The 60,948-nt window shown below is 50.1% G+C and overlaps 4 protein-coding genes across 10 annotated transcripts in view; all 4 read right to left on the reverse strand.

Annotated features, from left to right (window-relative positions):
• Positions 1–6,189, reverse strand: part of SLC43A2 (solute carrier family 43 member 2) — a 41,957-nt gene extending 35,768 nt beyond the window's left edge. The window contains exons 1-3 of one of the 6 annotated variants that reach the window (XM_032428645.1): positions 5,625–6,189; positions 5,279–5,397; positions 4,229–4,427 (exon numbers count right to left, since the gene is read on the reverse strand). In XM_032428645.1, coding sequence (XP_032284536.1) covers positions 4,229–4,388 — 160 coding nt within the window. In that variant the 5' untranslated portion in view covers positions 4,389–4,427; positions 5,279–5,397; positions 5,625–6,189. Of the gene's footprint in view, positions 1–4,228; positions 4,428–4,733; positions 4,947–5,278; positions 5,472–5,624 lie in introns of those variants that run through there. The other 5 variants (XM_032428647.1, XM_032428641.1, XM_032428643.1 and 2 more) reach the window with 5 other exon arrangements.
• A 4,276-nt stretch (positions 6,190–10,465) lies between these two features.
• On the reverse strand, positions 10,466–20,748 carry SCARF1 (scavenger receptor class F member 1). The gene is made up of 11 exons (XM_032428852.1): positions 20,625–20,748; positions 20,276–20,337; positions 19,925–20,026; positions 18,558–19,083; positions 16,189–16,407; positions 15,633–15,761; positions 14,777–14,880; positions 13,927–14,047; positions 12,663–12,784; positions 12,435–12,578; positions 10,466–11,773 (listed from the first exon to the last, which is right to left on the reverse strand). The coding sequence occupies exons 1-11, from the start codon at positions 20,720–20,722 to the stop codon at positions 10,914–10,916; spliced, it is 2,487 nt and encodes an 828-aa protein (XP_032284743.1). The 5' UTR covers positions 20,723–20,748; the 3' UTR covers positions 10,466–10,913.
• Positions 20,749–21,536: 788 nt separating this feature from the next.
• Positions 21,537–24,482, reverse strand: RILP (Rab interacting lysosomal protein). The gene is made up of 9 exons (XM_032428965.1): positions 24,255–24,482; positions 24,087–24,180; positions 23,893–23,999; positions 23,567–23,800; positions 23,139–23,284; positions 22,636–22,758; positions 21,958–22,041; positions 21,599–21,685; positions 21,537–21,567 (listed from the first exon to the last, which is right to left on the reverse strand). The coding sequence occupies exons 1-9, from the start codon at positions 24,480–24,482 to the stop codon at positions 21,537–21,539; spliced, it is 1,134 nt and encodes a 377-aa protein (XP_032284856.1).
• Positions 24,483–25,287: 805 nt separating this feature from the next.
• PRPF8 (pre-mRNA processing factor 8) lies at positions 25,288–60,226 on the reverse strand. Of its 2 annotated transcripts, none has more exons than XM_032428681.1 (43): positions 60,144–60,226; positions 59,845–59,955; positions 58,987–59,155; positions 57,867–58,031; positions 57,571–57,789; positions 57,247–57,459; positions 56,995–57,120; positions 56,807–56,912; positions 55,310–55,500; positions 55,063–55,182; positions 54,782–54,971; positions 54,528–54,647; positions 54,283–54,417; positions 53,494–53,623; positions 52,903–53,099; positions 52,568–52,774; positions 52,278–52,441; positions 51,998–52,124; positions 51,687–51,879; positions 51,216–51,403; positions 50,816–51,054; positions 50,443–50,589; positions 50,037–50,247; positions 49,714–49,830; positions 35,116–35,363; positions 34,695–34,874; positions 34,352–34,487; positions 34,068–34,237; positions 33,790–33,919; positions 33,527–33,673; positions 33,170–33,330; positions 32,668–32,859; positions 32,038–32,275; positions 31,773–31,901; positions 30,134–30,247; positions 29,879–30,052; positions 29,387–29,580; positions 28,412–28,651; positions 28,171–28,312; positions 26,345–26,485; positions 26,062–26,201; positions 25,755–25,957; positions 25,288–25,622 (listed from the first exon to the last, which is right to left on the reverse strand). In XM_032428681.1, the coding sequence occupies exons 2-43, from the start codon at positions 59,942–59,944 to the stop codon at positions 25,468–25,470; spliced, it is 7,008 nt and encodes a 2,335-aa protein (XP_032284572.1). In that variant the 5' UTR covers positions 59,945–59,955; positions 60,144–60,226; the 3' UTR covers positions 25,288–25,467. The 2 variants fall into 2 exon arrangements, with proteins under 2 accessions (XP_032284572.1, XP_032284574.1); XM_032428683.1 differs by having other exon boundaries at positions 60,154–60,215.
• Positions 60,227–60,948: the final 722 nt, after the last annotated feature.

Raw genomic sequence — 60,948 nt, forward strand, 5'->3', positions numbered from 1 at the left:
CCGATGTCTCATAGATAGCACAGCATGGAGAAGCCGGACTTGAATCCAGGCTGCTGGGCTTCAAAGTTCCTGCTTTTGACCGTTAGGCTGTGCTGACGCTGGACTACCTGGGTTAGAGGCTTTCAGAGGGAATATGCGGGAGGAACGGAGACACACAAGGCTGTCACCGTGTCAGGGACAGCACCAGGTGGCCCTTAATGACCCCCAGTGTGAATGGGACTGCCCCCAAGATCGTCCCTGAAAGTCAACCCAAGCTGGACAGAACCTTAATGCAACACCACGAAGGCAGGTGGGGCCAGCGGATGTGGGAGAGGGAAAGTGGGTCATGAAATGGGAAGAAGAAAGGCAGGGTTGGTAGGAAAGGCTGAGGGCGCCAGCTCTTTTCTCTGACATGTTGCGAGGCCGTGGGCACCAGCCTTCAGACCTTCTTACCCCGTTGCTACAGAATGTTGTTTTTTTTTTTTAAATCCAAAATAAACCCGGGGTGGGGGGGAGTAGGCCTAGTGGAAACAGTCACATTCACAGCAATACAAGTAAAAGGGTGGGTTTTCAAAAGCTCTCAAAAGCCAGCAGCCTTTGCGTGAGGAGGAGACCATTAAAGGAGGGCCTCCAGGGCGCCTGGGTGGCTCAGTCGGTTAAGCGACTGCCTTCAGCTCAGGTCATGATCCCAGGGTCCTGGGATCGAGCCCCACATCGGGCTCGCTGCTCCGCAGGAAGTCTGCTTCTCCCTCTCCCACTCCCCCTGCTTGTGTTCCCTCTCTCACTGTGTCTCTCTGTCGAATAAATAAACAAAATCTTAAAAAAAAAAAAAAAAAAAAAAGAGGGCCTCCAAGCAGCAGGGAATGTCTCCTGTCCACATCTGCAGCCTCGGCCCACGTGCGGGGGACCAGGCCTGGCTCTGCTTCCCTGCCTGACCGCAGCCCTCTGCCCCCTCGGGGCCCAGGGGCCCAGCTTCCTGCAGTGTTTCGTGAGGGGTAAGGCTCGCCTGCCAGCACACGCAGAGAGACTGCAGTGGTCAAGAGCAGAGCACTCAGGTCAGCCTTGGTGTCCACGGATGAGCCGGATTGTGACTTCCTCAGGCAGAGGCCACGACTCACACCCGCACCCCATGCCCAGTATGTGGCAAGACCTCAACAATTCCTAAGAGTCTAATAGGTGAATCTGATCGTCACCCTCCTCTGCCTCTGTCACTTCTTCCTGCCTTGAGAATAAAATCCAACTTCCCCAAGTGGCCTCCTAGGCCCTGTGGGCCCTGGCCCCGTCCCACCTCTCCTTGCCCCCTCCTCTCCCGACTCACCTCTCTTGCCCTCCACACTTCTGCCTAAACATCAGAGAGGCCCTCCCACCCAAGTTGAACCAGATCCCCACTGCCCTCGCTGGAGTCCGGACCACCACTTGGGAAGTCTATGGTCTGTGTGTCTGATGCTGGTGGACTACAGACTCCCTGAGGGCCGGGACTGCACCCCCAGCACAATACCTCAATAAATGCTTACTGGACATGGAGGTTAGATGAAGAGGAGATTAACAGCCCCCTGACCTGACCCTGTCCAAGCAGGCCATCAGATGACAGAGAAGATGAAGAAAGAGGTCAAGAGTGGGTAGGTATGGCGGTCATCCGGAGGCCAAAAGGACACAGTCCTGGGAAAGCCCCGTACTTCCTAGGCTGGGAAGCCAGTCAGCCTCCTATCCACACCAGGGGGGACTGGGGAGGCAGAGCCCAAATGCGGGGCACGGGTCCTTATCAATCTCGTGTGGTGGGCCAGGCAGAAAGAGCTGAGAGGCAGCAGAGAAACAGGTTCTTTCCTTCTCCCACCTCACCACGCTGGAACCCAACACCATGTCCAGGGCCAGATTCTGGCTGGAGTCCCAAGAATGAGTTCTGAGAACCTTTCAACAGGCTTAGGCAAATTTTCTTGAGAGAACAACTCAAAGCAAAGGTCCTACAAGCAACAAAAAGCTGATGAATTTGCATCTCAAGCAGCTGCAAACCAGTCAGCTTTTCACAAGTCTAATACGATAAATTCCATAAATGGCCCAACTGCTTCTCTGCCAGTCAGCCATCCACCAAGCTTGAAAATATTAGACCTGAGCAGAAACCTTGACCCTAAATCCTCCAAGCACTCCCAGTGAGGCAAGGCATGGAGGAGACTCCTGGCTCCAAAAGGCAACAGGCTACTTGGACTCCAAGAAGCAAGGAGCAGGGAGGCCAGAGAGATAAGCTATGTGGAATCGGCAGGGCTGTCCATCCAGGATGCTGGGTCAGCAGGTTTGCCAGGTAGTCAGAAAAAACAAAATCAAAGGCAGGGGCAAAGGCACGGGATAAGAAGTTGATGTTCAACCTCCACCCTGACCCTTCACCTTCACTTTGGTTTATAGGAGGGACGGGTCAAGCTTCTCACGGGCTTCAGCACCAGCTCAGCACTGTGTCGCCACAATCTCAGCAACTCCTCCCCCTTTAGACGGCGGAAGAAGCCAAGGCTGAGGCAGGAATGAAGTGACCAGCCCCAGGGCTGCCAAGACCATAAAATAAATTAAATCAGTGGACAATCTCAGGAAAAAAACCTAGAATCTGACCTTGTACAGTAGGTCCCTCCCCACCCCCCAAATCAACCGCAACAGTCCCTCAGTCTGGACGAGACGCTGAAAGTTTCATCTGGGGATGATGCTGTTTCTCTCTGTTTTTAAAACCCTTGGTGCAGCCTGAATGAATCCATCAAAGAGGGAGGCAGGAAGGGTCATGATCTAAAACGGAGGAGAGAGGGAGGGAGAGGAGGAGCCAAACACTCCGGACTGCTCCTTCCAGAGAGTCATTAATCTGCTAACATCTCCTGGGCAAAGCAGAAAGCTTGTTCAAGGAACAAGGTCTGAGTGACTCTCCCATCTCCCAAGATTTCTTGCTGATGTGCGGAAAGGTCTGCCAAGAACCCTTAGGCTATTAGGAAATATTTCTGAGTAGCTAAAGGCTAAAGGTTATAAATGATATACTCTCTGCCCTCTCCAGGTGACCTCTGCATCCCCTCCGTTTCTCCTGCCCTTAACCTGTCCAGCAAAGCTTCCCTAGAGACTGAAACACTCAGAAATCTCCTGGGACTATCAGGAACGGGAAACAAGGACTCTACATGGGGTTACAGGCAGCATGAGCTGGTCCAATGCTTTCTCTTCCCCCCAGTTTAGAATGCTAAGAGGAAAAGGCATGCCAGTGGTGTGATTCAGAGGGTCAAACTTGGGCTATCTCCCTCTAAGGGGACTCACGCAGGGGCTGGCTGACAAAGGCACTGGGAAGAGACATTACAGAGTTCAACTATTAGGGAGCCACTGCTGGGGACAGCGGAGGGCAGAAGGAAACATTTCTTATCAAGGTTACCCAGGAAGGGGGTAGGAGGGTAGAGGTGGGGAGCCACTTGGGTCCCACTGTTTGGCTGAATCTACTGATCTACAGCAATTAGGATCCTCGGACGGGGTCAGGGGGATGTGAAGGTAGGAGTGGGGATTAGATTCCTTATAAACAAGCATCCTCAGCCTGTATTCAGCAACACCAATGGTGTGGCAAAGACAGAGGACAGAACCAGTGTTATTTCCCTAAATACCCGCCTTGCCTCCCTCCACGATGGCGTGCAGATAGAAGGCCACTGGGATGTTCTCACAGCCTGTGGGAGGAAATGTCCTTTGGAAAATCATAAAGCAGCAAAAATAGACAAGAAATTGTAGCTGACATGCCCTTAAGAGACTCCATAATGGCCTGACTAAAACACATCTAGATTCCAGATGAACCTTCAGTGGGGTGGAGGCCAAGCCACTTCCTCTCTCTTTCTGCACCCCAGCCACTGAGTCAGGAGTTCCTCTTTCTCACAGTCAGGGAGCCACATATTTAGTGTAAGGCAAGTGATGTGCTACGCACTGGCAGGAGAGGAGTCCTGCAATGTTCCTTAGGCGGCGGGAAGAACACCCTGGACTTGGGGGATTCTGGCTCTACCGCAGTCAGCTGTGTGGCCTTGGGCAAGCCAGAAGATCGGTCTGCGCCTCAGTTTCTTCATCCACAAAACAGGGGCAATGACACGTACCCGGCAGAGCTGGCTGAGGATCAAATGGGGCTTCTGCTCAAGGGGAGGTGCTGCGCAGCGAGGGGGGGATCGCTGGCCGGGTTTTCAGGGCTGTCTCGCCCTCTCCCAAAGCTCCCACTCCGGGAACCACCCCGAGCCCGAGCCCGAGCCCGAGCCGCCCGTCTCACCTGGCTCAGTACACAGGTACGAGTAAAAGCCCTCCGACTTGAGCATGATGAGCAGCGAGCCCCAGCCCAGGAGGACTGCCGAGAAGAGGAGGTTTTCCAACACGGCTGTACAGGCCATCCACCAGCGGCGCCGATGGGCAGTGGCCAGGGTGGGCGCCATGGCGCGGCGCGGAGGCCCGGCTCCGGCTTCGGCAGCCACCTGCACACAGACCTCGGCGTCAGCGCCCGGCCCTGCCCAGCCCGAGCGGCCAACGCGGGCCGCTGCCGCAGCGCGCGGCGCTTGTCACCCCTTCGCGGCCCAGGCGGTAGGTGCGCGCGGCGAAGGAAGCCCCAGCCCGGCCCGGGTCCTGGGCCCGCCTGTCCGCGGCGGGCTCGCGCGTCTGCCCTCAGCTACGGGACAGCGGCCCCGGCCCGGCAGGGAGACCTCTCCCTCGGCTGGTTCCGAGGTAACCCGAGGCATGGAGACAGGAGGGACTAAGGCATGCTCAGGGACGTGGAATTAAACCTGGCTCTCCGCAGCTTTGACATAGCTTGGAGACTGGCAGGAGAGGCACCTTAGGTCCGGATACCTGGGCAGGGCCATACCTGGGGGCTGCCACTCCCTGGGACCCTGACAGGCGCCCTCCCGCCCGCACTCCAGACCCTTCCTCAGAGCTGGTTCCTTCAACCACAAGATCAGCGCACGGCGTCCGGAACGGCCCGCCCCCGGCCCGCTCATTGGCCTGACGGCTAGAAACTGCGGCGCCATTGGCCGCCGTCTAGGTCGCTAGGCGCTGCGGCCACGCGAACCCCGCATGGGAGAGGCGAAGCCGGTTCAAACCGGCGGCGCGAGCCACCTGCGCGACCCCCCTCCCGGGCTGTTTCCTCGGCATTTAGTCTGTTCCCATGGAAGCGGACCCCCGTCCCTCCGTCTCCTAGCAGTCTCCTCTATTCGTCATCTCTTTCCTGGCGGCTCATCGGTCACACGTCTTCTCCCTATGCCTCTATTCGTGCGCCTTCTGTCCCCCTAGCACCTTTGCCCAGGACCCAGGTCCCCAAGATCCAGCTCACCCGGCTCCTACCAGCGTGTATCGGGCCCGGCCGGCGCCTTTTCTGTCTCCTTTTATTCCAGCGCTTTTATTCCAACCCGAGATGAAAACACTGACGCACGCTGATTGGCTGAGTGAGGGCTGGAAACAGGCATTGACCAATCAGCAGCCGCCCGCCCGCCCGGCGGCGAGCAGAAGCCGGTTCCGGCCGGACTTGGAGACAAACAAGAGAGCTGGGGCGGGGGGGGGCAGGGGCAGCGGCGGGTCGTGCCTCTCCTCTGCCGCCTTCAGCTGGAGTCACAGCCGGGCTGGGAATCCCCGGGGGCATTGCCCCAACGTCTCTCCAGAGCCTTACTCCGAAGCCCTACCTGGGTCAAGTTCCTCCGGTCGAAGTCCCGGTACCCTCCGGACTGCGTGCCTGTCTCCTTCTGACACCCAGCTGGGCTCTTGCGCTCCGTTCTCCTCCGGGCCGCTTAAGTAGTCCCCAGCTTCCCCTCTGATCTGGGCACCACGTCCCGATGCTCTGGCTGCGTGTGGGTCGTTCCGCTCCCGCCGCCTCGGTTGCTTCTCCCACGGAACGCTGCCATCCCCGGCTGCCTCGAGCTTTGTGTTCTGATTCCTCGCTCACCTGCCCCCAGTGTCCTCCATCCAGGCGCTGTCTGCACATCCCGGATCCCCGGACCCCTGTCCAGGCGTGGTGTGCCTCTTCCCTGCTCTCCTGATTCACGGACCCCTCTCCTGGGTGCCATTTGCCCGGTCCCTGGAAGATGGCCTTTGGGGATCCCTAGGTGGAGGTTTCGGACTTGTCTGTACCCTAGGACGGTCTGCTCCCATCCAGACTGCCTCCCCTTCCTGCTGTCCTTGGTCCCCTTGGGGATCTCTACGCGAAGTTGACCATTCCATCTCCACTGACTTGCACCACCTCCACCCCCTTACGTCCCATTCCTGGACGTCAACTTCAAGGGCCCTCTCTACTTGGTAACGCGGCGGGCAGCGCCTCTGGAAGAGCGCGTGGAGTCGGGAGGGCTCGGGACTTCCAGCCTGATCAAAGAGATGGTCCTGCCCCCAGAGAGCTAGGGCAGGGGGATGGAGCCCGGGCACTGGGGAGGTTCGGCAGCCCAGGTGCGTGTCCCGGATCAGAGTCGCTAGCCGGATCTCAGAAGACCCTCGGTCTACCCCAGATTCAGCTAGGTCTCCCTGGCACGCTCTGGGAGCTAACTTACTCCAGGACCCTGGGAGCCTCAGCAGCCTCCTCTTTCACGTCCCCGCATCCAAGTGCGCCCCCTGCCGCCGTGAACCCACCGCGGGCGACCTTGCTTACACCACGCCAGGCTCTGTGGGCTTGGGGGGTCCTGGCTGGTTACCTGTCCGGTTACCCACCCCGCAGAATCTCACGCACTCACTGGGACTGCCACTTGATAAACTTCAGTCCTTCCCTCCCTCCTTACGGCCACCTGCCTGAGGAACGTTTCCAGGCAGCTGTTCCATACACATCTCTGAACTGTTTCAAACACACCTCTAAAATAACTCACTTTCGGAGAACCTGGGTGGCTCAGTTGGTTAAGCCTCCAACTCTTGGTTTCGGCTCTGGTTGTGATCTCATCGGTCATACGGTTTCGGCTCTGGTTGTGATCTCATGGGTCATAGGATCGAGCCCCACCTCTGGCTCCCTGCTCAGTGGGGAGTCAACTTGAGATTTTCTCTCTCTACCCCTCCTCCCACATGCTCTCGTGCTCTCTCTCTCTCTCAAATAAATAAATAATCTTTTAAAAAAATAACATAATTCACTTTCTACCCCCAAAACTGTCCCTCTCATTCTTTCTCAGATAATAGCACCACTACCTACCGAAGTTAGATACCGTGAACCATCTTTTCAACAAATATTTGAAATTTGTTTTAAATTCTCCCTTTATCATTCTCCCTCTATCATTCTCCCTCTCCTTCACCCCACCCCCATCCCACCAATACAGCCATATCTCCTAAAATATTTATCTAATTTGCCCATCTGTGTCCCTAGGACTGCAACTGCTGTTCATCCAGCCTCCAATCTCAGCCCTTCAGATACATTTCTTCACCCAACCCCATCCCAGTGAGCTGTGGGAAAGGTAAATCTGACCTTAGTAAAGCTGACCTCCGCTCAATTCTTCTCTACCATTTGTCCTGTAGGATAAAGTTCAAGTTCTCCTGCCTAACCCACACAGTCCCTACCAGTCTTTTCCTCCACCTAGAGGCTGGTTGACTGGCCAGAAGTTAGATGCTCCAATCACATGGAATTGCTTGTAGTGCCTACAGGTGCCTTACTCTCACCTCTGGCCTTCAAACATAGACCCTTCTTGGACAGCACCTCCTTCAGGAAGCCTTCCCTAACCACTCCCCAAAATATTCTTTACTATCTTAGTCCACTGACTGCACTGTTTTATAATTATCTGTTCCTCTATTTGTCCCTCCCTTTTCCCACTAACTATGAACAAATATTTGGGGGCAAGAACTATGTCTTACTCAACTTTGTCTACCAGCCCTTAACACAGAAGCACAAAACAGATGCACAATATTGGGCTTGTTGAGTGAAAACATGAACAAATGAAAAGGGGTGGAAGTATCAGCTTCTTGGGACAAAGGATTCAAAGCTGGGAGAACGATGGTGATGAGAATAGTAATTACCCTTTATTGAGAACTAAAAATTTCCTAGGTGCTTTATGTAGTTTGTGTCATTGAATCCCTACAATAACTCTGGGAGATGGCCAGGATCCCCATTCCAAAGTCCCCAGATGAAAAAACGGAGGTTTTAAATACCATTTCAAAGTCACAAGTATTATCAGAACTGAGATTTGAATCCATGGCTATTTGAATGATATTCTGGGTTTCTTTTTTCAGTCTTTTTGTCAAGGGTGTTAAAGCCCCAACACCAGCACTGCTGGCAAATCATAAAGAAATAAAACCACTAAAGTACCAGAAGAAAATGCAGATGATTATTTCACTAATTTTAGGGTAGAGAAGGCCTTTCCACTAAGCATGACGTGAAACTCAGAAGTCAAGGGGTCGCTGGGTGGCTCAATCGGTTAAGCATCTGCCTTTGGCTCAAGTCATGTTGCCAGGGTCCTGGGATGGAGCCCTGCTTCGGGCTCCCTGCTCAGCTCAGTGGGGAGTCCAGGGTTCCCTCGCCTTCTGCTGCGCCCCCTGCTGGTGCTCTCTCATTCTCTCTCTCTCTCTCTCTTTCTCTCAAATAAATAATCTTAAAAAAAAAAAAGAAAGAAACTCAGAAGTCAAACAGAAAAAGACTGTCTAAAGAGGCCCCACCCTAAGGGGAAACCATCCTTAAAAGGATTTTACACCACTCTGGAAGGAGCCCTCCACCCTTTCCCTTGTGACAAAAACCTGATTGGATGACAGGCACCGGGAGGGTCAATCAGATCAAAACAGCCCGCCAACAAGCCCAAAAAAACCCCTAGACTTAAAAACTCGGGTGGCAACCCTCTCCGGTCCCCTCCCTCCTCAGGAGCTTTGTCCTATCACTTTGCTCAATAAACCTTGCCTTGCTGCCCACAAAAAAAAAAAAAAAAGACTGTCTAAATTAAAAAATTTTAATTTCTATACAGAAAGAAGAAAGAAACTACAAACAGCATTAAATGATCAATCACAAATGGGGCAAAGAATTAATATCCTTGATATACATAGGCACTTATAAATCAATGATGAAAAGATGAACACCTCAGTTGAAAATTGGGGAAAGAATATAATCAGATAACTCATAGGAAAAAAACACAAATAATTATTAAAGATACAAAAAGAAGCTCAAACTTAGAATAATCATAGAAATTCACATTTTAATGATATAATTTTTGATGGTTAAAAAACAAAAGCAAAAAAAAAAAACCCTTTTATCTGTACAAAGATTTTAACTTTTTAAGAAGCTTTAGCATGTTATCACTTTATTATTTTTATTGTGCTAAAATAATGAGATACCATTTCAACCTATCAGACTAGGTGTGGGGAAATAGATCTCGCCATCATTTGTAAGAATACAAAACCATGTAACTTTTTTGGAGGGTGATCTGAAGTAAATATCCAAATATTTAATGTCTTATCCTATTACCCAGCAATTCCACTTCTAGGAATCTTTTCTACAGAAAAACTTGCACAGTGCAAAAAGAAATATGGACAAAGTAGTACACTGCATCATTTATTGTATCAAAATGATTAGAAACGACCCAAATCTCCACAGGTAGGGGATGATTTAAATAACCTGTGCTATACCACATGATGGAATTCCATGCAGCCATTTTTTATAAAAAGAGGTAGCTTTATGTATACTGACATCAAAATATAACCAGGATATATTGTTAAGTAAAAAAGCAAATTGGACAACGACATGATCTTCTGTTTTCATGTACCCAGAAAAACCTCTGAAAGGAAGGATCTAAACTGCGAGATTCTCTGAGCACTGGGATAGAAGGAGAAGCCACTGTTTCTGTCCTGACTAGGTAATTCAAATATGTGAGAAAAGAACTCAAACAAGACCAAAAGACATTCAGTGACAAGTAAGTCAGGTCCCTACCCTGTCCCTCAGGCTCCTCGGAGGAAAAGGGAAATCTCTTTTTTACTTTATACATGTCTGTAATGTTAGTACTTTTTTATTTTAAACAAAGAACATTGTTTTTTATAATTTTTTTAAAAAATTCAATCTAGTGAGAAAAGTAAAAAGAATGTTTACTAAAGAAAATTTACAAATAATACAAAAGTTTACGAAGAAAATAAATATCAGCCACAGTCTCATCTCCCAGGGCAGGAAAAATGCCATTTGATGCCTTTCCCTCAAATCTTTTTTATGCACATACATCCTTTACAAAAAAAAAAAAAAAAGTTTGTAGAACAATCACAGAATACACACAAAGTGGAAGGATTCTAAACATGTAGCCTGAAGCAGAAAGAAATGAAATTTATAAAAAGAAACCTTACTTTTTACACTTAACAGTATAGCATAAACAGTCTCCCATATTTCCCATATTAAATATTCTTAAACAACATGATTTTTAGTGGTTGTTTAGGAACCTATCATAAGCAATCTTTCTTTTTTTTTTTTTAAGATTTTATTTATTTATTTGCCAGAGAGAGACACAGCAAGAGAGGGAACACAAACAGGGGGAGTGGGAGAGGGAGAAGCAGGCTTCCCGCTGAGCAGGGAGCCCGATGCAGGGCTCGATCCCAGGACCCTGGGACATGACCTGAGCCGAAGGCAGACGCTTAACGACTGAGCCACCCAGGCGCCCCAGCAATCTTTCTTTAACCAATCTTTTATCATCAAACATTTAGGTTGTTTCCCATTTCAGAAAAATGTTTTGCAAATGTAGAAAAGAATAGCCTTTGGGGGCAAACAGAGTGCAGGACAACAGAGAAAAAGTCCCTGCAGTCATCTCTTTCCCCTTCCTGACCCCACCCTATGGGGTCTCTGCCCAGGCCTTCCAGACCACTCCCAGAGCACTGCCAGGGCCCAGAGCCAACTGGCCTCCAACTCTGACGTTTCCCCATGAAAGGGTAGAGGCTCTGGTCTGTCTTTCCTGGCCCTGAGATCTTTTTCCAGCAAAACACAATCTGATCCAGGGGCAGTTCAGATGCCTACCCCCCATCCATAGTCTTCCAACTCTCCAAATTCAAGGTTCTCAGGGTGCTGGTGGCCCAGAGATGGGTGCAACATTCTCATACTGGGGCTCCTCTTGCCCTTCCCCATCAGCCAGCTTCTGGGAATCCTGTTCTTGGGGGCCACCCTCAGGGGCCAGCTCCTGGGCCCTCCCTGAGCTCTTGGTGCCATCCCCTGGCCCCCTGGCCACTTCCTCTGGCCCAGTTCCTGCAGACTCCAAGGGCCTAGTGAGCTCATCATTCGGGGCTAAGCTGGGGCTCTGACTGGCAGAGCCAGAGGCCAGCCCAGGGCTGCCCTTATTTCGACTAAGGGCCCTGCGTGGAGGCTTAGGGATGGCACTCTTGACCTTGGGCTCTGCCTGGCCTTTCTGGAAGCTACCAAAACGGCGGAGAACAGACCGGACAGGGCCCTCAGATAACTGGGGTGTCCCTGCCAGCATGTAGATCGTGGTCACAGAGCCTGAGCCCTCCAGGACACTGCCCTCAATGGCTTCCACACGCTCAGCCACTGTCCGGCCACCAAGGGGGAGCCGGCGGCGGCCAGTGGCTGAATCCCTGGGGCTGGCAGCACCAGGAAGGGTCTCATCCATTTCTGCTTTCTCTGAGCCCATGGACTCCTCAGCCTCCTGGCTTTCAGGACCCAGCTGGGCCCCCCGGGAGAGCCTCTTGGGCTTTCGGAGAGGACTGGAGATCTCCCCTGAGCTTCGGCGACTCTGTGGCGCAAACTTGGTGCCTTCGGCAAAGGAGACTGATGGCCGCTTGGCCCGTGCGAGACTGGAAGTGCGCGGGATGGGGAATGGTGTGGAGGCGTCCTCAGGAGGAGGGATGGGACCTCCAGCCAGGCTGGCCTCTGGAAACTCTCCGTGGGCCACAGTGACCATCCCTGGCAGAGGAGACAGAAGAGCTTGGCCAAAGCTGGGCTGGCCACCCCAATCCGTCCTTGTTTACTCAGTTTAGCTCTGCTGGGAAGCCTCATCAATGGGGCGAAGAGGGTGAGGGTACAGAGGCAGGGGAAGGGCCTATTCAGGGAGACATGCCTCCTTCTACACACTTTTCTCACCACCTTTCCCCCTTGAACTAATGCCACACCCTAAGCAAGCTAAAACTGTCAGTGCCACACGGTTGTGTCCCTCTCACCTGCGGGCTTTTGTGTGTGTTGTTCCTTCTTCCCCAAACACCTTTCCCACCCCTCCTTAGCGGTCACTTGGTTAACTCCTCCTGGTTCTCCTAGACTCAACTCCAATATCACCAACACTGAGACATCTTCCCTGACCCTAATCACCCCTGACACGGCCGGATTGTGAGCCCCTACTTGTATGTCCCCCATCAAAGCACGTATCACTCTGTCCCACACGTGCCTGATTACCGCCCGCCAGACGACGAGCTTGGTGAGGACAGGAATGTTCTGTCTTGTTCTTTACTATGTCCCACAGCCAGGAAATTGACCTGCACTCGAATGGGCACTTGATACATGTTTGCTGCAGGAATAAAGAAGTGGTAGTGGGCAGGGCTGCTCGGAGCCGAGCGGGCTGTTGGGGGGCTACCTTCTTGGGGTGGCACGCAGTAGGCCGGGCTCTCGTCCTCTCCAGACTCGGGATCAGAAGAGAAGGAGTCGTCTGAGGCCCAGCCCGCAGAGGGCGGCTCGATGAAGCTGTGGTTGAAGGGGATCTCCGGGTCGTGGTGTGAGACTGCAGAGGGCTCCGGGTCAGGCGTGGAGCTCCGCGGAAGACCTTGTCCCATCCCAGCCCCTGACCTTCAGCACCCACACTGACCTGTCACCCAGGGAAGCTTGTGGCTGCTGAAGGAACCACAGGGTAGCACCGAGCCCAGGCTGCTCAGTGCCCCCCAGACCTGCAGCTTCATCCTGGACACAGCAGCTCCATCACTTGCTGGCCTGGGGGTACAGGAGGGAGGTCAGTACATGCGACCTCTCTGGGCCTCAGTTTCCTCATCTGTCAAGTGGGGACAACGCCTATCTATCAGACCATTTTCCAGGACCCAGCCTAGTGCCGGGCACCTGGTGGGGTTTCCCCAAAATGCAGCTTTGTGTTATTATCACCCTGGCTGAGTCCCAGCTCAGCTACATTTCTGGAAGCGCCACCCCTCCAGGAAGCCTGTCCTTGACCCCACCCCCAAGCTGGAAGCCACGGCTTCACTGTTACCATTCCTGTGACAGCCTTTGTCCATTTCTGTCCTCGTGTGAAGGTCTTCTTCCCCACCCCCAGGCTCTGTGCCCCAGCAGGGGGCTACTGGGTCATCTGTGAATACCCCACAGCACAGAGGGGGATGCTCAGGGATTAGCGCATGAACCAGTAAAAGAGCACCAGACAGAGAATCCAGAAAAACAGAGCATGGGCTTTGTGCATGCCACTGATAGGCTGGGTCACCTTAGGCCTCCGTGTCCTCCCCTGAGAATTGAGAATGCTAATCCTCCTGCCCCCAGATTCCCTGCTCCAAACCTCCTTGCTGCTGTGAGTCTCCAAGGAACCAAGAATTGTGAAGAGATTTTGTAAAGGAACAAAGCTCTGTGCAAACAACATTCCCCTCCAGTGGGCACCCCCCACCCCCGCAAACCACCCTAATCCTTTCTATTATCTCTTTCTCTCAGAAAGCCACCATCTCTGATAAAGCACCGCTCACTCTCCTTTCAGGAAATGGGGAGGTGTTGAGGCCTAGTCTCTTCCCCTCCCGGCCCAGCACTGTGCTGCTGCTTCTGCCTTCCCTGCCTTCCTGCTCTGGTCCCTGTTAATAAACCCTCGGCCACACGCCACGGGTTTGAGTTTCGCCAGCCTGGGGCCCAGTGCTCACTGCTCCCAGTCCTGCAACTTGGAAACTCGCCTATGGAAGGCTTCCAAGGAAGGCAGGCAGCTGACCTGGTGTGTCCAGGCTGTGGCCACTGCCAACTACCTCATTACCTCTGACTTAAGTGTGTGACAAGGCCAGCCCTTCCCCACCCCTGAAAGGAAACCAGATGCCAGCCTGCTCCCAACCCCCTGGCCTGAGCTGGGGGTGGGGAAGGGACAGGCCAGAGCTCACCTGTCCTTGGGGTCCAACCGGGCGGCCCGGCAGCAGCAGACACAGAAGATGATGCCCAGGAGGAGGAGCAGCAGAGGTACAAGGATGCCTGCAATGAGGGCCGCATCCTGACTGCGAGGCCCTAGGGAGAGCGGGGGGGGGGGGGGGGGGGAGAGCAGGGGATGGCCAAATATTCAGGGCCATTCTGTCTCATCTCCAGCTCTGAGCTGCCTCTTCCCCAGAATCTTCTACCTATGGTCCCTCCCCTTTTTCTGAGAGATACAGGCTCTACTTAGCCTTGAGGCCCTCTCCCCAAGGCAGCCTCCCTGCTAGCCTGTCCCCTCCTGATGGTCCCTGGCCTGTTCCACAAGCCCTTGCTCCCAACTGTCACGCCTGGTACACATCCCCTGTGCATTACATCCCTGTGTATCAGGTGTGACAGGTGCCTGCTCATTTCCCGGATGCTAGCCTGGTTTCCCAGGAGGCAGGGGCTGTCATATCTTCAGGGACCCCAAAGTAACCATACAGATTTCAGGCCTAGGGAATGCCTCCTAAGTGAGCCCAGTCTGCCTGGCAAGTGGTAGGTCCCTGGAGCCATATAAAGGGCCAGTCTTTCCCTGGTTACTGCCCCCGCACCCTCCTTTTTTTTTTTCTTTCTTTCTTTCTTTTTTTTTTAAAGATTTTATTTATTTATTTGACAGAGAGACAGCGAGAGAGGGAACACAAGCGGGGGGAAGTGGGAGAGGGAGAAGCAGACTCCCCAGCCCGACGTGGGGCTCGATCCCAGGACCCTGGGACCACGAACTGAGCGAAGGCAGCTGCTTCACTGACCGAGCCCCCCAGGCGCCCTGCCCCCTCCCTTCCACCTTACCCAGCTGGCAGGCCCCAGAGATAGGGGTGCAGGGTCCCTCTGGGCATTCACAGGGATCCGAGCAGTTGCTACCATGGAAGCCAGGTGGGCATGACGTGTTGCAGCTATGGGGTGACAAGAGAAGGGCACAAGGGAAGGCAGATCTCTGGGCACTGCTCCCCCACCCCCGCCATACAGACTTCCCCGGATGATGCCCAAGCAGACTCCTCTGACCTCTGAGCCACATTCTAAGTACCCCTGGCAGTGTTTGGGAGAATGCCCTAGCCCCTAAGCCCATCTTCCAGAGTGGCCACCCAGAAGCTGCCCCTTGGTGCCCAGCCCCCCAGGGTATAATCTTCAGACAAGAGCCACCTCTCATGATCCTCATCCCTAGCCCATCTGGCACTAAGTGCAATAAGCAAGATGCCAACGGCATCCAGAGAAAAGTCCTCTGGGTCTGGAGGTCTAAGCCCGCTTTCTGCCCCATTCTCTGGGCCTTGGTCCTCTGCTCTATAAAACGAGGTCTCTTCCATTTGATACCACATTCTGTCCTAGAGGTGGAAAACCTGATGTTGGAGACATTGACCTTGATTATGTTCTACCACCTAAAGACGTCAGGGAAACAACAACGGAGTTGGAGTCCTACCCCTAAATAACCTCCACCTAGTTAGGGAGCCAGGCCTTTTAGATGAAGCATCACTCTGACCCTCATCTGGAAGATGCAGGCCTCACAAGAGGAGGAATAACTTCGCAGTTACGAACACACGGGGTGGGTGTGTGGGAGGCAGAGAAGCCCCGGAAGGGAAGTTCAGGAAACAGATTGCACAGAGGCCTGACCTAGGCGCCTGCCTCCGTGCCAGGGCCCCAGTTCTCTCACCTGGGTCCCCAGTAGCCAGCGTGGCAGACACATTCCCCAGTCACAGCATCACAGGTCCCCTGAACACAGGTGGGGCAGGTGAAGCTGCAGCCGTCCCCAAAGGTCCCGGTCGGGCAGGGCTCTTCACACCTGAGGTGAGGGGAGACCTGGGATGGGCGGGCAGGGCAGGCCTGGCAGGGCAGAGCCCCCCACAAGGGGTCCTACCCATCTTCCCCCATGCTTCTGGACTCAGGGCCCCAACTGTCTACTCCTCAGCAGTGAAGCTTAGGTGTAAACAGGGCCTTGAACCTGGGGCCAAACCCAAGAGGTGACAGACTACAGATCCCTAGAGGAAGAAGAAGAGAGCAGGATACCTGAGTGGCGAAGGAGCCGGAAGAGAACCCTGCCCAGGGCCTCATCAGCACCCATCTCTCTTGCCTCAGTCTTCACCAGGAGGCAGGCCCCCAAGACTGTGTGAATGAGGGTGTTGGGGGGGGGCAGCCATCCCAGAGGGAGCAGCTGGAATGAGGATCCTGAAGGAAGGCGCACCCCACCCGGAATAGGCCGGCCCCCTCACCTGGGCCCCAGCCGCCCAGGGTCACAGCGCTGACAGTGCCCGGTGTCTGGCTGACAGGCCTCCCCAAGCCGGCAGTGGGGGCACAGCTGCCTGCAGCTCTCGCCAAAGGTGCCAGGTGGGCAGGGCTGGTGGCACTGGGTTCCGTTCCAGCCTGGCTCGCAGGACGCACAGCTGCCTGTGTCTGCAGAGCAGGGCTCCTTCTGCTTGCAGTGGCCACAGCTGGGAAGAGGAGGAGTCATGGGAGCACTGCGGAGCGGACAGAAGGAGTCCCCACCCAGGCTTCCAGGGACACTGGAGAGCATCCAGGGCACTCACAGGCAGGTTTGAGCCTCAGTTTCCCCATGTTGTACAACAAAAAGGCTGGACAGAGGATCTCTGGATTCCAGCCCTCTCCTTCTAACTTCCCATTCCAGAACCCAGCCTTCCTAGGGTCCCACGGTCACCAAGAGCTCCCAGCCGAGCCAGAACAGCCAAGTTACTCTGGCCAACCTTCTCCCCAGTGTTCCTTCCTATCCCTTTTCTCCTCTCAACCCTCCTATCCACGCCATCTCTGAGGTCTGGCGTGATTGGGACTCCGTGTATCTCCTATCCCATAACATGAAAATGCAGAAAAATTAAAACATGTCTGCTCTCATCACTATAATTTCAAGTTTATCTTATGTTTAAAAAAAAAGTTTTCGGGCTGCCTGGGTGGCTCAGTGCGTTAAGCGTCTGCCTTCAGCTCAGGTTATGATCTCGGGATCCTGGGATCAAGCCCCGCATTGGGCCCCCTGCTCAGTGGGGAGTCTGCTTCTCCCTCTCCCTCTGCCCCCCCCAATTGGGCTCTCTCTCACTCACTCTCTCAAATAAATAAATAAAATCTTAAAAAGTTTTGGGGCGCCTGGGTGGCTCAGTCGTTAAGTGTCTGCCTTCGGCTCAGGTCATGGTCCCAGGGTGCTGGGATCGAGCCCCGCATCGCTCTCCCTGCTCCACGGGAGGCCTGCTTCTCCCTCTCCCACTCTCCCTGCTTGTGTTCCCTCTCTCGCTGTGTCTCTCTCTGTCAAATAAATAAATAAAATCTTTAAAAAAAAAAAAAATAAGGGCGCCTGGGTGGCTCAGTTGGTTAAGCAACTGCCTTCGGCTCAGGTCATGATCCCGGAGTTCTGGGATCGAGCCCCACATCGGGCTCCTGGCTCAGTGGGGAGCCTGCTTCTCCCTCTGACCGTCTCCCCTCTCATGCTGTTTCTCTCTCGCTCGCTCTCTAATAAATAAATAAATAAAATCTTTAAAAAATTAAAAATTAAAAAAAGTTTTCCCCAGTTGTTGTTTTTTGGGGTTTTTTTGAGTTGTGACTGTCATACTGCCCTGTGTAACTTTAAGGTGAACAGCATAATGACTTGACTTACATACATTGTGAAATGCTGACCACAGTAAGTTTAGTTAACATTCCTTATCTCAGAGAGGTACAAAAAAGGGAAAAAATGGTTTTTTCTTTGTGACAAGAACTCTTGGGATCTACGTTCCGCTAAGGTTTTCCTTATCTTAATTTGTCATTGATTCTTTAACAGTTTCTTGAAAAAAGTTTCTCTCCAGGTAATTATCTGGAATCATACGCTTGGATCAGACTCATTTGTTCATAAAATCAATTTAGCAGACCAGCATCAAAAAAAAAAAAAAAAAAAGAAAGAAAGAAAGCAGAAAAGCAAAAGAAATAAAACATTACAGTGTGTGTGTGCATCTCACATATGTAATATATGCAGATATGTACATATATATCACATATAATACATGAAGCAAAGATAAGCACACTTTTACCTCATTGCTGTGTGTATTGAGAGGGAGAGAGGTGGGATGTCAAACGCACTTCTTTTTGTTGTTTGGTTTGTTTTTATTTGTTGTTAAGTAAGCGCCATGCCCAACCCCCAACGCGGGGCTGCAACTCCACAGCCCCGGGATCAAGAGTCGCATGCTCTACCTACTAAGCCAGCCAGGCGCCCCAAAGCTCATTTCTTATTGTGGGTGGGGCGGCCAAAGTTTGAAAGCCACTAAGTTTTAAAGGCACCCTGCAATCGTTTCGTCACGCGATTCATCTTTTATCTGCTTCTAAGTATAGCTTGCTGGTACTACTATTGTTTGAGAGTAACCGGACGAAGGCCTGGGCGAGGCTGGACCTAGGCCATCGAGGGTCTTTCTCCCCCTCGCGTCCCGTCCCCGTCTGTCTTTGCGGGGAGCACCGCGCCCGGTTCTGCCCGCGCCCCGCCTCTGCCCGGCTCGTCCCTCGGGTCCGGTTCCGCTCAGCTCCTCGGCACGCCCTCCCCGCGCCCGCGGCCCCTCCCCCCTCGCTCCCCCCCCGCCCGCCCCCGGCCGCAGCCCCGCAGCCGCGCGCTCACCTGTCGCGGCAGTGAGGCCCGTAGCTGCCGGCGCGGCAGGGCAGCTCGCAGCGGGCGCCGCGGAAGCCGGGAGGGCAGGCGCACTGGCCGGAGGCGGCGCTGCAGCGGCCGCGCACGCACTCGCACGGCTGCCGGCAGTCGGGGCCCCACCAGCCCGGCCGGCAGGCGCAGCGGCCCGTCTCCTGCGCGCACGGCGAGCCGTGGCAGGCGCAGCGGAAGCTGCAGCGGCGGCCCCACCAGCCCGGCTCGCAGCGGCAGGAGCCGTCGGTTGGATCGCAGCGCGCCGCCGCCGGGTTGCACTGGCACGGACGGCGGCAAGTGGACGACCACCAGCCGGGTTCGCAGCGGCACGCGCCCGTCGCGGGGTCGCAACGCCCGTGGGGGCCGCAGGCGCACGCGAACTCGCATCGGCCGCCCCAGCGGTCCGCTAGGCAGTGGCACACGCCCGTGGCCGGCTCGCACTGGCCGTGTGGGTGGCACGCACAGATCTCACGGCAATCGGGGCCCCAGTACTGGCCCGGGCAGCCTGCAAAGGGAGGGGGGGGCGCGGGGAACGGAAGGGGGTCAGCGGGCTCAGGGCCAGGCGCCGATCTCCACCTCGCGCCCCCGTCCACAAGGAAGAGGGGGCGCCAGGCCCACCCCCAAGAGCCAGAGACAGACCCTTGGACGTCTGGCAGCCTAACCTCCTGGGGCACAGCTCACTTCCTGCCTCTGACTGGGAACTACAAAAACCCTTTGCAGTGGCCCAGCTTTCTACTTCCAGAGCACACTGAAAGCTCCCGAGTGGGAGAAGCTTTGCCCAGAGTCACACAGAAGTAGGATTTCCTCCCTCTCATGCCCATCCCCGCATCCCCCCCCCCCCCCCCCCCGGAGGTAAACTGAGTGTCCACCCTGGCCCAGATGCTGACCGTGAGGGTCACAAGGGAAGCCACATTTGCCCCTAGTGTCTCCTCTCAGCCCTGATTCCTGCTCTCTGGCCATCCTGCCCACCAGACCCCTTCCCATGCCCCTCTTTCTACCAGAGAGGGCAGAGAGCCCAGCCATGGGTGTCCTTCCACCCTCCAGAAAGGGCATGGGAGGGAGACTGAGAATGTGCCCATTTTGCAATTAACGGATAACCCACGTCTTTTCTGAGAAGTTGAACATGCTGGTGAAGGGCAGACAACTGAAACTCTGCGTAGTGCTTTGTGGATATGGGTAAAAACCAGATGACTCAGGGCATCTTCCAGGAATGCGTCACTTCCTGACTCTGGGCCTCAATTTCCTCAGTGGCCCTGCTGTTCTAAGATCACATTTCTACCTGCTTTGCCTCCCGGCTCCCCAGTTCTGCCTAGCAACTTCAACCTCCAGCTGAAACTAGGACTCACGGGAGTTGCACTGGGCCCCGAAGAATCCAGGTTTGCATCGACAGAGGCCTGGTTTCACACATACTTCATCTTCCTGGCAGGCATCTACCCCCTCACAGATGGCTGAAAAACATCCCACCCAGGTGGAAAGGACAGTGGCATGGCCCAACCAGGGGACACTCGGCCCCTCTCACTGCCCCCCAGCACCCTGCCCCCTCAAGAGCCATTCCCTCAGGGCGGGGGTATGTGTGTCAGGGTGGACTCTAGCTCTAGGGTTCAGGAGGGGAAATAGGCCTAGGAGGAGAGAAAGGAAGGGTCACTTGGGCTACGTCCTCATTTCTTCTCGGGTGGGGATCCATTCTGGCTACTCACGGACGGTGCATTCTTGATCTTTCTGCCTCCAGCCTGGGCAGCACTGGAGCTCAGCAGAGGGGCTGTGGGGCAGAGAGGGGTCAGCCGGGGGACACACTGGCTCCGCACGTGGATCACTGTCTCTGGCTGAGATGTGGGAGGCTGCCTCAGCCCCATCAGGCAGGTCTAGCCAAGAGTCACAGGCCCAGTGTCCCTAATCCCATCCCTGGCCCTCCCACCTTGGCCTTGACTATCCACCTCCCTCCAGGCTGTCCCCAGGCCCCCTTCCCTTCACGTCCTCCTTCCCGGCAATGCCTCAACACCAGTTCGACCAGCCCCGCCCCCACATCAGGTTCCCACAAAGACCCACCTGCTGGCCATGCAGACATGCCGCCCATTGGGGTCCAGCTTGGACCCCTGGGTCCCCTGTGTCCAGAGCAGCAACAGTGGGAGCAGCCTCAGCCCCATGGCGGCCAGTCCAGCGGGAGGGCTTGGGTTAGTCTGGCCCCCACGGCTCCCAACCCCCTCCCTGCTTCCTTCCAAGGCCTTTCCTGAGGAAACCAGTGTGAAGGGGCGGGCTGCCATGAGGCACCTCCCTGAGAGGGCGGGTGGGTGGGTGCTGGGAAGACCAGACACCAGAGAAATGAAAAGGAAAGGAAGGCCTTGGTGAAGGCTGAGTGGGGGCAGTCTGGAGGGGGCAGGAAGATGGAGCTGCAAGTCCCAGGATACTGGGGGATAGGTGAGGGTGTGCGGTGAGAGGGGGAGCCACGTCTTTCCATTAGGTCATACTACGCAAGTGAGGCCCTAGCCGGGAGAAGCTCCCCACCCACTAACAACCAACAAGACCCTGTGAGGAAACCACAGCCTGTCCTGGCGGGCCAGGCAGGGGCCGACGACTAACACACAGACATGGAGCCATTTCTGGGTATCGTGGGCAGCTGCTTTATTACATTAGCTTAGGCCATTCTCACAAAGCCTTGGGAGGTAGGTAGTTAGCTCTCTATTTTATGGATGAGAAAACTGAGACTCCGGAAGGAAGCACTTTTATCTGGCCCCTGAGGCTTGGCACAGAGAGACAGGGAAGGAAGGTAGGCTGAGCTCTTCATCATGCCCTGGCTCAGGCCAGGACTGGGAAAGAGCCTGGGGAGGGCCGAGAAGGAGGGAGCCCTGTCTTCATTTGAGGCCACACATCCACCCATAGCCCAATTCCAAAGTCAGGTCTCTGGGGGCAGCTGAGACCCCCCCCCCCCAGACAAAGATGTTCGTCGAGTGCTGAGCAGAGCTAGTCAGGAGTTGAGGACTGTGGGGCTGCCCCCAGGCTCCAAGTGGGATTGCTGTGGGGCCTCCTCTTCTCCCCCTAGCTCACTGGGAGCCATGCTGCTGGTCTGGGCTTCAGGGACTTCTGTTTCACCCTGATAGGACAGGCCAAAGCTGGGGGGAGAACCAAGAGGTATTTTGAGCTTGCATGCCAGAGAGGTCAAGGCTATGGGCTCAGGGAGTGGTAAGGAAAGGGGATACAATAGGAAGGGAGGACAGCATGAGGTATTGAGGAGGCGAAGGGGCCAGGGCCAACGGAGGGAGGGGCATGCTTAGAGCTCAGGACAGCAGGATGAATGTCAGTGGAGCAGGAAAGGGGAGAAGAACAAAAGTGGGGCCCTTCCTTCACCCCCACAACCTTTGCCCTTCCTCTTCCCCCAACATACAAACTCTGTATTCTGGACTCAGTGGGTGGAGGGTGGGCTCCCTTATCACTGGAGAGCAGGAGCCATGAGCTGTCTTCATCATCACTGAGGCAGAGAGGGGGAGAGAGGAGATGTGGGGGTCATTTATCAAGGCCCTGGGGGACAAGGGGAGTCCAGCTATGTCCAGCCTTCTGCACAGTACCCAGGAACAGCCAAGGGAGGATAGAGTGACTACAGGACCCTCAAGGCTGGAGAGGAGGAGGTGCTAGGGAGATGAAGGAAGGACATCTTGAGGCTTTTATTTTATAGCCTCACAGCAGGCCCTGACGTGGCTGTAATTACATTCTTAACCCTCTGAGAACAAACAGATCCAGCTAAGACAGGAAACTGAAAAACTCATGTGGAGAAGCATCATTACCAGATTTCTTCAGCAGGAGGTATAGTGAGCATGGCAAGTCAGAGCAGTGCGATCCAGAGAGAAGCGTGGCAGGCTGGACAGCAGGCTCAGGGGGTGACCAGGCCAGGTTAGCAGGTTGAAGAAGTGACTAGGCTAGGTGACAGACTCAGGCAGTGCTGAGGCTAAGGCGGTAGGCTCCAGGGGTGATTAGGCTGGGTTAGAGCATGACCGGGCTGGGTCATCAGGCTCGGCAGAATTAGCAAGGGAGGACCGGCTCAGTGGGAATGGAGGCAGGGACTTACCCGCTTTCTGCTTCCTCTGGGATCCCTAGCATCTTGGCCTTGATCTTCTTCCGCTGCTTCTTGACAGCCACCTTCATGGCCTCAACCAAAAGCCCAGGGACCCGGTGGTCTGTGAGCAGCTCCCTACAGAGGAGGGAAAAGGGCAGAGTAAGCAGTGGGAAAGCCAACAGTCGGTCTCATCCCAAGTACCTGTGCATGTTGTTCCCTTTGTTTGAAATACTCTGCCTTGCTCACACCCCTCAGACTTCGCTTAGGTGTTGCTCCCTCCTAGGAATCTGTCTGACCGCTGCTGTGACTTTTTGTACTACCTCCTCCCCCATTTGGAAGAAGTTCTAGGAAGGCAGGGGCTGTGTGATTCATGTCCTCCCGGTGTCCAGCACAGTGCCTGGCACATGTCACTGTGGATAGATCAGTGAACCACAGAATGAAGCAGGTGACGTGAGGCCCCCGGACAGGTGTGAGAGGAGCCCCTGAGCTTCCCAGCCCCTGCCCACCGCCCTCACCGCTGGAAGTAGGCCAACTCCTCCTTCAGCAGGAACACGGTGGCTTTGAGCTCATTCCGCTCCTGAAGGATCTGCTCCAGCTCCTCTCGACTGAAGCTGCACTGTCCTGCCTTGGAGGGGCGCCCGGGCTGCTGCACGGCACCCGCCTGCGGGAGGACAGGCTCGGTCAGAGGGCTGCCTCCACCGGCGCTCCCCTGCCCCGGGGGCCACCTCAGGACTCCTAGAGCCAGCGGCGGGCAGGGAGACTTGGGAGGCGAGGGCGCTGCGACAGAGAACAGCCCAGTGCTCTGGCTGGGCGTGGGAGCAGGGGCCGGCCGGCGCCGCGCCCCTGTGTGCCGCCTCCCACCTTCCCGGTGGACCTGCTACGCAGCACCCTTCCCGAGTGCCCACCAAGTACCAGACCTGTGAGTACCGTGCTGGGCACTCACCGGGTCCTCAGGGGTCCCCGGGGCTCCTGCGTCGGCGGTGGCCCGCTCGGGCTCCTGCCTCTGCTCGTACCCGGCCGCCCCGGCCTGGTCCCGCGCCAGCTCCACGGCCCCCCGGCGCTGTAGTTGCAGCTCGCTCTCGCGGTCCCTCGCGGCGCGCAGCTGGGTTTGTACCGCGGCCAGCTTGTGCCGCAGCTCTGCATTCACCAGTAGGAGGCGCTGCAGCTGCTCCTGCAGCTGGGGGCGGAGCAAAAGAGGAGGTAGGCGGGGCGTCGCTGGGTGGAGCGGGGGAGCCCCGCCTCACGCCCATCGCCCGGCCCCGCCCTTACCGCCTCGGTCTCCTGGCTGCGCTGCAGCAGGTCTCGGTTGTGCGCGCGGAGCTCGTCCCGCTGGCGGTCGGTCACCTCCTTGAGCTGCCTCAGGAGAGCGCGCTCCTCTGAGGAAGGGGCGTTCTTAGCAGCGGCCTGGGGAGGAGGCCCCGAGCCGGCCCGCCCCGCCGCCCCTTGGCGGTGCCCGCACTCACCCTGTGGCCCAGAGCGCAGCTCTCTGCGGAGGCGCTCGTTCTCCTCCCGCAGCCGCCGCAGCTCCACTTCGGCCTGCTGCGCTGACACCTGCAGCTGGGGAGGCCAGGCTGTGAGGGCGAGGCTCCCACCAGCCCTGCGGGTGGCCAGGGGGAAGCGCGGTGACTCACTGAATCTGGGTCCGGCCCCACGGCAGCCTTTTCCAGGAGCTCCAGCGTCCGCCCCACGAGTGGCACTAGCCTGGCCGCCGCCTCCGGCCCGAAGCGGCGCGCCAGCTCCTTCAGCTCCGCGCCCAGGGCCCCCGCTAGATGGTACACGAGCTCCGCGGCCGTCCCTGACCCCGCGGCCACCCGAGGCCCGCTGCTATGCGTCCCAGGCACCGCCTTCCCGGGCTCCATGTTTCCAGAAAGTTAAGGGTTGCGACAACGCCCGCCCCATCCAACCCTAACCGGGGCAAGAAAAAGCCACACAGTTCCGACCCAGGAAGCAGTAGAGAGCGGGGAAGAAGCGACAGAGGAGCGATTAAGAGAAAAAGGCTTGGGGAAGGAGGTAGTGCACTGGGCCCCCGGGGCCCTGTCCTGTTCAAGCCCCCAAGGTCACAGGAAGCAGGACTGCCTACTTGCAGCCAGGCGTCGGAGAGCTGAGGCTCAGGGCTCTAAGTGGTCACTTTTGTCAATCCCTCCCCACAGTGCCCAATCCAGGCTCCACCCCTGTGTCGGGAGTCATGAGGCCCAACTTGGCTGCCAAGTACTACAGGCGAGAGGTGAGGTAGGAGGGCTGTCATTGGCCTCAGCCAGAGACAGCCATCTGTCCAGCCATGTGCCTGTTTTCCCAACCACCAGTGACACACAGATTAAGGGGATACGCTGGGCACCATAGTTTCGGAGGAAAAAAATCCAAACTTCCAGACTCAGAAAATGGCAGCAGCCGCTCCAAAGGATGTTGAAAGGAGTGATGGTTTGCAAATATTTTGAAGGGCAGTTGGTAAATGTGGTCAAGGCAGTAAGGGTATGAAAGCCCAACCCCACCTCAGTTCCTTGAATCTAGAGGATGTTTGGTCCACAGCCCAATTAGGGGCCTCATGCCCCTTTAAGGCTGAGGCCAGCACTTTGCTGTGATCAAGTCCAGTCTCCTGCCATCCCTACACCCAGAATTTGAGCCCCGGGGCGGGGGGGAGGGAGAAGCAAACAAAACACAAAAACCCCTATTTATACAAAATTTATTATTATATTTTGCTCAGGACTACAAGCCACCAGATATCATAACACAAGAAGCACAAATAGGGGGAAAAGGGACCAAGCTGCTGAATGTCACCAGCTTTTCCTTGGGGGTAAAAGGTTCCAGTCTTTGGGACGTCTGAAGCAGGGGGAGGTGAGGAAACAATTAGGCATAGAGGTCTTCTCGGTCCGCAGAGTAGACCTCACCCTCTTGCAGGAGGGCGAAGTTGAGGAAGTGGGAAGGTCTGTGCACCTCGTGGTAGAACTCTTTAGGATTTGCCAGCTGCAGCTCATACTTCATGTTGGGATCGTGCCGGACACCTTGGGGAAGAAGGAAAGGGCCACTGCTAACCAGGTGCACCTGCCTCACCCAGCCTGGGCCCAGAGTCAAGCCCCAAGTGCCAAGGGTGATGGCCTAACCCCAGTCCCACTTCCCTGTGCTCCCCAACTCACCCATAAAGTTGTAGTTCCAGGAGGACTGGGCAGGAACCATAAAAAAGCCAAGGAAGCGGTCTGACAACAGCATCTGGACCCTTTCATAATGTGAGGGTAGATAGCCCTTGGGATTGTTGCCCTTGTCTGTGTTCTGGCGACCCCACTCATAGCCACTGGGGGTCAGCTTATAGGCTGTCAGTGTGCAGGAGCCTGGCGTGAAGCTGAAAGAGGGATGAGGACAGAGTCAGAGCTCAGGCCACCATTCTAGGCCCTGTGCTGCAATGCCTGCCCCACATACTTCCTCCCAAGGGGGCCCAAAGCCTACCTGCAGGTGATGATAATGGTCTTCTCACCATCCCAAGATGGGTTGTCAGCCATGATCTTTGCATGGGTGGTGACATCTTGGGGTGACAGCTGGGGTGATTCATTGGGCTGAGTGTGGATCCATCCTAAGGGTTCCATCTCCTATACGCAAAGAGAGGTGAAAAGCTATTTGAAGCCCTATCCCCATCTGCAGATAGGAATCACCTCCATGAGAGTTAATACGGCTGCCTTCCCTCCACCACTCCGACAGAAGAAAGCCCCCATCCTCCCACACCTCCACTGACCTTGAGGTACTCATGCTGGGGCAGCTGGCCAGGCAGGTGCACGGTTTGGTGAGTGCCCCACTGTGGTACCATCACAATGCAGCGGATCTCCTTCACCTGGGGGTTATCTGGTGGGCTCACCCCATACAGGTATCCTGCAATCTGGAAACAAGGGAGTCAAGAACCAAAATGATTCTTAGTACCACTCTAGACTCTGGGCTGTTAGCCCAGTGTTTTGTTCCCTTCCCCAAGAATAAAGAATAGGTCAGAATGTGGTCAGAATCTCTTGCATCAGAATCACCTGGGGTGCCTGTTAAAAATGCAAACATGGACCTCATCTCAGACTTACCACATCAGAATCTCAGTTGGGGTCCAGGAATCTGCATAGTATGATCTGTATAGTATCCATAAATAAATGAGCACACCAATACACGGCTCATGAATTTTCGCAGCTGAACACATCTTGAAATCCACCACTAGGTGGTATTTTAAATTTTACACTGCCATCAACAAAGTAAGAGAACCTGTGTTCCTGTAAGATCACGACACAGGATATCAACAATCTTTTCAAATTCACCAACGTGAGGCCACAAATTGGGTGTTTTATACAATATGAATTCCCTGATTACCTGTAAAGTTGAGCATCTTTTCATTTGCCATCTGTAGTTCCTTTTCTGAACTACCTTCAGATTTTTTTTTTTTTTTTTTAAGATTGATTTATTTGACAGAGAGAGACACAGTGAGAGAGGGAACACAAGCAGGGGGAGTGGGAGAGAGAGAAGCAGGCTTCCCGCTGAGCAGGGAGCCCGATGCGGGGCTCGATCCCAGGACCCTGGGATCATGACCTGAGCCGAAGGCAGACGCTTAACGACTGAGCCACCCAGGCGCCCCCAGATTTTTTTTTTTTAAAGATTTTATTTGTCAGAGAGCGAGAGCACAAGCAGGGGGAGCTGCAGGCAGAGGGAGAAGCAGGCTCCCCGCTGAGCAAGGAGCCCAATGTGGGACTTGATCCTAGGACCCTGGGATCATGACCTGAGCCCAAGGCAGATGCTTAACCGACTGAGCCACGCAGGCGCCCCAGTTATCTGTTTTTAAATCAACTTCTGATAATTCCCCATTCTAGATTCTAATCCATCTTTTTTTAGAATTATGCAAATATTTTCTTGTTTTTAGTACGTCTTTGTCATACACAAGTTATTAATTTTGATTATGGTTTTGGGTTTTATGTCTTAAGAAGGCTATCCTTAGTGTTGGGATACTCTACAGCTTAGTATTTTACATGCAGATCTTTACATGCATTTTATTTTTTATATGTTGTGAGGCAGGGTTCTGATTGTTTCAGTATGATAAGGCATCCTTAATTCTACAGATCTGATACACATTTATTATATCCACATGAATCTGTTTCTGATTATATGCTATCCTCATCCAATAAATTTTGGATCATTTTCTTAATTGCCATAGCTTTATAATGTTTTAATATTTGATGGGAGCCAAAACCTTTCCTGCTGTTTCAGCCATTCTTTTTTTTTTTAATTTGAGAGAGAAACAGAGAGTGAGAGAGAGAGAACATGAGTGGGGTGAGGGGCAGAGGGAGAAGCAGACTCCCCACCGAGCAGGGAGCCCAAAGCAGGGCTCGATCCCGGAACTCTGGGATCATGACCCGAGTTGAAGGCAGACGCCCAACTGAGCCACCCAGGTGCCCCTCGGCCATTCTTAATATATATATATTTACTCATCCGTGAATCCTGAAACCAGCACCTTAAGTTCCAGGCAATCTCAGGTTGAGTTTTAGGCACATAAAATATTGGGCACACACTATGGACTAGTTGAGCACACTTACTCACTTGGGCCCGAAGGTCAGATATGCAGATAAACTTCTTAAGCACATTCTTGGGAAGGATATAGGTATAACCGGTCTCCTTGATGTCATCAGATGAAACATAGATATGATTGGTCCTTAGGTGAAGGTTGGCAGCAGAGATGGCCCTAAAAACGGTGGGGAACGTCAGCATTTCTCCGGCCTAGCACCGCAGGGAGTGTTAAGTAGGCTTTGCCATCCCTAAGCCCTCCCGTCCCTTACAGTACCTAACCCTCCATTCAGTCTTAGAGGAGAAAGTCTGGGTCTCATAGTTGCTGGTGGTAGAAGTAATGATCTCATCGCCATGCTTGTTGACAGTACGAGTCTGTGTTGCTGTCAGCTGAGACTGCTCCTTGGTCTGCTTCTCAATCTCCGCTATCTGCTGCCGCTGCTGTGACGGTGCCGAGATCTCCATACCCAGGATGATGTCTCGAATTTCCGACTGTGTCAGTGATGCCACATTCACACTGTGGGGACAGCATGGATCACACCACAAGATCCCTTCCCCTCGGTCAGTTATATCCCAAAGGCAAGAGTGTAACTTGGTAAGACAGGGGACCCCAGACCCTTACCCCAGACAATCCTCAAGTGGCATCTGTAAAGGAAGTGTGACGTGGACACGTACTAATACCGGTAAGATTTAGCACAGCCCAGATGGCTCTGTGCATGTACACCTTTCAGCCATGCTCAAACCTGCTCAGTAGCCAGACATTCCTCTTTTCTTTGACACAAATGCCCTGGTTTATAGGACAATTCTCAAAAATAGAAACCCTTAGAACATGTTCTCAACCACAGCTAGTACTGTTCGTCACCCTAGGTGTACCTGGAAATCTATGGACATTCTTATTTTTTGGTTGCCACAATGACAGGGAGGGGGAAGGAAGGGGTGTGTGCGTGCTGTTAGCAATGGTACCTGGGGATCCGGGACGTTAAAACTTCCTGTAATGTATGGACAGTAAAGAAATGCCCTGCTCAAAATGGCAACATGAAAAAATGCCCAAGAATCAGACCGAAGCCCTGGAACAGACATTTTCTACATTATCTGAAGACATTGCCTACCTCTTTTCTATAGGCATCCCCAGGACAATTCCTTGAGAAGTTTCTGAACCTAAATGTTTCCAAAAAACCCAGAAACCATATACTGAACCATTCATTTCATCCTTTTAGGATCTTCCATCTGTCTCCCCACCACCACTGCTCACTTGTTTTTCTTGCCGTAGTCAGCCAAGATAAGATCTTTTAGCTGCACCTCCACCTTGATCCACTCCTCGTCAGTCAGAGTGGGCCAGATGTGGTGTGGTTCTGTAATAGTAGTCTTGTCTGGCTTCAGGATCACCTTCGCCCGGTCATTGTTCACATGCAGGGCACGCAGAATCAGGATGAGGCGGGAGAAAGCCTGAGAAGAGATATGGCAGCAAGGGGGGCAGGGGATCAGCCACTAGATATCCTCCCCCTTTCCTCGATCCTATCCTTTCAGGGAACCCAGGAATTGATTTCAGCCTCTAAGGTGCAGCCTCCCCTGATCCCCCAGTCAACTTTATATGCGGAGCATAGAGTTGCTATCTCATCCACAGGTTGAAGATGTGAAAATGACCTCATAGGGGACCTGGGGAAAAGCTAAGGAAGGCACAGGATTGTCTCATGGCCCCAGACCCACTCCTCTTAGACTGACCCTCTTTGTTAGGGTTTCATACCGTGTAGGATGAGATAGTCTTGAGCCAGTCATCGTAGAGATTAAAGAGAACCATCTGGGGTTCAGTGGCTTTAAGGATGAGGTCCCCAAACTTTTCCACCTTGAGACAAGCCTGGAAAGGTAGCTGGAGCTCTGATCCTTTGATCACAATATTGGGAAAGTCTAGCAAGTGCACCTGAAACAAGATCAAGTCCAAGATTAGAAACAGAGCCTGCAGGTCTCAGCCCTCCTCTCTTCCACCTCAACCACCTCTCACCTCCAATGGGTCCAGCATGCCCTTCCTGGTGACAATGATCTGCTTGGGCTGCTCCTCCACAGGCAGAGATCGGATGAGGGCAGCCACTTCCTCAGCTGTCTTCCATTTAGCCAACTAAAAAGCAAGAGGGGAGGAAACAGAAATTGAGTTTCTACCATCTCAAGGTCAACTACAACAAAAGATCCTAGTCTTGAAATAATCAACCTACGTTTCTATTGTGCACTGCTATTGAATGTTGGGTACTTTAGAGATGCAAAAAAGTATCAAATGGCCTTGCCCAAAAGGCTTTTTCAACCTAGCTGGCCAAAGTAAAGTCATACAAGATGTACCACAAACCAGTATTTAATTACATAATATGTCAGGGACAAAATAAATTAAGGCTAAAGATCATAAAAAGCTACATAAAGAAACAGGAAGACTTTATTTATTTAGAGAGAGAGAGCGTGCACGCACACAAGTGAAGGGAGGGGCAGAGAGAAAAAGAGAATCTCAAGCAGACTCCGCACTCAGTGCAGAGCTGGATGAGAGGGCTCGATCCAACAACCCTGAGATCACAGCCCAAGCCGAAATCAAGAGTCGGATGCTTAACCGACTGAGCCACCCAGGCGCCCCACTGCACAAAGAAAAACGTCTTAAGGAACAAGTAAGACTGTGATTAACAGAGTAAAGAAGGGAGTTCATTCTAGAAAGAAGCTATATAAGCAAAGCCACAGAAGTGGAAATGAACAAGAGTTTGGGGATAGTAGGACACCAGATTGTTTACAAGAGGAAACAGGTGTTTTATTTTTTTTTTAAGTATTTACTTTTTGTCAGAGAGAGAGAGAGCGCAGCAGAGGGAGAGGGAGAAGCAGACTCCCCACCGAGCAGGGAGCCCGATGCGGGACTCAATCCCAGGACCCTGAGGTCATGGTCTGAGCCGAAGGCAGACGCTTCACCGACTGAGCCACCCAAGTGTCCCTGGAAACAGGAGTTTTTAATTAATTAATTAATTAGAAAGCATGCAAGCATAAGTGGGGGGATGGGGGGGGCAGAGGGTGAAGGAGAAGCAGACTCCCCGCTGAGCAGGGAGCCCGATAGACTCAGGCTCCATCCCAGGCCCGTGGGATCATGACCTGAGCCTAAGCCAGACGCTCAACCGACTGAGCCACCCAAGTGCCCAGGAAACAGGTTTTAAAGGAAGAGAAACCATGGTTGGACAGGTTATAACCCAGCCAGATATTAAGTGTCTAGGAAGCCAAAGAAGAGTTAATTCAGCAAGAAGAAACGGGCTACCAAAGGCTTAGAGGTAGAAATTAGGTAAAAGTGATGTTTTAAGAATATTTGTTCCCTTTAGAAAGGTGACTTTTGGTAGTCTCGTTCCAGATAGGTTAAAGATGGGAGAGTCAAGAAACAGAGAGACCAACTGTGGGTAATGAAGGACCTCACACACTGCTGGGCCCTCTATAGGAGAGAACTTCTCAAGTTAAGTAATTCAGGGAAAAGGTTCAAATGAGATACCCTTAATCTCTGAGAGAGAAACAGGAAGATATCCCCTACCTCCACCATCTCTCACATACACCCCCCAAAGAAAAAGGGGTAGTAAGAGGTAGAAAAAGGGGTAGAAAAAGTTTACAGCTTCTCTGTCCTTTAACTGGCTCACCTGCCCCAAACGCTTCTGTCCAGCCCACACAGATGTGTGGATTATCTTGAGGAACAGCTGCCCTGTGCGTGGATTGAAGATGAAGATGGCCCCGTTGATGGGTTTGGTGGTCAAGTTCCCTTCAAAGGTCTAAAGAATGATGACATCAGTTAGCATGGCCTAGACACAACCATCATGCCTTCACCCCGTATGTACACATTTGCCTCATCACCCTCCCATAGGCATATACAGAGCCCCACATCCCTACATTGCTTCTAATTCTCACCTTGTGGATAGTCACTCTGTAGACATTAGTGTCATCCACAAACCAGATAATCTGGTTGGAGAAGAGCTCACCATAATTCTGAGAGGACAGATAGGGCTCAGTGGGCTCAGATGAATAGAGCTGCAGGCCCTTGCGGATCCGTTCACGTAACACATACAAGGCAGGGTTTGCCTTCATGATCTTGGCCATGGCCTGCTGTATGAGAGGCTTGCTGCCTGGGAACCAGTTTCCATAGGCACTATGGGAATAGAAGAGGCAAGAAGAGTGAAGACCAGGTTGGCAGCCCCAGGAACAAGGTAAAATGGAACTCTAGAGAGAAAGACAAGACTGCTGGCCAGGCAGACAAGTGTCTGCTCAGGTACACTAAAAAACACATGTACATACTCTGAGTGTGGCAGCAGGCACCCGAATTGGCCCCATACTTTAACGCACATGTGTATTTTAGTTTGCCAAGGTGGCACTTTCTTTTTCTGGGTCACTGACTTTTTCTTCCTTGCCTCTGTGTACAATTCTCTGTGATCTCAGAATCTTGAGTTCAAGCCCCACTTTGGCCGTAATTTACTTAAAAAATAAATAAAATTAATAAATAAAGTATGGAGCTGATAGAAAAGCTTCTGAGCACCAACTTACCTGTGCAGATTATATGCCAGGTCAATGGCAATGAGCACACCAGTGGGCGAAGGGTAGATACTCATGTTGTCTGTGGTGTAGTCCAGGAACTTGGCCCGGGCGTAGCGTTCAATGTCATGGGAATCATAGTCCCCCCAGCGCAACTGGATATCAATCCAATACTTCTGAGTAGTGGTACTATCCATCACATCCCTGCGGGTAGAGAGAGGTCAGGAATCCACACTTCCAAGAAGCCACCAATATCACCAATGTCCCAGAACCACATTAACTCTCAATCATTACATCTAAACCTCAAAATTCCCAATCCCTTTGCCTGTTCCGATCAGCAAGCCCCTCACCTAGAGAATCAGCAGACCTTTGAGGGTGCTGACAGGATCCAGGGATGGCACTGGACCCAAATCAGAAAGAAAAGCAGACAGGGACAATTCCTGAAGTAGCACTGCTAGAAGAACAGTAAAACCAAGCTTCCTGAATGCCTAGGGCTTGGTTATAAGGCACTTACTTGGAGTCGGCCAGCAATGAGGGCCGAGAGACATTCCACTTATAGGAGGCAAAGAGCAGGATATCTGCACAGGAAGAATTCATCTTATAGGACTTCCGCGGGTGAATTGTCTCCTTTTGTACAGTCTCAATTTCTAGTGCATCCAGTTCCTGATCAAACACCTGGAGGCAAAGGTAGAAAGGTTATGACTGCTTATGGAAGCCCACTAGGAATGACGGCTTGTAGAATTTCAGATAATGTGGCACCTGGCACCACAATGCAAGTCTCATCCTCAGTGCTGCCAGGGTGGATTTCCCATATGCCACAGTAAGCTGACCTGACTTCTGGTGGTCCCCTCTCCCCTCAATTCTGGCCCACCTGGCACAAGTCCATCACAATGCTCTCGTGGATCTTCTGCCATAAGTGAGCTCGGAAGATCTGGATAAGAGAGATCTTCAGTGTGGGGATCTTGCCATGCATGAAGATACCCGTCAGGTCCAGCTGCACCTGAAAGCCTACATATACCTGACAGGAAAAAGAGAGGGACACCAGAGGTCAAGAGACTTTGGTTCTTAGGATATAATTTAGGAAGTAGAAACACTTGCTTTTAGCTTCCTGTCTCCCAGATCAATCACACTCACGTTGGCTCGGTTGATGGTTGGGGACCACCAGAGGGTGAATCTACGATTGGGAATCTGGTTCAATCCTGATCGCTGAGCATTAGTTAGCTTCTTCCACTTCATAGACTCCTCAAAACCACTGGCCTTTTCCCTGGGAAGAAGAGGCCAGTTAAAGTGATGCCCTGCCATCTCCCAGAGCACTGCTCTCTGGTAAACACCAGAGGAGAACAAAAAAGCACACAAGGGTTGAGCTCAGAGGATTGTGACAGGTTCTTCTAAGGAGAGAAGAGAATCCTCACCAGAAAAGCCCCTCCCAAGTAGGGAAGTAAGTGCCCTTGAAGAGTGTGTGTTCCAGTATGCCTTCCACACCACCCAGGGCCTGGATCATGTCTGTACGGTAGTTGTTCAGGTTCCAGAGCTTCCCATCATGCCGCTGATGTGTCCACCAGAAAGGGTTCTGCTTCAAAACCTAGATGGCAAGGCAGGTACCATCAAGCTTCTGGGTGCCTACTGCCCCAGATTCCTGGCACGGACCACGGATTCTTTTAATTCAGGGAAAATCTCTACCATCCCCTTCATGTACCTGGTACTGCTTAAAGTCAGTTCGAACACGCCAGCCCTTATCATAAGCCAACGTGTGCCGGTCCTTCTGGAAGAGGGTGTTGATTCGAGGAATGCCACGATCCCATGAATCTTCTAGATCTTCTAAGGTCAGTCGTCTGTCAAAGAAAAAACATCTAAGTCAAGCATGTGTTCACAGAGAGTTTAGCATTCCCTGCTTGGCCAAGGGCAAAGGGGTCAGATGTAGAACGTACTTCCTTGTCTCCATAAAAATATGGCATGCTCTGCTCCTGACCTCCATGCAAGGCTCAAAGATCACCCCTCCACACTCCTGACGGGACTGCTATGCCTTCCTGGATGTGTACCTGTTCTGAGCAATGGCCTCTTGTCTCTTCAGTGCATACTCAGCCCAGACCCGTTGAGAATCAATGAACTCGCTCTCCCATGGCTGTATGTAGCGGTATAAGTTGGGAATCAGCTGGTCTTCTTCATGGCTCATTCCTGAACGAAAGTGTGTGATACCTACATCTGTCTGCTTGGACCACCTGTTTGGGGCACAATCAAGTTTAGAAAAAAAAATAATAAAACCTAAAAGTAAAGAAATAGGGTCTAGCAAGATTTTCTTTTTCCCCCCTTTTTTAAAAAAGTTTTTTTGTATATTTATTTATTTAAGTCATCTCTACACCCAACATGGGGCTCAAACTCATGACCCTGAGATGAAGAGTTGCATGCTCTTCCAACTGAGGCAGCCAGGCACCCGTAGCAAGATTTTCAACCAAGTCCTACCTGAGGTCAGACTGGGGGATGAGCACATGGCCCATTGAGAGCATGCCGAGTCCACCCAACTCCTTAGGGGTATAGAACACAACAGGAGGGAACCGACTGGGCATCTTGGAGTTGAGGCCAATCTTGATACGTGTCTGGATCTTATTCTCACACTTCACTAGCAAGTCCAGGAGCTCCTGGGTGTTCACCACCGCCTCCCGAAAGTATGTCATAAGGCCTATAAGAGCTGTGTTCCACTTATTCACAATCTGAAAAAAGTGGGGAGAAAGTAAATTATACATGAGCTATGCGCCGCAGGGGTGGGGGGAGGTGGTAGGGACTACTTGATCCAGTTAATTAAATTCTCCCTAGTTCTCAAGGAAAATTTGAGCTCAATGTCATTAGGAAAGTATATATAAATCAAAACTACTATGAGATACTATTTAACACCCACAGTAATGGCTATAAAGCAGTGACAACTGCTGGCAAGTGTGTGAAGAAAATGGAACACTCATGTACTGCTGGTGGGAATGTGAAATGGTACAATGGTTGAATCACCTCAAAAGGTTAAACATAGTTACCATATGATCCAGCAATTCTACTCCTAAGCATATACCCAAGAGAAATGAAAACATATGTCCACACAAAAATGTGTACACAAATGTTCTCAACAGCATTATTCGTAATAGCCAAAAAGTGGGGGGGGGGGGAACCCAAATGTCCATCAACTGACAAATGGCTAAACAAAATGTGGTATATCCATATAAAAGAATATTACTCATAAATGAAAAGGTTCAAGTATTGATACATGCTACAACACAGATGAATCTTTAAAACGTGTTAGGTTAAAGAAACTAGACAGGGACGCCTGGGTGGCACAGTCAGTTAAGCATCTGACTCCTGGTTTCGGCTCAGATAATGATCTCAGGGTCCTGGGATTGAGCCCTACATCGGGCTCCATGCTCAGTGGGGAGTCTGAAGATTTTCTCTCCTGGTCTGCCCCACCCCCTACTCGCACACACGTGCTCTCTCTCACTCTAAAATAAATAAATCTTAAAAAAAAGGAAACCAGGCAAAAAAGTCACATATTGCACAATTCCATTTATATGAAATGTCCAGAATAGGCAAAATCATATAGACAGAAAGAAGATTCGTGATTGCCAGGAGCTAGATGTGGGGGGAACAATGGGGAATGAATGACTGTTCATGGGTATAGGGTTCCTGTTGGGGGTGATGAAAATGTTCTAGAATTAGATAGTGGTGATGGTTGCACAATTTTATGAATATACTGAAAACCAGTGAATTGTATATTTTTAAAGTGTGAATTTAATCTCAAAAAAAATCAACTAAGGCAATATAAACACTTAAAATAAGAGCAAATATAGTGGTAGTTTTAAGAGGAAACCCGATGGGAACTCTGAGGTTTGTTCTTTCTCTTGCCACTCCAAAGGAGTTTGGGTTTTTCTCGCTCCTTTTGGGCTATAAAGTTCTTCCCAGGGTACTTCGTAGCAAGCTGAGTCTTGAGCATCACCTCCCACTGGACCCCAAAGATCTAGGAGGAGCTTCGGTCTGTGACTAGGCTTCCAATGGATTCGCCAAAGCAGCTTTACCCAACCTGGGCCCTGGGATCATCTCAGATGCCCAGTGAAGAGAAGTCCCAGGAAGGCTCGGGTGCCTCTCAAACTATCTCCAAAGTATTAACAAAGAACCTTGGTAAATTGACTGTCGACTCTAGTATCAAACTCCCTTTCCCTCTACCAGAATATCCACCCCAGCAGCAGGACAGAGAGAAGAAACCACAGGGGCTCGTTGAGCGCATCCTTAGCAGCAGCGGGAGGAGGACTGGAGTAACGACTTTAACTGCTCGGAAAGAAAGGATGGCAAGGATGATTCAAATGATTCAGTACCAGCGCTATCTCAGCCTGGGGTCCCAGCTTCAAAAAGATCTACAGCAGAAGGAAGCTGAGGAGGGTGAATCAAGGGTAGAAAGATTTAGATGTCACTGTCATTACTGCCTGTATCATAAAGATCTTTCTGAGGAAACCAGCATGGAGGATTATGATGTAGAGCCAATGTAAACATAAACTTTATTCTTGTACGGTTTCTTCTTAGTGATTTTAGGATCATTTTGCAGCAGCTTTGGAAAGCTGCTCTATGTTAGGGCAAACTATAATATTTTGGTAATCTATGATATTATAAAGTTTTTCTTTTTGTATCTTTTCTACCTTCATACCAGTAATTTGTGAGGAATCCTGTAGTTTGCATTTGAATGACTTCAGTACACTTCCACCTTTTGATTTGACCTAAGGAAGCACTAATAGATTTTGAGTGTTGCCTGTGTGTTTGAGAGGCCTGAAGTCATTAAGACAAGACCTAACCTCAAAAATTGGAAGCCAAGTAACTTGTGCAGAAGGAATACAGAGAAAACTTTGGTGGTTTGGTTAGAGCATGATTAGGGCAGATGTGTATGCTAGATTTTGCGGTTTTCAAAAATTGTAATAAAATTTTTTTGTGCTATTTCAATTTTCAGTAGCAAATGTGTGTATGTAGAGGATCTTATTAAAATGGACTTATTTGAATACCTCTTAAAAAAAAAAAAAGCAAACATAGTTAAGTAATCTGGGGTGGGCAGAGGAGGAAAAGGGATGAGAAAAACTACTAGAAATTAATAGAGGGAATGAAAACTAATGGGGCCACAGAAATTACCTTCCCACTATAAAGAACTACAAAACTAAGCAAAATACATAAAACAGTATCTTGAGACAACTGACAAATAGGCAACACAGACCATGACCCTTGAGAAAAAGCAAACAAATGAAGTGAGCCCCACAACTGCCCCAGCTTCCTGCCTATTGGCAGTTTCCCAGCTGCACCATACACATGGAGGGGTAACGGAAACAAAGCCCAATAGTCTCACTGAATTGAAGAGACACAGATTAGAATTCAGGAGGCCAAGGCAGCTAGAATTTGTGGGGTAGAAGTACTAGAGAGAAGCAAGTTCTCAGAAAGCGATTTCTGGAGATCCATGAAGGGATCTTTTGGCTGAGTACCAATCTGTATGCAGTAAAACTCCAAGGTCTAGAAGAACACCCAGAGACTCTTAACTCTAGGGAACAAACTGAGGGTTGCTGGAGGGGAGGTGGGTGAGGGGATGAGGTAACTGGGTGATGGGCATTAAGGATGGCACTGGATGTGATAAGCACTGGGTGTCATAGGCAACTGATGATTAACTGAACTCTACACCTGAAACTAATGATGTATTATACGTTGGCTAACTGAATTTAAATGGTAATAATAAAAAAGAACGCCACAGATCAGAAAGCTAAACAAGTCCCACAGGTCATATAAGGTTGCCAACAGTTTGTGTTCCTACCTACCAGAGTAGAGAGCCCTTGTAATACATGGGAATTGGGTAGAGCCCCAAGAAAGTTATCAACCTAGCAACGGAGGTACATTAACTCCAGAACAAAGGGTGCTATAGATTTGCCATAACCAAGCTTAAAAGCAAGTCTTAAAAGGATCAAACTAATCCACAAGTTACTGAACTGCACATCATAACACAATTCTCTTTAACAAAACATAACAAAACCTATAAATAATGTAAAACTCAAAATTTCTAGCATGTAATAAAAAATTACCATTCATGCAAAAAAAAATAGGAATGAATTATCCATAATCAGAAAAAACTCAATCAACAGAAACAGACCTAGCAATAACACAAATAATGAAATCAGGAAACAAGGACCTTTTTAAAACAGCTATTTAACAAATCTTATAATTATGCTTGAATATATAAAGAAAAACATGAACACAATAAGGAGAGAAAAGATACTAAGTACCCAGACAGAATGCCTAGAGATAAAAATTACAGTATCTGAAATAAAAAAATTACACTAATGGAATTAATAACATTGTAAAATTGCAAAAGAAAGTAACAGTTTACATTAATAGAAATGAAGGCAAAGTAAACACTTTTTCAGACAAACAAAAGCAGAGTGTATTCACTGCCAGTAGACTGTTACTACAAGAAATGTTAAAGGAAATTCTTTAAGCAGAATGAAAACACTAGATGGAAATCTGGATCTACATGAAGTAATGGAGAAAACCAGATAAAGTATGTGAGTAAAATGTAAAAGATATTTTTGCTCATTTTGTAATTTTTATAAAAGATAAAGGCTATTTAAAGCAAAATTAGTAATAAACTGTTGTATTTATAATACAGGTACAGTTAAAACATATGAAAAAATTCTACAAAGAGAGGGGGGAAATGGAAGTACAGTGTTGTAAGGTTCTCGTACTACATGCAAAGTGATCTTAGCAGTAGACTAATGGGCACAGTAGAGACTGTAATATGTCAGAGATGTACAGAGCAACCAAAAAAACACCCCAAAAAACAAAAAAATACATGTAGTTACTAAGCAAAGAGTGAAACTAAATCAAACAAAACAAAAAACCCACCCAGGGTACCTGGCTGGCTCAGCTGGTGGAGCATGTGAATTCAAGCCCTATGCTTGGTGCAGAGATTACTTAAAAAAAAAAAAAATACGGGGTGCCTGGGTGGCTCAGTCGTTAAGTGTCTGCCTTCAGCTCATGTCGTGATCCCAGGGTTTTGGGATCGAGTCCTGCATCAGGCTCTCTGCTCAGCAGGAAGCCCGCTTCTCCCTCTCCCACTCCCCCTGCTCGTGTTCCCTCTCTCTGTCTCTCTCCCTGTAAAATAAACAAATAAAAATCTTAAAAAAAAATCTTAAAAAGCCAAAAACAAAAACAAAAAAACCCCCACTCAATCCAAAAGAAAGCAGGAAAAAAAAAAAAGATTAAAAAACAAAGAACATGATGGGCAGATTTGAACCCAACTATATTGATATTCTATTAAACTTAACTGGAAGTTAAGAGTAAAAAGACAGAAAAAGCTATCCATGCAAACACAAAACAAAGCCCCAGTAGCATTAATGGTATCAGACAAAGTAGACTTCAGGACAGAGAATATTACATGAATAAAAAGGTGCATTTTATAATGATAAAAGAATCAATTAAGAAGATACAATCCTATGGGGCGCCTGGGTGGCTCAATCAGTTAAGCGTCTGACTCTTGAGCTCAGCACGGGTCTTGAGCTCAGGGTTGTGAGTTCAAGCCCTGCACTGGGCTCCATGCTAGGCACAGAGTCATGATAATCCTGAATATATACCTAATTACAGAGCTTCAAAACATATAACACAAAAAGAAATGGTGGTCCTGTTGAAGCAGAAAACTCAAAACAATCATGTAATTATGTCCAGGGATATGAACAATACATATTCCTTCCAGGAGTATCAACAGAGTTGCTCATTATGTATAGAAGTACCTTTGTACGGGTGCCTGGGTGGCTCAGTCCGTTAAGTGTCTGCCTTCGGCTCAGGTCATGATCCCAGGGTCCTGGGATCAAGCCCGAAGTTGGGCTCCTTGCTCAGCAGGGAGCCTGTTTCTCCCTCTCCCTCTGCCCCTCCCCCCGTTAGTATGCTCTCTCTCGCTCACTCTTAAACAAATAAAATCGTTTTTAAAAAAGTGTCTTTGTAGGGGTGCCTAGGTGGCTCAGTCTGTTACAAGGCTGCCTTCGGCTCAGGTCATGATCCCAAGGTCCTGGGATCTAGCCCTGTGTTGGGCTCCTTGCTCAGTGGGGAGACTGCTTCTCCCCCCCCCACACCACTTGTGTTATGTCTCTCTCTCTCTCAAATAAATAAAATCTTTCAAAACAAACAAAACAAAAAAAACCATGGGGGGCCTGGGTGGCTCAGTCATTAAGCGTCTACCTTCGGCTCAGGTCATGATCCCAGGGTCCTTGGATCAAGCCCCACACCAGGCTCCCTGCTCAGCAGGAAGCCTGATTTTCCCTCTCCCACTCCCCCTGCTTGTGTTCCCTCTCTCGCTGTCTCTGTCAAATAAATAAATAAAATCTTAAACAAACAAACAGTAGTGGTATATTTGTGTTTACCAGTTACAAATTCCGGTTCTAACCCTAGCGGTCTCGAGGTACATGACATAGCTCTCCATCTGGCGCACTCCCTTGGTCATCACCTGTATTCAGGTTCACTCCTCCTTGGACAAAATGCTTGTCAGTTTGCATTTTGGTATCAATGAAATGGCCCCCCACTCCCCTAAGCCTGCTAATAGCTTGGATGAATTCTTGTTGGTTTTCCATCTGCAAGTCAACTATATTTTGCCCAACTTTCAGTCGTATTCAACAAAATGTCCTGCCTTTTTATACAATTACAACCTAATTGTTATGTGGGTAATTTTTTCTAAATATTTTAAAGATTCCAGATTTCTGAACTTCAGAAATTCTTCCATGCTCAAAAAATACAATTTTCTTGAAAAACGTCATGTGGCTTTACACTAAAAGACTGGATGTCTTATTTATTTATTAGAGTGTACGCGCACATGCAGGAGCACAAGCGAGGGGCGGGGGGAGGCAAGAGGCAAAGGAGGGGCGGCAGCAGAGGGAGAAGAGAGACAAGCAGACTCCCTGCCGAGTGCGGAGCCTGACACGGTGCTTGATCCCAGGACCCTGGGTTCATGACCTAAGCTGAAGTCAGACCCTTAACAGACTTGAGTCACACGCCCCAAAGCTTGAATGTCTTTTAATAAAGTGAACTGTGTCTCTGAACAACCCCTTCCAAAAACAAAACAAAACAACCCCAAAACAAAAGAGATGGACCTGAAAGAGGAAATAAATAAATCCACAATTGGAGATTTCCAAGACTCTTCTCTCAGTAATTGACAGAAGTAGACAAAAAAATCATTAAGGATGTAGAAAGACTTGAACAACACAATCGTTCAATCTGACCTGACATTTATAAAACACTACCCAACAGTAAGAATACAGATTCTTTTCAAGTATACATGAGACAGTCACCAAGACAGACCTTATATGCTAGACCACAGAACAAGTCTTAGACATTTGGAAAAACTAAGATCATACAAAGTATGTTTTCTGACCATAATGGAATTACACTAGCAACTAATAACAAAAATACTTGGAAACCCCTCAAATATTTTTAAATTAAGTAGCATACTTCTAAAAAACATATGGGTGAAATAAAAACTCTCAAGGGGAATTAGAAAATATTTTTAACTGAATGAAAATAAAGACACGACTTACCAAAATTTGATTTGTCCAAACCCACAGAAAATACAGCACCAAGAGTGAACCTGATGGTATACTATGGCCTTTGGATAATTATGATACGTTGGTGTAGGTTTATCCTTGGTAAAGAAGGTACCACTCTGGTGAGTGGTGTTGATAATGGGGGAGGCTGTGCATGTGTGGGGGCAGGGAGTATATGAGAAATCTCTGTCCCTTCCTCTCAAGTTATTATAAACCTAAAATTGTTCTAAAAAATTAAGTCTAGGGGCGCCTGGGTGGCTCAGTTGGTGGAGCATCTGCCTCCGGATCGGGTCATGATCCCAGAGTCCTGGGATCAAGCCCCGCATCGGGCTCTCTGCTCCGTGGGAAGCCTGCTTCTCCCTCTCCCAGTCCCCCTGCTTGTGTTCCCTCTCTCTCTGCGTCTGTCAAATAAATAAATCTTTAAAAAAATAAAAAAATAATAAAAAATTAAGTCTAGAAATAAATAACGTGAAATAGAAGTCAAAACAAAACCCCCAAAGTACAGAGAAATACATCTACTGCCAGGTATAGATGTTCTCTTGAGGTCTGTCCCTCTGGCTTTATTTTTTCATTTTTTAAAGATTTTTTTTTATCCATTTAGAGAGAGAGAGGGCGCCTGGATGGCTCAGTCGGTTAAGTGGTTGCCTTCAGCTCAGGTCATGATCCCAGGGTCCTGGGATCCAGCCCCACATCAGGCTCCCTGCTGAGTGGGGAGTCTGCTTCTCCCTCTCCCTCTGCCCCTGCCCCCCCCCTCAAATAAATAAAATCTTCAAAAAAAAAAGAATTTAGGGGCACCTGGGTGGCTCAGTTGGTTGGGTGTCTGCCTTGGGCTCAGGTCGTGATCCCAGGGTCCTGGGATCAAGCCCCACGTCGGGCTCCCTGCTCTGCAGGGAACCTACTTCTCCCTCTGCCTGCCACTCCCCCTGCTGTGTGTGCTCTCTGTCAAATAAAAAAAATAAAGTCTTTAAAATATATATATTTAGAGAAAGAGAGAGAGCGAGAGAGAGCACAAGTGCGGGGGACAGGGGGGAAGCAGGCTCCCCGCGTAGCACGGAGCCTGACATGGGGCTCGATTCCAGGACTCCAGGATCATGACTCGAGCCAAAGGCAGACGCCTAACAGACTGAGCTGCCCAAGTGCCCCACCCAGGTGCCCCTGTCCCTCTGGCTTTAGACTTCAAGTCATCTGGACATGCAGAAAGGGACTCCCTGGTGAGGGAAGCAGAGTGGGAAGGCAGGCAACCAAGCAAGAAGGTAGCCATAAGGCCCTTCTGAAACTGAAGCTAAGAAAGCTGCACCTTGGGATGCTTGGGTGGCTCAGTTGGTTGAGCGTCTGCTTTTGGCTCAGGTCATGATCCCAGGGTCCTGGGATTGAGTCCTGCATCGGGCTCTCTGCTCAGCAGGAAGCCTGCTTCTCCCTCTGCCTGCCACTCCCCCTGCTTGTGCTCTCTCGATCTCTGTCAAATAAATAAATAAATAATCTTAAAGGAAAAAGAAAGAAAGCTGCACCTTATAAGTCAGATTATCTACGTCCATCTCTGTTTTCCTTCTGTTACTGGCCCTCACCAAAACCTTGCTTAAATGTCCCAGCCTTGGGGCACCTGGGTGGCTCAGTCGCTGAGCATCTGCCTTCGGCTCAGGTCATGATCCCACGGTCCTGGGATCGAGCCCCACATCGGGCTCCATGCTCCGCGGGAAGCCTGCTTCTCCCTCTCCCACTCCCCATGCTTGTGTTCCTGCTCTCGCTGTGTCTCTCTCTGTCAAATAAATAAATAATACCTTAAAAAAAAATAAAAAAAAGTCCCAGCCTTATTTTATAACTCCTACTAGGACTGAAGGGAACGGTCCTGTCTCCAAGCTCGGGCTAGTGTGCTACATTATACCTAAAGCAAGAATGACGAGAGGATCTAAAGTGGCAGCGGCAGCAATGATTCCAAGAGTCCAAGGAGGAAGGAATTTTAGAGGACAAGAATAGGGCCTTAAGGTCCAGCCATCTCTTACCCTACTGGATATTTCCCTCTATTATCAATCTTGGAAGACCAAGAAATTTTGTTCCAAGTACTTTACCTTACCACACCTCAGGAAATAAATTCCAGTATTTTATTAACTGATCACAATCCCTGATCCCTGTAATTAATGACAGCAAATGTTTATTAAGCAATTTATTGAATAATATAACTTACTACATTCATGAATTCTCACAAAAGACCTCTGAACTAGATAACACATTCAATATCCCCATTTTTAAAAAAGATTTGAGAGAGAGAGAGAGAAAGCAGACTCCCCACTGAGAGGGGAGTCCTGGCTTGATCTCACAACCCTGAGATCATGACCTGAGCCGAAATCAAGAGTCAGAAGCTTAACTGGGGCGCCTGGGCGGCTCAGTTGGTTAAGCGACTGCCTTCGGCTCAGGTCATGATCCTGGAGTCCCAGGATCAAGTCCCGCATCGGGCTCCCTGCTCAGCAGGGAGTCTGCTTCTCCCTCTGACCCTCCCCTTTCTCATGCTCTCTATCTCATTCTCTCTCAAATAAATAAATAAAATCTTTAAAAAAAAAAAAAAAAGCTTAACTGACTGAACCACCCAGCTGCCCCTCAGTATCCGCCCTCCCCCCCAGCCCCGAGATCTTATTCATTCGAGAGAGACAGACAGACCACAAGCAGGGGGACAGGGAAAAGCAGATTCCACGCTGAGCTGGGAGCCTGACAAGGGGCTCGATCCCAGGACCTGGAGATCATGACCTGAGCCGAAAGCAGATGCTCAACCATCTGAGCCACCAAGGCACCCCTCCCCATTTTTTAAAAAGTTTATTTAATTAAGTAATCTGTATACCCAACTCAGGGCTCAAATTCACAACCCTGAGATCAAGAGTTGCATGTGCTTCCAACTGAGCCAGCCAGGCACCCCATCATTAGTATCCCCACTTTATGGAGGGAACTGAGGCCCAAAGTGGGTGACACGCCCAAAATCCCACTAGCTATGTGATAGAGCTGTGATCTGAACCTGACTGGACTACAGAACCTGTGCTTCTAACTGCTTCTAAACTGTTTCCCTAACCTCTGATATTACTCAGGCTTTCACCTCTCACATATCTACTCCTTTGATCCCTATACTTTCTTCCAAGGCCTTGGCCTCTTCTGGTCTCTTCCCACCCCCCATCCACCCCCCAAAACAAATCCAGGATCCCAACAGGGGCCAGCACTCTGCATTTCCCTGCATCTAATCCCTTACCACTCCACAACAGTCCTCTGGCAAACCCCAATCCTGAATCACCTCACCGCTACGATAGATCTACTTTGCCCACCCTGTCATTGAGTAGCTGAGTGTTTCTGGGCAGAACTCACACTCAGAGTTGTCCTGGTTTTCTTGAAAACCACCTGGAACACAGTTTCTTCAACAATCCTATAATACCCTCACCCCTGTGCTCAAGTCCAATCCAGGCAAAACTGAAAAATTCGAGATTTATTGTAATTTCCCACTCAACTTTAATTCACATCTATCCAGACCTCTTTCCTTTTAGGATCAGAGGATGTTTCCCTCTGCTTACCCTTTATTGTACCCCCACACTCAACTTCTTGGAACACTGCTCCATCACTTACCACACTGGTCTGCTGCACCCTGAACTGCCCCTGACTCCTTCCTAATGGGAACATCCTTAAGTCAATCCCATTTAAAAATACTGCCTTGACTGGAAATGACAGATACTGGCGGGGATGCGGAGAAAGGGGAACCCTCCTACACTGTTGGTGGGAATGCAAGCTGGTGCAGCCACTCTGGAAAACAGTATGGAGGTTCCTCAAAAAGTTGAAAATAGAGCTACCATATGATCCAGCAATTGCACTACTGGGTATTTACCCCAAAGATACAAAAGTAGGGATCCGAAAGGGTACGTGCACCCCGATGTCTATAGCAGCAATGTCCACAATAGCCAAACTGTGGAAAGAGCCAAGATGTCCATCGACAGATGAATGGATAAAGAAGAGGTGGTATATATATACAATGGAATATTACGCAGCCATCAAAAGGAATGAGATCTTGCCATTTGCAAGGACGTGGATAGAACTGGAGAGTATTATGCTGAGCGAAATAAGTCAAACAGAGAAAGACATGTATCATATGATCTCACTGATATGAGGAATTCTTAATCTCAGGAAACAAACTGAGGGTTGCTGGAGTGGGGGGTGGGGTGGGAGGGATGGGGTGACTGGGTGATAGACACTGGGGAGGGTATGTGCTCTGGTAAGCGCTGTGAATTGTGCAAGACTGTTGAATCTCAGATCTGTACCTCTGAAACAAATAATGCAATATATGTTAAGAAAAAAAAAAAAAAGAGGGCGCCTGGGTGGCTCAGTTGGTTAAGCGACTGCCTTCGGCTCAGGTCATGATCCTGGAGTCCCAGGATCGAGTCCCGCATCGGGCTCCCTGCTCGGCAGGGAGTCTGCTTCTCCCTCTGCCCCTCCCCCCTCTCATGTGCTCTCTCTCATTCTCTCTCTCTCAAATAAATAAATAAAATCTTTAAAAAAAAAAAAGAAAAAGAAAAAAAAAGAAGAAGAAGAAGATAGCAGGAGGGGAAGAATGAAGGGGGGGAAATCGGAGGGGTAGACGAACTATGAGAGATGATGGACTATGAAAAACAAACTGAGGGTTCTAGAGGGGAGGGGGGGTGGGAGGATGGGTTAGCCTGGTGATGGGTATTGAGGAGGGCACGTTCTGCATGGAGCACTGGGTGTTATGCACAAACAATGAATCATGGAACACTACATCTAAAACTAATGATGTAATGTATGGGGATTAACATAACAATAAAAAAATCTTAAAAAAAAAAAATACTGCCTCGACTTAGATCTCCCTCTAGGTGGCACCTAATGCCCTTCTTCCTCTTACTCCAACTCTGGCAAGTTGCCAGTCCTTGCTGTCTCCACTCCCTCACTTCCCATAAAGCCTCACCCACTGCAATCTGGCTTCTATCCCCACTATTTCTGAAACAGCTCTTGCTAAGGTCACCAATGACGTCCTGACTGCCAAATCCAATGGATACTTTTCAGGCCTTATCTAACTAAAACACTCTTAGGCAACTGACGCTGTTAAATGCCCGCCCCAATTCCTGACATCCTTGGCTCTGATGACCCGGCATTCTCCCAGTCTGGCCATGCTGCTACTAAGTGTTTCCTATGGTTCCAAATTCATCCCTCTGTTCTTCTCTTTCCTTACACTTGACCTGGACAATCTTGCTCACTCTTGAGCTTTAAACCACCACCTTCATGCTGACAGACTCCTAAATCTACATCTTCCACCCAGATATCTTCTTCAAGCTTCAGACTGCAAAATATCTCCATTTGGACATCCTATAGGAGCCTCGAAATTACCCCTCACTGCTTTTTCTCACCTCATTTCTCCCTCAAAAACTTAAAGCTCAAAGTATTTTTCAGCAAATCTAAGAGACCATCAATTTAAGAGGCATTACTAAGGGGGGAAACACACACATGTACATATATACTTATCTTGGAATGGAAGAAATATGATAGATGCCTGCCAAACACCTCCAGCTGGATGTTCTCAGGAACCTCAAACTTGTTACATCCTAAACTAAATCCATTTATCTTCCCTCCTAAACCTGCTCTTCTTCCTGTACTCTTCCAGTTGGCAGTGCCAATATCTACCTAGTCAGCCATGCCAAAAACTGTTATTTTCCTTTCCCTCTGGCATCCCACCAAAATGAGGCTCTGCTGACTTTATCTGCTAACTACTTATCAAATCTGCTCCTGTCTCCTCACTGCTCTCATCACTGTCATCAGGAATTCAGAAGTCCCCAAACCTGATCTCCCACCCCATTCCTCTAAACCCATCCCCCCCACAGCTACAAGAGTGAATCACCTAACACAGAAATCTGGAAAAGTCCTTTCTACACCTAAGACCCTCACAGGATTTTTTTTTTTAAGATTTTATTTATTTGACACAGAGAGAGAGACATAGCAAGAGAGGGAACACAAGCAGGGGGGAGTGGGAGAGGGAGAAGCAGGATTCCCGCCGAGCAGGGAGCCCAATGAGGGGCTTGATCCCAGGATCCTGGGATCATGACCTGAGCCGAAGGCAGACACTTAACGACTGAGCCACCCAGGCGCCCCGACCCTCACAGGATTCTTAACAAGGCACGCAGTACCCTCCAGCATCTGGCTCTTGCTTATCTATCCAGCCCCTATTTCTTAACAGTCCCAACTCCACAACCATACTCTATCAATAAACCTGAACTTTGTATAGCCCCACACATATCATGCTAGTTACCTCTCCAGACATAAGGCTGAAGGAATACCCTCCCTCACCTGCCTCAGCACATGTTACTTCTTCCAGGAAGCCTTTTCTCTCCCTCTCCCAGACTGGGCTAGAGTCATTAACTTGAGCCTTCTCACAAATTCCCAAATAATACCATAGCTCTACAAACACTACATCCTGTTAATAGTTCTCTTGTCCATGGATCTGTCTCTCCAACTAGGTAGGCCAGCTCAACAAAAGAAGAGACTCTATCTTACATGTACTGTGTGCAGAGCCTTGAACACAGTAGTTATCAACAAATACCCATGGAATGAATAAGTTACATAATTCTTATTATTTGGCTCCTGGAGGCAATAAACCAACCTAAAAAGATAAACTTTTCTCTTGTACTATACCCCCCCAAAAACATGAGATATTTCAAGTAAGAAATACTAAGATAATGGGCGCCTGTATGACTCAGTTAGAAGAGTATACAATTCTTGATCTTGAGGTCATAAGTTTGAGCCCCAAATTAGGTGTAGAGATTACTTAAAACAAACAAACAAACAAAAAACCCTAAGAAAACGTATCCTTAACAAAAGCATTGTTTGGAGCACAGCCTAATAAGAACCTGGCATTTCCCTCTCTTTTGGGCATTATTGATGCTCTTGAGAGCATCAGCCAAGACATTATGTGCACCATTATGGCAGCATGAAAAGAAAGCAGGAAGAGCAGGGTGGCTTTTTAAACCTTACAGAAACCTAAGTATACAGAGTTAACAAATCCCCAGATCATTCTTTCTCAATTCCAGCTGCCTTCAGCTGGGCCTTTGGAAGCAACTGAAAGGGAAAATAAACACTGAGATAGCTAGTTATACTTGCTTTTTAACATACATATTGTTATTGGTTAAAAGATTAACTACACGAATAAATAAGCCCCTGGTAAGATGCAAAAAATGAAAATTTTGTTCAAATTAAAGAATCCAATTTCTGTTCTTACCTTAATTTAGAGTCATCACAACTATGCAGAACTAGGCTGCACATTCCCTACAAGGTATTCTCAGAAAGTACCTGAGTTGATTTGACACTCTAAGCTGCTATACCATAAATCATGGAAACTGGTACACTGAGAAAAGCTGGGAAGAAACAAGAGCCAACCAGGGGCAGAGTTAAAAGGGATGGGAGATGGACAGAGGACATGAGGCAAGCTAGGGCTGACTGCCTTATATACCTTGGTGAAGGTGGTAGAGCCAGAAGCCATCAGAATTTGACGCACACGGTTGTGGAAGCGCTGCATTGACTCATCATCCACACGCAGGAAACACTGAGCTGTCCGCTCCTTAGTAACCTAAACCATAAGGTCAAGGTTAATCTGTCTCTGATATTGCCGCAGAAACAAGGACCAACTCTGACCCCCGCCCCCCACTAAACTCTACCCACCCAACAAGGCTCAATCGACCGATAATGAAAAGGTGTGATGGTGTTCCGCACCCCTGCGTACCCCAGAGGTACAGGGGTGGTAATGCTACTCCAAGCCCCCTTTCCAGACTGTACCTCATTCTGTAGGTTCCAGACCCCATCCTTGTGGGTGAACTCCTCATAGCTGGTGCGGCATTTAGGTAGGATGCGGCACTCAAAGCCACACATGTTGAACAGCAGGTTGGGGTTGTCCTTACTGTACACAGACACGAAGCTGTTCTCCCACTGAACTGTAGTCACTGACCGTGGCAGACGGTTCTTGATGTCCCAGAACACTGCCCGACCCCTGCTCACAGAGAACATATGATCACATCAGTCTCCTGGAACTTGAAGGAACTTCCCTCAGAAGGCCAGACTCACAGTATTCTAGGACAGTACACTCCTCCCACCCAGGACACAACCTCATAAATTCCCTCTAACTGTTCTCTGGGTCCCTCAGGCTGATGTCCTTCCAGCTCCCGCAGCCCCAACTTAGACTCACAAGTTGACATCATGCTTCATGAGGCGCATGCGGGCATCTCGGGGCCAGCACTTCTTATTATTATAGCCAACGATATTTTCATTGTTGGGGTCAGGATGCTCTGTCAGGTAACGCTGGATCAGGTCCCGAGCCTCATCTGCTGTGAACCTGTACCAGGCAAGATGCATTGCTGAGACTGAAATAAGCTGGGACCTCATAAGACCTACAGCTCCGCAGATAAAGCCCGCCTCCAACCCCCACCCTACTCACAGGACTCCATTCCGTTTTAGAGCCCCAACCCGGCAACAAGTCAACTAAGGTACAAGAGCTGTATCCAGAGGCTGGGCATATGCCTCAATGCCCTGCAAGGATAAGAATCCAGGCAAGCCCTCACCTGAAGAAAATGTGGATACGATCAATGTATCTGCAGAAGAGACGGATAGGGTGGGCAGCCTCAGTGGCTATGTCCTGGAAACTGAGAAAGTCATTTGGCATCTGAGGGGGCCCAGCCATCTCACTGGCCCGGTGCAGTCCCAATACCAGCAGATCCATCACCAAGCCATAGTACTGCACGATGAATGAGGCAAACTGCAGGCCTCTAATGATCCCATAGGAATTTGTATGGTTCATGTCCTAGAAAGAAAGATTTACAACTCTGAACAATTCTTAACTCATGGCCATGTCCCAGCCCTCTCTGGGGCCTATCCTCTTTGGTCCTCCCCTCAGCAAATCCTACCTCAGGGAGCCAGACACACCCCTCCCCAATTCCTTGATACCCTCCCCCCAAGACACACCTTATAGTTGATGACGACATTGTTCTTGGCTGTCATGTAGTCAGCTATGTTGTGGTCTACGATGAGTCGCAACAGCCTATTAAGCAGGGTCAAGTCGATCTTTTCATACATCTTCTCAAAGCGTGATTCCAGCATGACATTGCACTCACCCTCACTTGTCTCCCACACGTCCTGCAGATTATTAATGCCTGAGGAGTAGGCAAAACAGGTCTCCAGCAGGTTAGAAATTCCAAGGCTAGTGCCTGCAGTACCTGTCACAACCCATAACCTTGTCCCACTCCACTCATTCATCTGGACTGCTAAGAATGTCCGCTTTGCTGGGTTTAACATCAACACTATGACCTCGGCACTAAGCAGCAAGAGAATAAACTAATTCTACTGCCTGGGTGAGAATTCTGATGTAGAACTCAATTCACCTCAAATCACCCCAAGTCACCTCAATCCCCAAGGGCAAAGCCAGAAAAACTTTACCTTGGCACCACTTGTAAACAAGCAGCGGAGGTGGTTCTGTGTCAGCGGGCTTGATCCAAGGTGGGAAAAGGCGGCGCTTGTCAGCTTCATACCAAAGGTACTGGTCCAGGTAGGCATCGGTGATTTTCTCCAGCGGCTCCACGTCATACACTGGCACCAGGTGGCTATAGAGATCCATGAACTCAATGCCCACCTGTGGGACAAGGAAGCTGGCTTACTTGGATCCACCAATCACCTGAGGCAACCCACTACTCTGGGGGCCATGAATGAATAGCATAGCCAATAGAAAACTTGGGGGGCAGCTTACTCACTTCTTTAAAGGCTCTCTGTGTGAGGAGGTGACGCTTGATGCGGGACAATGCCTCATGGGGGTTGTCATAGGCTTGCTCGATCAGACCTAGCTCCTCCCTCTGAGACTGGTTTAACCGAGACTTCACACTGACAAGGAAACAGGAAAGATGAATGGGAAAACCAATAGGAAGCCAAACCCAGAAAGGCCTGAGGCTAAACCTCCTTCCTTTGGACTCTGACAATGATGCTGTTCTTCCCGCTCTCATCTTTCCAAAGGAATCCACCTATTCTACTCCTCACCTGTAAGCTTCCTTAAGCCGCTCCAAGGCCAAGATGAGCAACTTGGTGTCATGCTTGTAGGAGAGTGGGGGGAATGGGATGGGTGAGAACCTCCGGCTCTCCAACCAATGCACGGTGGTGGTATACACGGCCACCGCTTCCTCCGCTGTGATGTACGGCCCATCCTGCGAAACAGACATGATCATCAGCCTCCCACTGTAGCCTAATCCCTACACACAAGGCATGGTCCCGACTCTGCAGTCTATCCCTCTGCCCACTCCCCACGTCCAGCCTAGCCTAAGCTGCCTAACCTTTAGGTAGTTGTGCTGTCGCTCCTGTTCTGCCTTCAGATACAGCCGAGTGAGGCGGCCCAGGTTCTTTTTGCAAACAGTCTTGTCCACAGTGGCTCCACGGCGGATCCGTTCTCGGTTGTAGTGGGCAGTGTTGGTCCACCAATCAGCCTTGGCCTTCACATATCGAAGGATCATATTCTCTATGGGTGTTGGCAGCCCAGGTACCTGAAAGTACAAAAGGCACAATGCGAAAGGGACAGCAACCACACAGCTCTGAAAGGGAGCCCAGGAGTGGTAATCCTACCCCCAGGAAGATGATGTCCATGCCTTCTCGGAGTTGGGGCGACACCCACCTTCCAGGGAATGTTGGCCTTCCAGCAGCGCCAGGCTTCACTGAGGTGCTGCAGGATTGTCCGGGCCTTGTTCTGTTTGATTCCCTCAGGCATCATGTCCAGAATGTCATGCATCACAGCTGCCCGAAGCTCAAGGTCAAAATGTGACTCCACTCGCTGCTTTGTAACAGTCTTTGCCACCCCCTTAGAGTGTCGGCCTAGGAGTGAAATTGATTAAAAGCAAGATTCATTGCTTTCAATGAGTCTCTACCATCATGCCCCCTCATTAACCACAGTTACACTGAAATCAAAAAGTATAAACAAAGTGTCCATACGCCCAGCATATGCAAAAAAGACAAGCTATCTCAAGACATTCACAACTATGCCTCTGAGAAATTTCCATTCTGCAAATCCAAGATAGCCTCAGGCCCCAGAGAGGAGCCCAAGGAACAGAATAGTAGGTCAGAATCACTAGAGAATGGGACCTCTTAGAGGCAATCCAGCAGGAAGGGATTCTCAGTCTCAAACAAGGGCAGGGGATAGAATGGGAACATATGATCTACCCGTGAAGCGATAATAAAACACAAGCTGGACACAGAGAAAACCACTCACCTTCAAACTGTCGGGCAAGGAGGTTGCCCAGCCACCGCTCCAGCAAAGGGGTGATGCCACGCATGAAAAACAGCCAGACCCGCCAGCCAGCAGCCCAGAAGCCACAGCCAGGGCCCTTCCCTACAGGACCCTATGGTCCCAAGCAGAAATCAAGACCGTAAGTTAGCAATTCATTTAGAGAGCAATAGAAAACTGCACACAGGTGGGGTCAAGAGAAACTCATCCTAGACAACAGAGGGGAAAAGAGGCAAAACTCTGGGACCTCAACATCTAAAATGGAGTAAATGAGAAATTCTAAGGCAAAAACCAGTAACTGAGATTCCCTATTTAAAGGCAGCTTTCAGGACGCCTGGGTGGCTCAGTCGCTTAAGCGTCTGCCTTCGGCTCAGGTCACGATCCTAGGAGTCCCCGCATCGGGCTCCCTGCTCACAGGGAGTCTGCTTCTCCCTCTGCCTGCCACTCCCCCTGCTTGTGCTCTCGCTCTCTAGCAAATAAATAAATACAATCTTAAAAAAAAAAAAGCAACTTTGGGGGGAAGTATTACGATTCACAAGGTGAAGACAAGTAATGATACACGTAGAGCATCTCTCTAACTCAGTCCAGGAAAAGAGCCCTGACTAGACCTAAAATTAAAATGGATCTGAAACTCAGGGTCTTGAGATGGAGACTGGCATCAGGCTCCGCACTAAGCATGAAGCCTGCTTAAGATTCTCTCCCTCCCCGCAATGAATGAAGGAATTAATGAATGAACTGGATGGAGAAAGTGAGAGTACGAGGGCAGGGTCCCACCGTGTTGAAGCGGTAATAGATGAGATGCTTCAGGTCCTTGCACATGCGAATCTGCCGCATCAGCTTGTATTTGTACCGGTACATGCCCGTCAGCTGCCCCACGTGAGCAAAGATATACTGCAACCCATCTGCCAGCTGCAACACAATGACCCCATCGGGCTTTAAGCTAGAGCCAGCTCCACAATCAGCGCAGGCTTCATTCAGCTTCCCTACTTGGGGCGGGCATCGGGGATACCTGGCCTCACCTGGAAGGCATCCACATTGCCCAATCGATACTGCACGTGACTGTCCACCACCAGCTTAGTTAAACGCAGAACTTCTCGACACAGATGGAAAGCATTCCCGAAACGAGATTTCTTTCTTTCCTGGAGAAGGTGCCAAGAATAGGAAAAACCTTAATCAGCCATGGTCCCAACTGGATGGGTGCCTTCCTCAGAGGACAGAGCAAAATCAGTCCATCCCTCAAGCCCAGAAGACCGTTAAGGTACAATGCACACACCTTGGTGGTGAGGGTCTTGACAGGTTTAAGATTGAAGTTGTAATCCAGGTGCAGATAGTTGAGGTTTTTACGGTGAATGAGAAGGTTGAGCATGTTGTAGCCCTGGCGGCAAACCTGCAGCCCCACCTCCACCCAGTCCAGCTTCGTGGACTGAAAGAATTTGGTGGCTTTGAAGGAGCGAAACAGGTACCTGGGGTGGGAATAAGAGGGAAAGGGAGAGTTAGCTTCCTGGTTAACTCTGGAACAAAAGAAGTCTGAGCAATGACCCTCAGGCACCTTACCTCTTCTTTTGGGCTTTAGGGGGCCGGTGCTTCAGGGCATTCAGCACATAGTACTTCAGCAGTTTCTGGTATGAGACCCTCACTTTCACAGGCTGCCCAGCAGGACAATGCTCCCGATACCTGGGAAAACAAGCCAACTAGAGCTAGCCCATCTCTCTTTCTAATCCCTCTGTGAAAGGCTGCATGCCTACCCAGTTGGGAGTCTTTTCTCCTATACATCCACTACCATCCCCCCAGGAAGTCTTACCAGTTCTTGACAAGGGGGATGTCCAGGGCCCGGCGGGTGCGACCAGAGCGTAGGTTGAAGGGCCGTGGGGCCCAGAGCAGGGCAATACCATTGGCTGTATTGTCTGTGTAGAGGGGTGTGTCCTTCAGGAAGGGCTCCACAAACTCTGGGAGCTCAAACTCCTCATCATCATCAGGCAAGGGTTCCTGGCTCTGAAAGAAGAACACCCCAAGGGTTCAGCTCCCATTGAACTGGGAAGAGAACTGGGATGAGAGGGAAACTCTCCGGGGCCGAGCACAGTGGCTCCATCTACCATGGAAACTGGACTGCCAGACAAGAGAAGCCCTAAAGAGCCAGGGCAAAAGGGGCCAAGGGAGCAAAGAACAAGCCAGGACCAACCAGGAAAGCAAGCATCACTCCTCACACCCTAACGGGCTCACCACCAAAGGCCTCCCAAAGGAGCCCCAATACCTTAAGTAAACACAAAAACTATGCTAGGATAAGGAGGTCTGTTAAGAAGAACACTATGGAACGTGGGTAAAGATCAAAAACATTATTCCAAGTGTAAAAGGCCAATCACAAAAGACTACATACTGTAAGATACTATTTATATAAAATCTCCAGAATAGTCACATCTACAGAAAAACTAGTAGATGCCTAGGAAAGGGAGGTTCGAGGGAAACAGAGTGACTGCTAATGGTATGGGGATTTCTGGGATGATGAAAAGGTTCAAAAATTACCTATGGGAATAGCTGAACTACTCTGTGAATAAACTAAAAGCCACTGAATTGTATAATTTAAATGAGTGAGTTGTAGCCGTATGTAAACTGTATCTCAATAAAAGGATTGTAGAAAAACCCATAATGCAAACAGACCAAAATATACTATATACAAAGTGCCAATCACAGAAACCCAGATTATACCAGTAACTTAGTTTGAGCCAAGTGCTGAACGGTCAAATTAGCTTAAAGCTCAAGCGGAACACTAAACAGGATGACAAACATGTCTCCCTCAGCTGAATTTTTATCTAGTAACACTTCAGCCACAGTCAGGAAATTTTTCTTAAAAGAACTAAGGTCAGGGGCGCCTGGGTGGCCCAGTCGTTAAGCATCTGCCTTCGGCTCGGGTCGTGATCCCGGCGTCCTGGGATCGAGCCCCGCATCAGGTTCTCTGCTCCGTGGGAGGCCTGCTTCTCCCTCTCCCACTCCCCCTGCTTGTGTTCCCTCTCTCACTGTGTCTCTCTCTGTCAAATAAATTAAAAAAAAAAAAAATCTTCAAAGAACTAAGGTCAGGGGTGCCTGGGTGGCTCAGTCATTAAGCGTCTGCCTTCGGCTCTGGTCGTGATCCCAGGCTCCTGGGATCGAGCCCCACATCGGGCTCCCTGCTCAGCGGGGACCTGCTTCTCCCTCTGCCTGCTCCCCCTGCTTGTGCTCTCTCTCTCACTCTCTGACAAATAAATAAATAAAATCTTCAAAAAAAAAAAAAAAAAAAAAACTAAGGTCAAATGTTCCTTCTCACCTTGACGGAGTGCCTGTGAGAAATTGGGTTGATCAAAGGATCAAAGTAGAAAGCTGGGAGATCGGGATCCTCAGTTTTGATGAACACAACATTAGGAGTGTGGTACCTAAAATGAAAGAAGAGTAAGATCAGGTTCTCCCGCCCTGGCCCAACCCTCTCTTTTCCCCCACCTTTGCTGTAGCTCTCACCAGGTGAGGTGGACATGGTGTGGAAGATTGTTGTACAGGTAAGGAAAAGCGATCTTGTATTCAGTGCGGATAGGCTGCCGGATGATGATCTTGTTAATATCATTGAATTCATTCCAGTCTTCATCCCTAGGGTACAAAATAAAAGATGAGCAGACTAGTTGGGGAGTTTGAAAACTACAACAGGATCTCAAAGATCAAGATTAGATTTTATTCAACCCAAGGTGCCTATAATCCCTAATATCTCCAACTTACTGGAGATTGATGTCTCGAACAAGAGGTTCAAATTTGGGGCCTCCAGGAATGGCCATATTGAGTGCCTTGGAGGTAAAGAAGGCCTTTAGATCAAACAGATAGAAGTAGTTGTCATCTACCAAGTCTGTCAGGAGCTGATTGGCCAGGCGGTAGAGAGTGGACATCATGGGCAGTGTGAATTGCCAGCGCTGGTAAGTGGAGCCATTCACATACCTAGGAAAAAAAGACAGGCCTATGTCATACCTAGCCAAGCCATTGCTCACCCAGGATTCCTTCTGGATTTCCAAAACTCTCACAGGAGCAGTAACTCCAACCATCACTCACTTCCGGCTGTCCCTTAATGGCTGGTGGTCATAGAACCAGTCCAACACAGGGGCATCCTCCTCAGGGTCCAACTCTAGCTGAATGGCCTCCAGTGGTTCAACATCTAGGATGTTGTCAGCATAGTCCAAAGGTGGCTCCTCATCATCAAAAGGGGGGAAACGCATCCTCTTGAAATGCCTCCTGTCTCTTTTTTCTCGACGCATCATAATCCACATTGACCTAAAAGTCAGCAAAGTCACACTATGGTTTCCACCCACTGCCCCCAACCACCACCACCATATTCCAGCCTTTCTCACCCCCACTGGGAGATGTAGACAGGTTCAATGACCCAGGGAATCTCATTGACAAAAGAAATGGCTCCAGTGATGTGGTACAGCACAGGCACGTCCCGAATCTGCTCCCAAGGCATAGGCATGTTCTCCAGGAGTTTGAGGACTGCATGGGGCATGTACTTGAGTGCACTGCAACATGAGGGAGAGAGAATTATAAATGACAAGGTGTTCTGCTACCTGTGCCCCGCAGAGAGGCCGCATGGTATCACAGTCCCGCATTCCACAGAAGAGCCTGCCTTACGGTCTAAACTCTCAAACTTAGCACACAGGCCCTCCTGGACCAGGAACACTGTCCGTCCCCCCAAGCCTCCCCCACCCCCGCTCTCCAATTGTGCCACTCTTCCCCTTAAACTTCACAGTCCCACAATATTGGGTTTCTGTCCCTCTATATCAACAGCTGTCCCTCTAAAGACAGCTTATGGACTATTACACATTCTATACTCCCTGTACCTTCCCATAAAAAATAATAAAATACTCATATTTTATCATAACCATCTTTCTCGTGTCTGTCATGCCACTAGACCATAAGATCCAGAAAGGCCATTATTTTCTATTCACTGCTATATCCCTAGCACCTACCACAGTTCTCATAAAACATTTTTTTATAAACAAAACATCTATGGCTATCTTTATTTAAATAGCTATTTTAGACCACTTTATTAAGTGGCTAACATTTCTGCATCCAAATGGAAGAGATCTGCTAAGGCACTCACACCTGTATTCACTCAGCTTGGGGCCACAGAAAAACAAGAGCATACAGGCTGTAGGAGTTAACTATCTGGAACCTCTCAATTCTGCTCACTGAGGAGTTACAGGCAACAAGAACATCGTGTCCTGTTATGGGTTTCAACCCATTTAAAGATAGGGACATCTTATCACAGCTTCAATAAATTAGTGCCTAGGGCAATCAAGAGAGTAAAGGAAGATCTCAAAATTATCACAGAATCCTAGGTTTTTCTCTTCTAACCACCAACAGGGGCTGTCATAGAGGATTCCTTTCTCAAAATGACAGAGCAGCTATCCAGGACAGGGAGAAGCGAAAGGGGCCAAACTCCAAACGATATAATTCCAAGAGATGCCTTACCCCAAGTAGACCCTTTTGTCATGGCGAAACTTCCTGTTGGTCATGTCTCCATGGTCTCGGATGATCTTTCTAACATGTTCTGGGGGCATGTCTTCCTTCTGAGCATCCACAAATCCAAACTTCCGCTTTTCCGCATAGCGCTTGGCCTGTAATTGCTGCCATTTTCGGGCTACAAAGACACCTCAGTTTAAATAACTGCATACCCTTAGCCTAATCATCCCCACCTCTTGACCCAGGGTAAGCCCCTGTCAGGATGTATGAGTTAGGGGTGGGCACACAGCAGGAGCACTCTCTTATCTCACTCTGCTTTACTCTTTCCTTTATCACATTTGTGACTGTCTAACATTTTTGTTACAGTTTCTTAGGTTTTTTTATTGTCTACCTCCCTCTCTGCAACTTAACCCCTGTCAGGGCAGGGTTTTTTTCATTGGTTATTGTGTCCCCATGGCTTGGATCAGCGCCTGCAAATAACAGACACCCTTTTTTTTTTTTTAAGATTTTATTTATTTATTTGACAGAGAGAGAGAGAGCACAAGCAGGGGGAGCGGCAGGCAGAGGGAGGAGAGGGAGAAGCAGGCTCCCCGCCAAGCAGGGAGACCAATGCGGGGCTCGATCCCAGAACCCCGGGATCATGACCTGAGCCGAAGGCAGACGCTTAACCAACTGAGCCACCCAGGAGCCCCAACAGACACCTTTAAACAGTTAATTAGATGAAAAAATAAATGAGACTGAGTGAGTTGACACCTAACGCTCTGACGCTTGCCAAAACGGGGAAAGGGGTGAAACCCGCTACGCGCACGCGCACACCCGCCCTAAGCCTGCGGGCCCGCAGGCACCGCTCCCGCACGCGTTCTTCACCTTTCTCTTGCAGCTTCTCCTCCGACATGTAATCTGGCAATGGGGCTAGAGGGCCGGGCACCGGGTTACCCGGCCCTCGGTAAGGAAATACTCCGGCCATTCCCGGAGAATCTGGGAGACAGAGAAAGAAAAAAATTAACGAGCAATAGGGCCGAGCCTAGCAGGAAGGTGTCGACACCCCCGGCCTGCAGTCCCGCTTTGCTCAGAGTTCGCCCAGCCCGGCCCCTCCCAACCTTCCGGTCATCCAGCCGGACCCCATCACGCCTCCCGCAGCCCAGCCCTTAAAGCCCGCAACGCACCCCCACAAACCCTCACACAGACCGCCGCTTTCTTCGCAAAGCAATGGCGGCAAACCTACGTCCGCCGCGCGTTCCCAATACCGGGAAGTACGCAACTCTCGTTCAGCAGTTGATCCAATAGGCGCCCACGTGCTCAGACGGATTAGAGAGCTCACCAATTAGACTTGCAGATAGGGCCAGAGGGGGCGGGTCCATAGGCGGAAAGCTTAGAGCGCAAAAGGGTGGGGTCCGGTGGGCGCAAGCCCCGCCTCCCATCTTTTTCAGGCTGTCCTGGGGACCTGTAGTAGATGGGCTTCGCCTTACAGTCCGCGACTGGGGGTCGTCAGGCACGATTTTTGAAAAATAAATTTGTTCGGGGCGCCTGGGTGGCTCAGTCGTTAAGCGTCTGCCTTCGGCTCAGGTCATGATCCCGGGGTCCTGGGATCGAGCCCCGCATCGGGCTCCCTGCTCGGCGGGAGGCCTGCTTCTCCCTCTCCCTCTCCCCCTGCTTGTGTTCCCTCTCTCGCTGTGTCTCTCTCTGTCAAATAAATAAATAAAATCTTTAAAAAAAAAAAGAAAAATAAATTTGTTCAAATCTGCACATTACTCTGTGTCTAGTTTCGTAAATGTGGACTTGAGGTGTGTTAGCTCCGAGTCCATCAGTCCTTTGTTCGTTCACACCTTCGTTCATTAAGCCTTCATTTATTGAGAGCCCAGTATGTTTCAGAGGTTGGAAATGCAACAGGGGAAAAAACCAAGCTTATGGAGCTCATAGGGAACGGGGAGGCCAAGCAACCCAGAATCTTACAATGCAATGTGATGGGAG

Source organism: Phoca vitulina, unplaced genomic scaffold (genome assembly GCF_004348235.1).
Source record: "Phoca vitulina isolate PV1807 unplaced genomic scaffold, GSC_HSeal_1.0 scaffold40, whole genome shotgun sequence".
Taxonomy (NCBI): Eukaryota; Metazoa; Chordata; class Mammalia; order Carnivora; family Phocidae; genus Phoca; species Phoca vitulina.

Coding starts and splice junctions, on each gene's coding strand:
- RILP (XM_032428965.1), bottom strand. CDS start 24,482: ATGGAGCCCGGGAAGGCGGTGCCTGGGACGCATAGCAGCGGGCCTCGG. Junction 21,686..21,957: donor GAGTCCAGAATACAGAGTTT/GTATGTTGGGGG, acceptor TTCTCCCCCCAG/CTTTGGCCTGTCCTATCAGG. Junction 21,568..21,598: donor GAGCTAGGGGGAGAAGAGGA/GGCCCCACAGCA, acceptor TTGGAGCCTGGG/GGCAGCCCCACAGTCCTCAA.
- SCARF1 (XM_032428852.1), bottom strand. CDS start 20,722: ATGGGGCTGAGGCTGCTCCCACTGTTGCTGCTCTGGACACAGGGGACC. Junction 19,084..19,924: donor CGGGGCCCAGTGCAACTCCC/GTGAGTCCTAGT, acceptor CTCCCTTTGCAG/GCTGCCCGGGCCAGTACTGG. Junction 16,408..18,557: donor GGGCCTCACTGCCGCGACAG/GTGAGCGCGCGG, acceptor TCCTCTTCCCAG/CTGTGGCCACTGCAAGCAGA.
- PRPF8 (XM_032428681.1), bottom strand. CDS start 59,944: ATGGCCGGAGTATTTCCTTACCGAGGGCCGGGTAACCCGGTGCCCGGC. Junction 55,183..55,309: donor ATCCCCCTTGTCAAGAACTG/GTAAGACTTCCT, acceptor TTGTTTTCCCAG/GTATCGGGAGCATTGTCCTG. Junction 33,331..33,526: donor TTGTGATGGACTTGTGCCAG/GTGGGCCAGAAT, acceptor CTTTGCCTCCAG/GTGTTTGATCAGGAACTGGA.